Genomic DNA, 66,559 nt, shown 5'->3' on the forward strand with positions numbered 1-66,559 from the left:
TCCCGTCGTTAGGGGGAGATAAGAAGACGGATGTTCAGCAGGAGCAACAGGAATTTTCGTGGTCTGTCCCCACTATGTCTCACTTCAATCCCCGTTAAAGTGACGAAATCACACAAATATGCTGCAAACATGCCTGCAAGGAAGGACGTTCCTACGAGAGGACGTAGCGCCACCCTACACGGAGGTAGGCATGGTGCAAACGCCAAAGAGAGTGGCACTCTGGCGTTATAGGCCATTGCCCCAGCTAGGATGCATGGGAGGCCCGTGGGTTCGAAGGATACTTTGGCACATTCCAATCCTTTGATCATCAAGACTCAAAATCCATCTCATGAGAATCTTCCGGATTATGGTTATCGTTGGGGGACGCCTCAACATCAAAACCTATTCCTGAGAATATAGAGCTCTATGAAAATTACACTAGTGTACATGAGACGTGGGATAGAAACTCCATCATAATTGATGATGTAGTTGCGCATGAGTTTGTTGAGTCCTATGATATCGAACCACGCTCCGTTGAAGAATGAATGCCAACATAGAGAAATTTGGCCTAAATGGAAAGATGCGATCCAGGTTAAGTTGGATTCTCTAACGAAGAGGAAGGTTTTTGAGCCAGTGATGCCAACACCTTCTAACATAAAACCTATTGACTAATGGGTCTTCGTTAGAAAGCGTTATGAGAAAAAGATATGGCAATCTCGCCTTATGGCGTAAGGCTTCTCACAAAACGCCCTAGAATCGACTACAATGAGACATATTCTCTCATAATGGATGTCATTGCACTCCACTACCCTGTCAGTTTGGTAGTTTCTGAATAACTGAACATTCAGCTTACAAAAGTGGTCACTACATATCTATATGGGGATCTAGATATGGAATATATATGAAGGTTCATGGTGAACTTCATTTACCCAAGTCAAGTGGCTCTAGACCACGGAGCGCGTTCACAATAAGGTTGAAACGCACACTAAAGTGAATACTTGATTGGGAAGGGATATGCCCGCGCGTTTCCATAACAAGTTTCGGATTCTATCGCTGTTTATGTTCGACATGATCTTCATTGGAAGCCCTTAAAGAGTTAAGGGAAACCGCTGAACACTTGAAATCCGAGTTTGAGATGAAAGATCTTGAGAGAACACGATTATATCTCGGTTTGGAACTTGAGCATCGTGTTGATAGATGCCTAGGCGCTTTGACAGGATCAAAGCCTCCAAGCACCCCCATGATCGTCCATAGTCTTGATCCTGAAAAGGATCATTTTCGTCTAAAGGATGATGACGAAGATGTGCTAGAGGCAGGAGTGCCTTACTTAAGTACAATAGGCGCATTATTGTACTTAGCTCAATGCACAAGATCGAACATCTCATTTGCAGTGAACTTGTTAGCTAAGGTATAGCTCTGCGCCAATGCGACGCCATTGGATTTGTGTAAAAGATATCTTTCGGTACTTGAGATGTACGATTGATATGGCTTTATTCTATCCCTACAGAGAAACGATGGATTCGGATCCACCACACATTAGGAACACCGCCAATAGTGTCCTGCGTCCACTATCCCCATCCCAAAACGACATGTGTTTTGGAAGGTTTTGCTGATGTTGGGTATCTCTCTGACCCACACAAAGGTTATTCCCAAACTGGTTAAGTGTTCACCATGAGTAAGACCGCGATATCTTGGTGGTCTACAGAATAGACCTTAGTCGCTATATATTCGAACAATGGAGAGATTATTGCTCTTCACGAAGTGGTTCGTGAATGTATATGGATTGGATCCATAGTTACGCATGTTCGAACAATTGTGGTTTGAAGTCTATCACAGATGAGCCTATGAGCGTATAGGATAATGCTGCTTGTTTTAAACAAATGAAGCAAGACTACATCAAAAGCGACAACACCAAGGATAATCAGCAACAACAGACTCTACTCAAGATCAAAGTGAATTAGGTTTGATATGAGGACAGTGTGGCAGACTTGCTCACTATGTCATTGCCTAAATTCTACTTTCGAGAAACATGTTGGTAACATCGTTTGCGGAAGTTATCCGAACTCCTATAACCGTTGTCATCAGGGGGAGATGTCTACATGTATGGTCTCGAAAAGTGAAGGGTGTGTTGTGCTCTTTTTCCCCTTCGACCGAGGTTATTTTTGTCCCACAAAGTTTTTGTTACTTGGCAAGGTTTTTAATGAGGCAACGAGAGGAGCACCACGTTTGGGCGACACAAGGGGGAGTGTTCAAGTAAATCCAGAATATGTGTCTGGCCCAAACTCGAGGTTACTTGCTCTAGTTGAAATAGAGTTTATATTAGAGATATTCTCGGAGAATCTTAGGAGATATCCAATCAATGTACGATTATGTTTCCATGTACAACTCTATCTCTATGCTTGTAATCCTCTATATAAATAGGCCCCTATTATCAATGAAAGCACGACTCAATTCTCTCTCAATTTTAGTTTTCCTTAAACATCCTAACATTTTTGAAAATTTTAAAATCCTACTTTGTCCCTAAACCAAAAAACTGCATTTCTGCAAACTACCAGGCTTCCGACACCACCTCTCAAAACTTTGCTTCGCTGCTATGAGTGTTACCGTAGGCAAACACTACCTCACTAATGGCTACTGTATATTTTATATTTTCTTGTAATATTTGTGTGTTATCTTATGGATTCATCAATCATCATCATATACAGTAGTTATGGATCTTATTTACCAATATTGAAAATGTCTTGATTCCCACATGACAAGATGATATAAATATTATATAGATTCTTATGGTGGGAATGATAAAAAGTTCTCATGAGATTTGGTTAAGGAATGAGAGGACCCAAGGATCAGATACATATACATGTGTACCAGAACATAGCTATAGGTTAAGAGAGATTAAACTAAACAACCACATTCTTCACTGAGATTCAACCTCCCGTTCCAAGGTATATTTAAGTTTCAATCAAAATTGTGGTCATTGCTTGAACGTCTCTAGAGTTCTTTCGGATCGAAGCCGCTTGAAGATGGTGAGGTGAGAAGAGAAAAAGATCTGAGGATAAATTTGGAAGTTTAAAAGAAAATTTTTGAGAAGAGGTCCAAATGCTAATATCAGAGGTATGAATAGAAGCTCTCAAACAATAATTCAACAAGGAAACCTAGATCATTTTATAGTTGGAAAATAAGGAAACCCAGATCTTATTCTCTACAAAAGTAAGAAAACATTAATGTTATTTCAAAGCTTTACATTAAAGTTATTCCAAAGCTTTCCTTGTCTGAAAATAAAACTTAAACAGAATAGGAAACTAAATACAATACAAAAAGAATCAAATCATACTTCTCAGGTACACTTAGGGGGATTGAGAGTTGGGTTAGGAATAGGTTACATCTGGGTTCATTTCCCTCCAATGTAACAAAAAAACTACTCAAGTTCACTCATTCAATAATTTGGTTAGCAGGTACGTTTTGCACTAATGACATTGAGAAGACGCCATACCTTAAATAGCTTGAATTTTTTCGTACCTTAGAGCAACTCCAACAAAGATGTCAAATTTTTTTTGTCAAATTTGAATTTGACAGCTTATGTGGCAAATGACATTTTGCAAAGTTGCACACTAACAGATGGGTCAAATATCTATTATTATTAAGAGAGAACTTGAAGAAGAATGAGTAGCCCGCCAGAAAATTCTGCAATGGTAGAAAACTTATGCAATCCTTCTGCAATCCAAACTACAATGGTAATGAAATACCTACTGGGGGTGGTTCAATTAATTGAATTGAAACAGTTGGGTGGGTTGCTATGATATGGGCTTCGGTAGAAAGATAGACCCAGAGAGCCATGAAGGTGTAGAAGACTAGATGGTAAAAAACAGAGGTGTTCAAAGGACACATACCCGTATTCTCAGTACTGTGAAAGGCATATGCACAGAGGCAATTAAAACTACAGATCCATAAAAAACTAGAAGATTAAATCTCATTACCCATCAAAAACTAGAAGATTAAATCTCATTACCCATCAAAACTTTGCAATTGCTTCATCAAAATCTCATATTCCCAGTCTTCATTGAGCTCACCTAATCAATCAAGAAGCACTTGGTCTGATCTAATCCTTGATTTTCTATGCAACCTCACTCTCCGACTGATCTCCGACATGGTAGGAAGAAATAGAGAAGCGAGAATGATTGAAGGTCTGCCATGAGTGGCTTCGGTCTGGGTAGGACGAAGGTGAGAAGAGGAAGAGGGAGAATGAGAGAAACAATAAAAAAAGAAAATGACAGATGAGTAGAGGCTGTTATTTTTTGTTAAATAGCGACAAGCGTGGCCCGTGATCCACCATTGTACCGATACTGTCCCAACTTAACCAGTCGTTAGGTGTTGGGTTTTAATCACAAAAAGCCTCGGTACAATTGGATAAGAGCCACCCATTTATAAGTTATATTTTATTTATCACTTTTCCAATGTGAGATCTTTCCTCTCCAACACGCCCCATCACGTGCAACTTAACTCTAGGTCTACACGTGAAATTAATTAATTCAATTCCCACATTGGAAATTGGGACACAAGTCTCATATCGGAGACTTGGTCAATATAATCCAAGGCCCACATTGGACACTTAGTAATAATCCAATCAGAATATTTCGATGGCAATACAAGGAACCGCAATTTGGGCTCATGATATGTGCCTACATGGAGACGCAATTAGAGAAGGACTCGCTCTGATACCATGTTAAACAGCGACAAGCGTGGCTCGTAACCCACCATTGTACCGATATTGTCCCAACTACTTATAAGTTATATTTTATTTGTCACTTTTCCAATATGAGATCTTTCCTCTCCAACATTTTTGACAGAAGAAACAAGAATTGTCTTCCACCGTGGATTTGAAGGATGGGTTGGAGAGATATTGAACTGTCTTTTCTATCTGTTGGAGCTCCACGGTGGATTTTGACCCCACTGTTGGAGATGGTCTTAAATGGCTTGAATGTTTCTCTCTAACCAATTTACTTACAAATGTACTGATTATAAGGAAATCTTCAGTTATTTAAAGACCAAAGTGATAAAGTGAAAAACATTAGAAATATAAAAAACAAAAATTTTGACCTATTGAAGACTAGTTGGACCCTTTTATCAAGGAGGTGATATGCATGCTCATTTTTAATTTTTTATGCTTTATATTACTACTCACACTCGCTATTATGTATAAAATATAACACAACAGAGAGTAGAGGTGGCAAACGGGCCGCTAAGCACGAGCACGGCATGGGCCCGACACGATTAAAAGCGGCCCGGCACGGCCCAAGCCCGTTAGTGGCCCGGCACGACCCGAGCATGTTAGAATAACAGGTCGGGTTGGGCCTAGGAATATTAGCCCATTGGCCCTGCCCGGCCCGAGCCAGTAATGGGCCCGACACGGCCCAAGCACGACATATTGTGGGCCGGCCCATTACAAACACAAAATTTCATTTTGTTTTTAAAAATATTAAAAAACCACAATGATGAGATTTGAATATTAGACTTTTTTATTTAAAATCTCATGACAATTCCACCAATGCTATTTCTTTTATGTTATTAAAATAGTGAAATAAAACATTATATCCTTATTTTGACATAAAATATTTTTTCTAAATATTACATATATGTTTATTAATAAAGACTAATCTCATAATAATACAACTATAGAATGAAGGAAAGAATAATATGATACTAAATCTTCATTATATTAATAAAGATTAATCTCACAATAATATACTAAAAGCAATATATTTTGAGTTTTTTTTTTTCTTTCTTTCTTATAGTGGAATATAAAAAATTATTAGAAAACTAATCTTAAAAAGCTAAGATTGAGAAAAACATCGTAGAACTTAATTTATTTGAAATTTCTAAATAATTAAATAAAATTATTTTTTATTTATTCAAATTAAGATTTTAAAACCGTGCTTTATAGTGGGTAGGCACGAGCACGACCCGACACGATATGGGCTCGGGCCATGGGCCAGACCGGGCTTAATGTTTAAGTAAATGGGCCGGCACGAGCCCGGCAAGATAATAAATGGGCCGGCCCAAGCACAGCAAGAAGCACGACTAGGCCAGCTTAAAATGGGCCGGACAGGCCCGTTTGCCACCTCTAACAGAGAGTTTATTACTAATTTTAAAAGAAAAGGTGGTGTGAATATCACCTCCCTTCCATCATGCTATTTAAAGTTCAAGGTTTAGTGCAGAATATATTCTGACTAATTATGTCATCATGATAGATTTATCATATCGGAATAATCAATACTGTGTTGGTCAAACCGTTTGACTATGTCCATCTCACATTTGCTAAATTTGGAGTTTTCCAAGCTGAAAATGGTTTTGTAATAATCAACTACTTAATTATCTCTCCGAAACAAGAATTTGTTTCTGCTAGGATTATATCCTAACTAACAAATTTAGCATTTTAGATCTAAATATGGCAAAAGAGGTAGGTTAAGAGCTTCACAATACCTAATTGATTTGGTACTCTCAAGTTGTTGAAACAGAGCCATGCATGTTTGTCACATTTTGATGCCTTTATAAACTTGAACACTTTGGGATTTGAGATACAAGAAACAAAGAGTCAGAACATTTATATCTATATCTCCCTCTTTTTAAAGATTTCTGAGAACTCAGAGAGAGATGGCAGGAGGTGGTATTAGTGTTCAGGGCGGAGGTAGAAACTATGAAGGAGGTGTCACCGTTTTTGTGGTATTCGCATGTGTGGCGGCTGCCACAGGTGGTCTCCTCTTTGGATATGATATTGGAATCTCAGGAGGTGTGACATCAATGGAGTCATTCTTGAGCAAGTTCTTCCCATCTGTGTACCACAAGATGAAGAATGAGACTGCTGATCAAAACCAGTACTGTAAATTCGATAGCCAACTCCTCACATTGTTCACCTCTTCTCTTTACATTGCTGCGCTGGTGGCTTCCTTCTTTGCTTCATCGGTAACTAGGAGATTTGGTCGAAAAATATCCATGCTAGTGGCAGGCCTTGTTTTCTTCATTGGCTCTATCCTAAACGGTATTGCCATTAACATCATAATTTTGATCATAAGTCGTCTCTTGCTTGGTGTTGGTGTTGGATTTGCTAATCAGGTAAAAATATTCTTAATAAACAAATTGATATTATATTATCAACTTATTTTTCCTGACAGCTTAAGCTTGTTTGCAGTCTGTTCCGGTTTATCTTGCGGAAATGGCTCCAACAAAGATTAGAGGAGCACTCAACATGGGCTTTCAAATGGCCATCACCATTGGTATTCTAGTAGCGGGGCTTGTTAACTTTGGCACTGCCAAGATCAAGGGTGGATATGGTTGGAGGATTTCTTTGGCTCTTGCAGCAATCCCTTCCTTGATCATGACTGTTTCTGCAATCTTTCTGCCCGATACACCAAATTCAATGGTAGAGAGAGGACACCCTGAGAAGGCTAGGAAAATGTTACAAAAAATTCGTGGCACTGACAATGTCAATGATGAGTTCCAAGACCTTGTTGATGCTACTGAGGCTGCACATAAAGTGGAGAACCAATGGGGAAACATCATGCAACCAAGATATAGGCCTCAACTTATCATTTGTGTTCTCATTCCATTCTTCCAGCAGCTCACGGGCATCAATGTGATCATGTTTTACGCGCCTGTTCTTTTCAAGACTTTGGGCTTTGGAGATGAAGCTTCTCTCATGTCTGCAGTCATCACAGGTGGTGTTAACGTTGTTTGTACCGTAGTGTCCATGGTCGTTGTTGACAAGTTTGGAAGAAAAGTGTTATTCCTCGAAGGTGGATTGCAAATGGTCCTTTGCCAGGTATTTTCTTATTTAGCTTGGCCAGAATCCTATAAATACAACTAATTACTCCTTTCTTATTTAATTCTTAACATACCTTCTACGACTGTAGATTGCCGTCGGAGTCATGATTGCCTTGCAGTTTGGTCTTAGCGGACAAGGAACATTTACAAAGGCTGAAGCTAATTGGGTCTTGGTCTTCATATGTGGATATGTTGCAGCATTTGCATGGTCTTGGGGTCCATTAGGTTGGTTGGTCCCGAGTGAGATCTGTCCTTTGGAGATCCGATCAGCCGGACAAGCCATCAATGTCTCAGTTAACATGTTCTTTACTTTTCTCATTGGCCAGGGCTTCCTCACCATGCTTTGCCACCTGAAGTTTGGTCTCTTCTTTTTCTTTGCCGGTTGGGTGACCGTTATGACCATTTTCGTCTCCTTCTTCCTACCCGAGACAAAGAACGTCCCCATTGAAGAGATGAATAGAGTGTGGAAAGCACACTGGTTTTGGGGAAAGTACATCCCAGATGAGGCTGTCATTGGTCATGATAAACATGACAAAGCTGTAGTTTGATGAACTAGAGTAGATTTTGAAAGTGTTGTATGCGTACATAACTCCAAGATCCGTTACAAGACAAATAATTTTTCCACGTTTTATAATTTACATACATCTAAACTCTTACTGATGTTCAATTTCAGAACCTAACACTACTTATAACATTATGTACTTTAAGAACCTATAACATTATGTACTTTAAGAAGCTTTAGTCCGGATTGGAAATAATCATCCCTATCACCACCCATCTAGTTGGAGATACAAAAATAGAAGAGAGAAACGAGAAGAAGGTAGGTTATTAATAAAAAAATAAGTGCGAAATCCATCCTTGTGATAATTTTCGGAGATTTACAGCTTCAATTATACTATAGAATGTCAAAAGAGGGGGGGAAAAAGGGAAGGGATTACCACATTACAGTCATTGAAGTGATGGTATAGGCACGTACGCTAATCCAAATGGAAGTGGGCTATGCGACTGATATAGATTCCAAAAAAGCATCCACATACTCTTTAAGCTTAACTTTTGTAATTGCACCCTCTCTTCTACTTTCTGGAACTTCCTGTCCATTCTTGAAGAGAATCAAAGCAGGCAAACCATAAACTTTGTATTCTTCAATTAATCGTGGGTTTGCATCATGATCGATCTTAACAACTGCTAATCTGTCTTTATATTCCTGAGGATTAATAAATGAACTCATTCAGATGTTTGAATGAATTGTATAATCATACAGCCTTGAGATAAAATGATCTTGTTTGTCTATGTTGGTCTTAACAGACTGATAGACAATGAGATATGAAATGCTCTGAAAATTTAGTAGACAGTAATTAGGTTTCTGCAATCTTAATCAGTGCAGCCAACATAATCTTTTCAGTTTATGCATTTTCAGTGTTGAAGGAATCACATTTTCTAACCAAATTAGCTGAGGACGTGATCTAGCAGTTTCTGTAATTATAAGCCATCTAGACTACTGCAGTCAGAAAACTGGTTCCTCTAAACCAGACACAGTCCCATTTTTTGGGCGCCCATTTTTGTACTTGTAGGTGTTAGTGGCAAACCATTCTACTCAAATATCATTATGTTAAAGAAAACATGTGACAGTAGGGTTCCTGATTTCTGGTTTAGCGTCTATCATGTGAAAAATGTGAACACTTAATTTGGGTGGAACTATACAGGCTGAAATGGTGTATCAGATAGCCTCTTACTAAACAGAGAATGAAACATGTGATGACAGGATTTCTGACTTCTATTCTTACTACACAGAGAAAATAGTTCTATACTTGCGACTACTTTATATGAGCAAAGACACAGGATTGAGTTAGAATGTCTTAATTTGTACATTTGAGGATATTGTTTCTCGGCCACCCAACCTACCATTTAGTAATAGAAACCTGTAAGTTACCCAAACGATGCAAACAAACAGTCTAAATGAGGACCTGGTAGAGTGGTAGTTTTCAGTGTTTGTGCACATTTATCGCTTAATTCTATCTTTTCATCTGATGAGAAAAACTGTATTCTTTATCTATGCTTAGTCTTGATCAAATGTAACACATTTCCTATGGTCTCAAACTTTTCCCAATGATCCAATTCCCTAAGAAGGTTGCACAATGGCCTCCAAAAGTCCACAAACTAATCCTATTTTTACTAACTAGTCCATATGCATACATCAGAGCTAATCTACAACTGTATCGAGTTAGTCTACTTCTGTATAGAACTAGTCCGCCACTGTCAGAAATTAAACGTAATGCAGACTTTTGCTTAAATAAACATATGCCAATGGTGATTAAAAGATACGAGAGAGACAGAATTGAACCTGAGCAACCCATTCCATGGCGGGAGAAATTAAGCGGCAAGGACCGCACCAGTTGGCAACAAACTCGACAAGAACCGGACGGTCCGAGTTAAGAACCGTATCCCGAAACTGGGTCTCGTTGATTTCCTGAATAGCAGCACTTGAAGCGATTGAAAACTTGGGAGCTGTACAAGAAGAGTTGCGATGACCAACTTGTTTCTTTTGGGTGTAGAAGAAGCTGGAGAAGTGCTTCTTTGACGAGAGATTGAGAGAAGTGGTTGGTGAATAAGAGTTGCAAGTAACTGTACGGACTGGAGAGAAGGGTGGTATGGATAGTAATGCTGAATTGGAGACGACGGTGTCCATGTTCTTTCTTTTCTTTTCTAGACTTCTAGTTTGTGAGAAACAGAGGAGAGGGGTAAACGTTTTGTTCATATAACTCGGTCTCTGTTTGCGCTTTATGAGTGAGAGGAGAACCATTGCTCGCTCGGCGTGGTGGAAGCTTATTGGCCACAGAATCTCAAATTTGGGTATCTCATCTATGTTCGACTGTGGAGGGGTTACGAGAGAAAGTAGCATTTTGTGGATCAGACACATTTTGTTTTCTCATCTCTTTGTACTTTTTTGTTTAGGGGAGGGAATGGAATCCTTATAATCTAATTTTTACATAATTCTCTTCCCTCCCTTACTGCTTCAATTAATTATAATTTTTCACATAACACCGTTATGTCCACATCTGAAAATTTGAAGGCTTCGTTCAAACGAGGTTTGAGAAGAGTTTTTACATACAAAAATTTATTATTTAATTGCCATCCAAAAATTAACATATGTAAAATTATTGATTGTCATCCATAAATGAACATACGAAAAATCACAACATTAATTTTTCTCCGAAATATTGTTGGGATTAAGTTTCGTATGGTTTCTCACAATGAAAATTGAGAAATTATATATATATATATATAGTGCCATCAGTGTAAAGCATCAATGATATGTAAAAGACTTATCTCAAAATTCTCTCTTTATTCTTCCCTGTTATTCAATAACTTGTGTATTTGATCACATGAATGGAATTTTCAAATACAAAGGGATACATATAAATTACAAAATGCTTGGATACAACTGATATTGTGTTTAGCTGCTTATTAAATGATATGTGTTGGGGACCGATAGATAGTACTCGAAACACAATAGATAGGATCAATGAAAAACTACGATAGGATATGACATAGCCAATCAGCAGACACAATGACACTTGTGCTGATCACTGCATTTACCTGCATCGCACAAAGCATTTATGCAATATGTCCAACAGTTACCATCTGGTAAAGTTTCCGAGCCATGCCTATCGTTTATGCCGGGAGTACATTCTCCAAGTTCAGGATGGTCTTTGCAGCATTTCGATTGAGCTTTTGTTGCTTGGAAATCTGAATCATAAAGTATTAATTCATCATCATTATATGACCATAAAGTCTTGCCTAAAAGCTTTATTCTATTTGGTGAAGTTTGGAGTATTTGTCCAATCTAGATAATCCATACTATTCTTTTTTATACAAATCCAAGAATAACAAAAATTAAAATGCATCGTGCACTACCACAAAATCGAATGTCCAAACGAAAATTTCAATATCTAATAACTATTTGCAAAACTATAATACACACACATATATGTACATGTATAAATAAGTAAAGATAGACTGATTATTTCTTTTGGATTAGATTGTGAGTAAGAAAGTGAAAAGTAATCTGTTGTATAAGAAGATGAAGTGCGTTTACCGAGTGTAATATCTACTAGTGCATTTCATTAGTTTACAAAACTTGGAAGACTAAAACAAGTTTAGAGTTGAGGAAAACTATATACGTACACAACAAGTTGGTTATTTAAACACCATGTAATCATAACACACACACACACACACACACACACACACATATATATATATATATATAGTTAGAAACGAACCGATGCACAACATGAGAAGCACCAAGAGAACCATTGAAACAGCTCCTAGTTTAGCCATCTGTATTGCTCAAGAGAAACTGCTAACAGCTTGTTTTTTCTTGGAGAATAATGCTATGGAGAAACTTCAGAATGCATGTATTTATACCACAACATGGGAAGGGTTGAAGCAAAACAAAGAGGAAGAAAAGAAAACATTTGAGAAGATGCCATATATTCACAGCATTAATTTTGAAAGAAATACATACTTAACATGTTTAATGTTTCCCTTTTAAAAAAAAAAAATGCATACTAGCATGTATAGTAACAAATTGAAGATTTTCTATCAAACATCAGTCATACATTCAAAGAGGAATATTTTGAGAATTTGAATTTGATCATATACCTATTACACATAAATTTGTTTTTTTTTTTTTTTTGAAGAGAAAGGAATTTTATTAATGAGTACGAGGGAGATCGTACATGAGGGCATCCAGAATTAAGTCTGGAGCATTAACAAACCATTCATGATGAACATTAGAATCAAAACTATGACTAGCAAGCCTATGAGCTACTGTATTAGCCTGACGAGAGGCATACCTAATGCAAACATCGTTACTAGAACGAACCAGATCTTTAACCTCTGCAATTAAAGCACTAAGAGAAGATAGGTTCGCCACCTCATTGTTTATATCCCCCACTGCTATTAGGCAGTTGCTTTCAGCCACAGCTTTTGTTACTTGCATGTCTTGCAGAAATAACAAACCATGTTTTAAGGCCAGCAACTTGGAGTGTAATGGAGAACTAACAAAAGTCACCCTGTGAGAGAAAGCAGCGATAAACAGCCCTTGAGAATTCCTGAGAACCCCACCAATACCACCATATGGAACATGAGGCATAAATGCACCATCTACGTTCAGTTTCAGAGAGACTCCAATAGGAGGGATCCATTTTTTAGCTAGCCTCTGTCTACCCCGAGGCGAACTCCCAGACAAGTTAGCTTGCAAATATTCCTCATACCAAGCCAAGGAAGAGGCCACCAGACTTGAGCTAGTTTGTGAGTGATTCCGCCACAACACATCATTTCGATTTCGCCAAATATTCCACAGGAGAATAAGCAACTTATCGAAAAGCATTGAGGATAGAGAGCTGGCCCTCTCCAGGAACCATTCCTTCCACGATAAAGTTGATGGTTGAATGCAATAAGGTGGGGCACTCAGTATAGGACGAGCAATAGGGCAATCATAAAACAAATGTTTAAGTGTCTCAGCTGCCTGAGAACACACAGTGCACTCTAACTCACCCGTGTAGCCCTTTAAAATCAGAGCCACCCTAGTGGGAAGACGATTATGAGCTGCTCGCCAACCAAAAATAGCCACCTTGTTTGGAACCTTAGCTTTCCACAGAGCCTTCCATAGTGGGGCATAAGGGTCCCCTAGTGATGAAGAAGCAAATATATTACCAATGGCAAAATCCCGGGCAACTGAGTACGCTGACTTAACCGAGAAGAAACCTCTTTCGTCGAGCTTCCATGCAATCCTGTCATATGCGAAGCGTCTACTCAAGGGAATAGAAAGAACCCTTGTAGCTACATCATTGTCAAAACAAGCATGCACTGGAATAGGGTCCCAAGACCAGGAACTCGTATCCAACAAGTCCGAAACTGTCTCAAACACAGTATCAGGCGGTCTAGCTAGTGAATGAGCTGCAACATTAGGAATCCATTCATCATCCCAAATCTTCACAGAAGAACCATTACCAATTCTCCAAAATAGGCCAGCTTGGAGTATTGGTCTAGCCTTCATTATACTACGCCAAGAATAGGAAGGCTTATCCCCCATATCAGCGGTAAGAAAAGATCCATTAGGATAGTAGATGGCTTTGAAAACCCTAGCTACAAGTGAATCAGGATGAGATAAAAGTCGCCACCCTTGTTTTGATAGCATGGCTAGATTATGGGCAAACAAATGTTTAAAACCCAAACCACCCTGTTCCTTGGGAAGACACATTCTTTCCCAAGACCTCCAATGTATCTTCTCTTTTTCATCAGTACTTCCCCAAAAGAATTGAGAGCAGAGCTGCTGAAGATCATCACAAAGAGAATTGGGAAGAAAATAACAATTCATAACGTAATTAGGTAAAGCCTGAGCAACAACTTTAATGAGAAGTTCTTTACCTCCTGCACTTAGAAGTTTTGATCTCGAACTAAGTTTCTTAGTGAGACGCTCCTTCAAATAAGCAAAAATGGTTGTTTTGTTATGTCCAACCTGGATAGGAAGTGCCAAGTACAGACCATGCTCCTTAACACATTTGACACCAAGAACTGCCGCTAAGTGATTCCTAGTAGGCAATCCCACATTACAACTGAAAACCACGCTAGATTTAGCCAAATTAATCTTCTGACCCGAAGCCCTAGCGTAGATAGAAAGAATATTCTTATAGGCTTGACATTCTCGAACTGAAGCTTCCCCAAACAGAAAACTGTCATATGCAAACAACAGATGATGTATAGTTGGAGCAGAGGGTGACATAGTAAGGCTTCTGATACTCCCATTCTGGACAGAAGAAGAAATCAAAGCAAAGAGACCCTCAGCACAGAGAATAAAGAGGTAAGGGGATAAAGGATCCCCTTGTCTGATACCCCTTGTTGGCAATATAAAACCAGTAGGAAAGCCATTGATCATAATGGAGTAGCTTATAGACTTAACAGTTGCCAGGATCACATCCACCCATGCTCGACAGAAACCAAGCTTCACAAGAATAGCCTCCAAGTAATTCCACTCAAGCCTGTCATATGCCTTAGAGATATCCAACTTCAATGAGAAAAAGCCGTCTACCTGTCTTCGAAGTTTCTTCATAAAATGTGCTACCTCAGTAGCTACTAAAGTATTGTCAGAGATAAGTCGTCCTGGGACAAAAGCACTTTGTAGAGGGGAAATAATGTCAGGGAGTATCCGTTTCAACCTGTTGGCCAAAACCTTAGAGGCTATCTTATAGACCACAGTGCATAAAGCAATAGGCCTTAAATCTGAAGCTAACTTTGGCTCTTTTATTTTTGGAATCAGAGTCAAATGGGTAAATTTTGATTCCTGGGAAATATATCCTGTACTGAGCACCTCTTGTACTGCCCTGCACACATCTAGCTCTACAACATTCCAAAACTTCTGGAAGAAACAAGGAAACATACCGTCCGGTCCCGGAGATTTGGAGGGATGCATTTGAAATAAGGCTCGTTTGATTTCTTCATCAGAGTAGGGAGTCAAGAGCTCATCATTTATACTATCAGTAACTCGAGGTTGTATACAATCAAGTATCATTTCCGTAGCCAAAGGATCAGACTGTTCAGACTAAAAAATAGATTCATAATACCGGATTAAAACATTAGCCACTCCATCCGGTTCACTAATCCACTATCCATCTTCAGACATCAAACCCTTCACACGGTTACGACTTCTTCTGTTCGACGCTCTCCTGTGAAAGAAGGCTGTATTGCGATCTCCCTCCCGGAGCCATTGAACTTTGGAGCGTTGCCTCTAATAAGTCTCATTCATGGAAAGCAGCTCATTTAGTCTAAACAGCAATGCTTTTTGCTCAGCAAAATGTGAATCCTGATGGTCTTTCTTCATCAAATCATCCAACTTACCTTGAATTAATCACATCTCAACCTGCCTTTGCTGAAACACGCCTTCACGCCAACTCATAAATAGGTTTCCCGTGTGTTTAATCTTTCTGCTGACCTGAAGCATGGTGTTAACGTTAGAGTCCACGGGGGTCTCTAGTTAGCTTTAGAGAGAGAGAGAGAGAGAGTGACACGAGATGTATAGTGGTTCATCTCCCGCCTTAGCGGGAAACTACGTCCACTTGAATGTTACACTAGTGTGTTGAGCCTTGCGGCCCAAGGGGATTACAAAAGATGTAATGGGATGATGTTTAAGTGGGAGGAGGCATTCCTTTTATAGGTGAAGAAATGCTTCTCCTATACATTTTCTTAGATGTGGGACAAGTAACAACTATTTCTAGTATAGAAAAGCTATGTTGTGAGGGCAACTTGGCAAGGCCGGGAAGGTGGCTTCCCGGCGACGTATTTGCCACTTCCGGATACCGTGGCCTAGCTTGAACATAGGGCTACAAGATGCAAGTAGCGGTTGGGCCTCACCATGGCTTATGGGTGTTACTTATGCTTGGTGAGATAGCATACTAGTCTCACTAGTAGAGGTATCTACAAGTCCCCGAAGTCCCCGAGTAAGAGGAGCTTCTTGGTTAGGGAGTTATAATCATGAAGTCATCAAGCATAAGTAACCGGGCGGCACGGAGCCCCTACAAGTCCCCGAACTCCGTAAGCAAGAAGGGACTCGTTAACCTGCACAACGAAGACAAAAAACAGGCATATGTAGAACGCTCGTTGCATTGGGCAACAAATGTGAGTTGCATTGATATGCGTTGGCATATATGAACGTATGAGGTGCATGATACATGTTGATGTATACATGCGAATGGTGCCGAGTACGATCGATTAATTCGTGAACGATGAATACGCGAACGCTTTGTGTTTTGTTTGGTTTTCGCTCGTATTAATGGAACGCGAAAAGAATTCGATTTTTCGCAATCGGTAAACGACAAATGGTAGAAAAATTCAATGTTCCATTAACGTGTAGTGTGTCAAGTAGACATGAGTGTGAAGCTTGGTAATGCCGGGAAGGCATGAGCGGAAAACTCTGGGTTGCCGGGAAGGAATGAGCGGGAAGCTCGAGGATTGCCAGGAAGGCATGAGTGGAAAACTCGTGAGCGGGAAGCTCGGGGTTGCCGGGAAGGCATGAGCGGGAAGCTCAAGGGTTGCCGGGAAGGCATGAGCGGAAAGCTCGGGGGTTGCCCGGAAGGCATGAGCGGGAAGCTCAAGGGTTGCCGGGAAAGCATGAGCGGGAAGCTCGGGGGTTGCCGGGAAGGCATGAGCGGAAAGCTCAAGGGTTGTCGGGAAGGCATGAGCAGAAGCTCAAGGGTTGCCGGGAAGGCATGAGCGGAAGATCAATGGTTGCCGGGAAGGCATGAGCGGAAGCTCAAGGGTTGCCGGGAAGGCATGAGCGGGAAGCTCAAGGATGAGAGGAAGCTCGCGAGTGGAAAGAACGGGGGTGCCGCGAAGGCGTGAGCGGGAAGCTCAAGGGTTGCCGGGAATGCATGAGCGGAAGCTCAAGGGTTGCTGGGAAGGCATGAGCGGGAAGCTCAAAGGTGAGCGGAAACTCAAGGGTGCCGCGAAGGCGTGAGCGGAAGCTCGTGGGTGCCGCGAAGGCGTGAGCGGAAGCTCAAGGGTGCCACGAAGGCGCGAGCGGTAAGCTCGTGAGCGATAAGCTCGTGGGTGCAGCGAAGGCGTGAGCGGAAAGCTCGTGAGCGGAAACTAGAGGTGCCGCGAAGGCGTGAGCGGTAAGCTCGTGAGCGGTAAGCTCGTGAGCGGGAAGCTCATGAGCGGGAGCTCGGGGGTGCCGCGAAGGCGTGAGCGGAAAGCTCATGAGCGGTAAGCTCGTGAGCGGAAGCTCGTGATGCCGGGAATGCATTAACGGGTAGCTCGAAGGTGATGCCCTGAGGCATGAGCGTGACCGTTGTTAATTTTGCTGGGCTGTATCTATAAGTCCCCGAAGTCCCCAGTCAATGAGGGTTTTCAGCGGGGCTGATACCAAAGCGTGGCTTTGTGCCGTATTGCGAACATAATTAGTGCAAGTGCGTCGTCCATCTAGAATTGGTCGGAGCGAACGCTTTCGCCCTTTCGGGTAGGCCCCTGCTAGGCCCTCCGAGGAGTCCCCCACTCCTGGCTATAGACCTCCGGATGGTCGGAAAATTGTTTGATGAGGGGAGCTGCGTTTAAGCAGTGGGCGTTAGGTAGCGAACCTAATCTTAGATACCCAAGCGTCGGGGTTAACTGCCGGATCAATGGATGCCGTGGGCTATGTTAACTGGTCCCTTTACTTTTTTTCTCGAAGGAGAAAAGCTTGACTGCAATGCCGCGTAGCGGTCATTGTCATTATAGCAAATTACCACTACCTACATTTTTTTTTCATAAATTACCATCAGCAGGCCTGTTTTTTTAAATTCCCATGAGCTAGTGTGTAGGGCCCATGTGCAAGGTAGTATACCTTGCTGTCAGATTCATTTCATTTTTAAATTATTTCAATTAGCAAGTAAATTACGAATCTGCCCTTGTGAGTTTGATAATGTAAATTAACACTGCTGAATGTCAGTAGCATTATGAAAAATATTTATTCCGTCTTTGTTTTTCTTTGAAACAACACATTTATTTAATAATTCCAAAAACTATTTATACATATTACAATATGAAACTTGAACACTATATCATTTATCTCTGGCTTTGCTGCTTTCACATACAAGTTGCTTTGAATTTCACCTCTTCTCATGGTGAAGAAGTTTCTCCAGCAGGATTTCTTGGAGTACTGACCCTCAGTGGTATACTGACCCCCAGTAGTATATATACTAGCCCCAGTAGTATACTGACCCTCAGTAGTGTACTGATCCCCAGTAGTATACTGACCTGGCCTTCTTGTATTTGCTCACTTCAGCATTGCTTTCATAGTTTCATTAGCTTCCATCCTGTAAGTCAACCGACAACACAGAGCATAAGGGATAACAAAGTGTGCCCAAAACTGCTTTGGCAATTACAACTCTAATCCTTTCTCTTCAAATATGTTGAAACAACTCTAATTCTTTCTCTTCAAAAATCATAGCATTCAAACACATAAGAACTGTCACTAAACTTGGAGCCTAATCTCTAATAATCTCTATAGAATTCTGAACAAACATGAATAATAGTACCAGCAACAACACAATTCTAAAACTATGATTCCACAGCAAGACTACAGACACAGATCACATTCACTTATAACCATCCAACACAATGGTTTCCATACACAGAGCCCAACAACTAACCCCATGTCAAAACCTCACTACCCTGAACCCCTTTATCAAAACATAACATGTATTCACAAAACAAAATTCAACAATAAACCATCAAATGCAGCATAGAATTTAGTTCTCCAATCAAAAACTTCTATAAAGGAACAATTTTTACCTCTTCGAAAAGCAGGGATCGAATTGGAAGTGATGGCATCTCTACAAGCCCGCATTGCTGCGGACGTAACATCTTGCCTGTTTCACCACACAATTCATCAAACTCAGCATTACAAAACTACCATCTTTAACACAAAGTACCAATCTTTGATCATCAAAACTTAAAACTACACAAAACTCTCCAATGGGTAATCATCAAATATGTTCTAGCATAAAGTCCATATCTTTTTATGTTCAAAACTTAAAACTACACAAAGATTCTCTTCTGGGCAATCATCAAGTGTGTGAAACAAACCGAGAACAGAGTCAACTGGGAAAAAGGAAGCTCACCCATGTTGGTCGTAGCTCACACCCATCTCCACGAACAAGAGCTTCATAGGTTGAGCTGAGCCGCTGGTCTCACTTTTCTGGGCTTCCATGGCAGTCGATGCGACCTTGCCACTCGCTTCGACTCCTCGCTTTGCCGCCTCGCCGCCTCACTTTGCCGATTGCCTCGCCGCCTTGCTTTGCCGCCTCGCCTCACCGACTACTTCGCCATCGGAGCCTTGATTTGCTACTCTGATTTGTTGCTTAGCTGCAGAAATGGAAGAGAGGTTTTGATTTTGGGGAGAAATGGATCTGAAAGAGATATGAGAGAAAGCGAGAGCTGTATCGTGATAGATATAGAATGAGTGGCAATTTTTGTAATTTCACTGTCCTTTTTGTCCTTAATATATTGAATCGTTACTGTAGCTAGGTTTAATTTGACCGCACGGGGACCGTGTTTGTAGCCCTTGCGCATGGAAAAGAAATGAAAGAATTTGTAGCTAGTGGTCATTAACTCTTGTCATTATGAGGCGTTGCCTTACCGCTTGGCGGTTGGTCGTAGACCATAGACTCGTAACGTTTGTATTTGTATGAAAAATGACAAACGAATAGAGCAAGTAATAATAGTTTGTTTGAGTGTCCCATGTTTATCTAATTGAGTTGCAATTAAAATAGAAGCATGGCATACGTGTATAGCATGTACTTGTAATGTGGATGCTAATATCATTTTGCATTTTTGTAGATATGCTTAAGGATCATTGAGATCGGTATGTGAAGCATGGCATATCTAGCATGTGAGACTTAGAAAGTGTTGCCAAATCTACGAAATGTTGTAGGCATGCTTAAAAGTTATGGAAGCATGTAAGGATATATCAAGTGTGATATTCTGTAAGCATGCTTAAAAGTAGTGAAAGCATGTAACAGCTCTAATTGCAAGAGCGTAGAAAAGAAGATATAGTTACTTATCTTATTCTGATAATGTACGTCAACTCGTAGTTGAGGTTGAATGCTCCATAGAAATAATTGAATTTCCTTAGAACAAAATAGGTGATTAGTACATGAGTATGTAGAATCAACACTAGCATTTTGCATATGTACTTTGATAAGATAGACAAAAGATTTGAGTATATGCATCATGGAGGCAAACGAGCCAAGTATCGACTAAACGTGTATACGAAACTTTGCTGGGGGAGGAGCAAATATAATATGTAGCTATATAGGTAGATTGTCGGTGCCCATGTATAGCCTAGATAGTTTAGGCAAGTGTACATGTATATTTCTGACATAGTTTAGTCAAATAAAGTTGATGCTTGGTTTTGCTGCAGAGATAAAGTTGATGCATGCACTTGAGCTAAGAGAAATCAGGGCCACGTGCCACTTAATTATGTTTCCTATGGTAGCATATCATGATGTCTAGTATGGTATGTATCATGGTGTACTTATAAATAATAATTTGTTTGTGTGGAACAGAGGCATATATGTGGTGTTCCAAGCTAGACGTACATCGCTATAAACACATGGTAAGGAGAACCTAGTGCATCATGCTGCTGATATGTGGCAGTAAAATAGTCATGCTTTTTCACATATAAGCACGTGGTGTGCAACTATAATTCCAATGCATGCTTATCAACAAAGGTAAGAGAAGAGCAGAGCATCAGTGGACTTAGCTCATTTGGTATGTGAGTGCAGATGAAATCCATGGTGAAACCATAGTGCCAAGCAACGAGATTCAGAGTGGATGCACGGAGAATATAGGAATGAGCTCCAAGCCGCTCGTTGATGTTTGAATGCCCAGAGTTGATAGGTGGTGATGTCCGGCCGAGCATGGTGCTCGGCGGAGCGGGCCTTGTTGATGGAGGAGCTTTGGTCAGCGGTAGTGCTCGGCGGAGCGGAGTTTTGTCGGCGGAGGTGAAGCTCAGCGGTGAACAGTTTAGCGGAGGTGAAGTTCGGAAGCTGGAACTTGCCTTGTCGTTGATGGCAGCTGGGTGGCAACTAGCTGGCGGGAGTCTAGCCAAAGCTGGGCTGGGCGGAGACGATGGTTGGGTTGTGCGGGCTGGTTGCTGGTCGCTAGCGGAGACTATGCGAGGCTGGCGGAGCAGAGCCGCTGGCTGGATGGAAGTTGCGTTCAGCGGAGGTTTTGCCAGCGGAGCCCGGTGGCCGTTTCTGGTCGGTGGTATCCAGCGGTACTCGGTGCTCAGCGGAAACACGGAGCTTGGCGGAGACTCGCTCCGCGAAAACACGGAGCTCAGCGGAAGCTTTGCCGGACGGAGCTCGGCGGTGGCAGTCAAGCTTGCCGGCAGTGCCAATAAAGTTTGTTGGCGGTGCCAGTGAAGCTTTGGCGGTGCCTAGCGGAGGTTTGGCCGCTGGTAGTGGTCGGCGGTGAGGTTTGGCTAGCGGTGGAGCTTGTCAGCGGCTCTCTTGGCTAGCAGAGGAGGGCAGTGATGCCCAACTGGAGCTTGGCCAGCGGTAAAGAGCGGTGATGATGGAGCTTTGGATCATCAGCGGAGCATGGACGGCTGAACTCGGAGCTCAGCGGAGGTTTGGAGCTCGGCGGAGCTGGCTAGCGGTGCTTGCAAGGAACCTTGATCAGCGGGGCGGAGCCTTGCCGGTGGAGGCAGCCTTAGTTGGCGGAAGTTACGGCCAGTGGTAGCGGAGCTCGGATGGAGGTCGCCGCGCCAAACAAAGTTTGAGCTGGCGGTGGGTTACAGCTGGGTTGTGCAAGCGGAGGCTATGCGCTGGTGGGCAGGCCTGGCAGAGATGGTGCCAGTGGTGGATGGAGCTGGGCGGAGCGGAGCAGCTGGCTGGTGGTGGCAGTGAAGCCTGCTGGTCACTTGGAGCTCGGCGGAGGGACTGAGCTAAGCGGAGGCTCGATGCCGGCGGAGTTGTGCCGCTGGTGTTTATCCATGGGTGCCCAGAGAAATCTTTTGGGTGTCCAGAGTAAATTAGCAGCAAATTTTTTTTTTTTTTTTTTTTTGAATTAAGTTTAGCGTTTACTTTGTTGTTGGTGTTGACCAACAGTGAGTTAGCATTGCCCAGCGTTGACTGAACGTTGACCAAACCTACTCGGTGCTGACCAACCTTGATTTGGATTTTTGCGAGCACTGAACCCAAGTTGAACTTGATGCAAGAATTGTTTGGTTTTTGTTTTACCGCTAGGATGGGTAGCGGAGGATGTAAGGCTTGATTGAGAATACAAGGCAAGGATGGTCGAGTCCTTCTAGCGCCAATGTTAACGTTAGAGTCCGCGGGGCTCTAGTTAGCTTTAGAGAGAGAGAGAGAGAGAGAGAGTGACACGAGATGTATAGTGGTTCGTCTCCCGCCTTAGCGGGAAACTACATCCACTTGAATGTTACACTAGTGTGTTGAGCCTTGCGGCCCAAGGGGATTACAAAAGATGTAATGGGATGATGTTTAAGTGGGAGGAGGCATTCCTTTTATAGGTGAAGGAATGCTTCTCCTTTACATTTTCTTAGATGTGGGACAAGTAACAACTATTTCTAGTATAGAAAAGCTATGTTGTGAGGGCAACTTGGCAAGGCCGGGAAGGTGCACTACACCAATTTCGGAATCAGACAACACATATCAGACGACAGCAAACATTTTAACTGTCGTCTGAATTAATCAGACGACATCAAGAAATATTATGTCGTCTAAGTTTTCGAATCCAACAACAGTTTTTTCTTGGCTCTTGTGCAATAGCTTTTCAGACAATGGTTGATTTTTTTGATGTTGTCTGAATGAGTTAATTCAGACAACAGTTATTATGTGATGTTGTCCAAGGTTGATTAACACAATGGTGGATAAAAGATGTTGTCTGATTGTTTTTAATCACACAACAGTTATTACTTCTCTGTTGTGCAATTACTATTAATACAATGGTTGAAAAAGATGTTGTCTGATTGTTTTTAATCACACAACAGTTTTTAGTTGTCTGTTGTGCCACTCTCTTTCAGAAAATGTACTTAAATTGATGTTGTCTGAGTTTTAGGGTTTGCTTGCCCGCCCTTGTTATACTTAGCCAAATTTTTAATTTTTCACTCTTCCCCCCCATTCGACAAAATTTGACTTTGATGTCGACTACTATTTAAAGGAACTTATAACCTAGAAACCCAACACTGTCTCTCTTCTCCTCGGCCGCACACCAAATTCTCTCTGTTCTCTCTCTTCCACTTCTTTCTGCCATCGCCGGCGACCGGTAAGGGTTTAACTCGACAACTCGTAGTAAGGGCCATTTCTTTATCGTCTTCCTCTCTGCTCCTACCTTCGCCTTCCCTTGCTCCAAATCCCAAGCTTCATTTTTGCTCCGGCACCTCCACCATCCGAGCCTCAAATCCTGAACCTTCCTCCTTCCTTCTCTTTCCTGCCAAAACCGGCCAATCCGATCTCAAAGCTCGAACCATCAGCCGCAGGACGACAGCTTCGTCCTCGTAGATGTTCCTCACTTGACCCATTTCCTCCCAAACTTGCCGGTAATATTCAATTTTTCATAATTTTTGTACTAATTTATGAAGTTTAATTTTGAATGCTTTCTTCTTCTTCCTTTTCAGTCATATCTGAATCCATTGCAACAGAGCCAAGCTGTTTTCTCGAATTTCTTTGGACACCAAAACGCTCTGGTCCCAGATATTGTGGGCTTCCAATCTATTTTGGATACCTCAATCGATTTTCGCACCAATTTGATTTGGGCACCCCTACATCATCAATGTCACCGACGTGTGCTGATAACCAACTCGAGAGGTCGGCAACAGCGAAACCACCTTATTTTATATTTTATTCAAAGTGATGCGGGAGCCAAGTTCATATTTTATTCAAGAAGTTTTTTCCAGTTACTAAACACTATATAATTAAGAGGTCTGTTCTTCAGGGTGTAGGAAATGCAATTCACATATACAGTTTCAGGTTATTGTCTTTTGAATCTCTTCATGCCATGATGTTTGATGTATTAACTGTCATAACTCGTGTCTTTTAGAATTCTTAGATGCATTAATTTGGTTCTTTGAATGATTCACGTATCAATGGCTCTATGAAAAGAGCCAAGTTGTTAGCTTTGAAAGATAAGTTGATTGTGAAATTTCTTGATGGTTTCTTCTCGTGTGTGAAGCATGGGTTGACTTGGAGTGATTCCAAGGCACCTTTGGTGTGTTGTGGAAAGTTTCTGATTTCTCACTGATTACTACCGCTGTGAAGCTGGTAGTTACTATCCTTTCCTATGATTTATTCCTTTTTTACTACATCTTATCTGTGTACTTTGTTGATAGAGGGTCTAAGCCTGTCCTTTAAGGCACAAGGCGTTCAGTTCTTGAGTTGAGGCTAATTTGTCATGCTTGATATATGCATTGATGACATTATGACAAATAACATTCATACTTCACATTAGTCTTTTGTTTTTTCCCCTAATGTCATCTTGTGTACAAGGCTATGTGGCTGCCTTGGTGCCCTCATGTTTCAAACTGGTGTAGCTGCAACATATCATAATTAATGTAAGTTTCTTCACTGGCCTATAGAACTATAGATTTGTTCTTTTCATTTTTTTATAAACTTGTACAAAATATTTTGTTTTATGTTGCCATTTCCTTCATATACTGGGAGCTTCAAACCAAAAGAGATTTTATATTGCTAGTTGGGCAGAATTTATGCAACTTTTGTTAATAAAATTGATAAAATGTAGTTTAGTTGATAAAATTGCCCACTATGATTGTAGTTATATAGTGAAAGGAGAATATCAATTGGCAAGCTTTGTGGTTCTTAAACATTTTGTCTATAGGTGGAGTCGTAAGCTCCACTCTGTATTTGAATTGATGAAATGATCGACTGTAAATAAAATACATGATTAAGTATAGTACTAGTGTGAAAGGAGCATGATATGCAAGATTTGTGGCTCTTCAAGCAAGTTGTTCATAGGGAATTGAGCAGGGCATGGTGACACCATCTCTTTTAGTCCAAGTGACAGAAATGAAAAGCATGGACATGGGTTTGCAAAGAAATCTGGACCTCTGTTGTCTGGGACAGCATATTGCATTTCATCGTGCAGCATGATATTGCTGAATAAAGTTGTTCTACCGAGTTACAACTTCAATGCAGGAGTTTCATTTATCTTTTATCAAGTATGTCACCTACTTTACCGCTCACTTAGTTCCTTTTCAACCACATTGAATCATGTGACATCTGTCTTACTATGAGTTTTACGATTAAAGTACCATCTTTGTTACGCGTCCTTCTGTTGTGTGTATTTTCTAGGTAGGCTGATAGTTTAGCGTTATCTCTTTTTTGATGATCATTATGCAAATCCACAAAGTTAGCCAACTACAATGGAATCAGATTCCCTATGATTTCTGCAGAATTTGGTAAGTAATGTAATTGTTGTATTCTTGGGCTTCTCTAGAGTTTTTACTGTGGAAAAACTCAATTGGAAACTGATTAAGGTCTGGATCCCTGTTAATGTAATCTTCATCGACATATGCTTGTATCAGGCATGTATAGGTAAGTGGTGTGCTTCATTGTTTGCATTTTAGGTTATCTTTTTCATTTGGAGCTTATTATATGTTCATGCCTGGAAATAAAAAGAAACATAAGATGACAAATTCTGAAGAGAATATTGCTAATAAGATCCATAGTATATGTTCATTTGATTTGTGCATTAATATTCCTTATTTTGTGCATATTGCAGATCCTGATTTCCTATTTTATGAAGACATCGCATCATGAAGAGTATCTCTGTGTCAAGGTAAGGGCTTTTTGGTTCAGAAATACCAATGAAATGAAGGCTTTAAATAACAAACAGCTAATGTCCAAGTGGGCTGATGAAATGTCTAGCTAGTTACTAAAACTTTATTTTCTAATATGCATGCTTCACCCTGATCTGATTTTGCATTAATCCCCAAAACGTTAGAACCCAGATGCATGTAGTTAATATGACCATATATACAAAGGTTGGTAGTGAGGTCCAGCATGATTGATCTACTTGCTGGTATAGGGTCACTTTGGTGATGTCTATACTTTATAGTTCTTATTGTAATTTATTTTCTTGTTGCAGATCTCATATCAAGGCATCGGAATTGGTAGACATTTGTGTTTTCAATTTTGCTTGGCAGAAAGAATAATTGGATTTAGGAAATGACTGTTGATATGCCTTTGTTCAGGTGCGATGTTGGGAGATACAACAGAGTGGAGGAAATGTTGAACACTGGAATAGTGCCAAAGTAACCCTATGCAATCATTGGGAGATCAAGCTTGGAACACCCAGCAAATTGTTTTCTTCTTTATCATCATGTAAAGCTTATGAAACTTGAAAGCTTGTTAAGCTAATGAAATAGATTAATGCTTTATGAAATTGTCTTTGTTGGATCTATTTGAGTTTATTTTATGTATCAAAGTTACTTTTAGTAAAATATCAGTCACTTTCATACCACTTTCAATTAAGTAAAAACAATTGTCCAAGGGAGTTAAACACAACTAAATGGATAAAAACTGTTGTTGGATCCATTTCAGCATAACAAGACTCTACATCAAAACCATTGTCCAATAAAAACTCAAACAATAGGTTTTTAAGAAACATGAAGTATCAAATACAAACAGACAATGCTTTCTTCAATTTTCTGTTGTCTTGTTTAAATCCAGGCAATAGAAAATAGCTAGTCATCTAATGTAGAAGCTTCATTCAGACAACAGTTTATTTACAAGCCAATGTTTTCTGATTGTTCTTCACAAGTTTCTCTCTTCTAGCATCTGTTGTCTGAAATTGATTTGCACAAGAGTTAAGATACTCATCGCTGTTGTTCTTTCTGGTGTTCAGACAATAGTCATGTAAGTCGTTGCTGTTGTGCAAAATTTCCTCAGACGACAGTTACCTCCTATTGTCTGATTCACCCATCAGACGGCATTGAGATAGACAACAGCAACGTGCCTTATCAGACGACAGTGAAAAACTGTCGTCTGATTCATTTTTTGGTGTAGTGGTGGCTTCCCGGCGACGTATTTGCCACTTCCGGATACCGTGGCGTAGCTTGAACATAGGGTTACAAGATGCAAGTAGCGGTTAGGCCTCACCATGGCTTGTTGGTGTCCCAAAGAGGGTGTTACTTATGCTTGGTGAGATAGCATGAGACTAGTAGAGGTATCTACAAGTCCCCGAAGTCCCCGAGTAAGAGGAGCTTCTTGGTTGGGGAGTTATAATCATGAAGTCATCAAGCATAAGTAACCGGGCAGCACGGAGCCCCTACACATGGAATCCCCAGTAGATGGCAACATCTAACTTTGTTGCACAATATTACCACAGTCCGAATGTTGTAGCCACATATCTTCAAAGCGAAAACGTCTGGGGGCACAACGAAATGAAGGTAACTCAGGATTAACTTCAACAAGTAATGGACAGTGATCGGACCTGCTTAGAGGTAGAGTGACAACGCGGGAAAAAGGGTACATCTCCCTCCATTGTACATTCTAACAAGCTCTGTCAAGTCATTCCTTTGTAAATCGATTGGCCCAGGTAAAACGAGAACCAACAAAACCCATGTCCATCAGTTCACAATCAACCAGGGCTTGACGAAATCTCGTCATCTGGGCTACGCACCTCGCCGGACCACCAGACTTGTCAGCCAGACACAAGATTTCATTAAAATCACCGGCAACTAACCAAGGAAGATTGATCTGTGCTGCTAGGGTTCTTAGCAGATTCCACGTAATATTCCTGTTTGAAGTTGTAGCCACCCCGTAGATCCCTGTGAATCGAAATACACCTTCAGAACCGATGGCACCTACTTCTGCATCGATATGATTTGCAGAATAATTCAGGAGACGCACCAGAATCTCATTCCGCCAAAAGAGTCCCAGACCACGACAATCCTCATCTCTTGAAGCACAGAGAACCCCATCAAACCCTATGCGACGACGAACATCATTTAGTAAGTCTGGTGTGGCTAGGGTTTCGGATAGGAAAACAATGCTAGGGTTTTGTTGTCGAACAATATTGACAAGGGCATCTTGCTTTTCTATGTTATTAAGGCCGCGACAATTCCATGTTAGGATTTTGAATCACTGCATGGAGTACCGAAGGGCATTGTGAGTATCCAGAGATCGGAATCAAAGAATCACGATACAGTTCTCAGAACTAGCTAGGGATTCTAGGGTCGAGAGGGAGGCTCTCTCTCTTGAACAGTGTATATTTTTTAGTTCAATGTCTTTCTTGTTTTAATCAACTGTAGAAACAATCATTACACATAAATTTGTTAGCTGAGCTGGATTTCAGCCTAATATAAGTATATTATTTAGGGTAATGATATAGGACCTCAATGAGGCCTAAGATTTGTGGCCTCAAATCCTATGTGTCATGCCATGTAAGCAAACACAAATTTTATATTCAATTCCACATAATATATCTTGCCACACCATACTATTGCAACACCAACTTTATCCTTTTATATTTCATTTTAGATGTTAGGGGTGAATCAATTACATTAATGAATTTAATTAAGTGACGGAAAAAAAAAAAGACCAGCTATTAATTATGTATTAATTTAAGAGATATGTTTGCAAATTCTTTGACCAATATTTTTCTACATCTAATTAAATTCTTTCTTTAATTTTTCTTTCCAAATAGTATTAATATATTAAATTAGGTGTCAAAAAATAGGCATTAACTTTTCTTTCCAAATATTGATTAATTTGATCCAAAATAATAGCATTAATAAATTAAATTTGGAAAATACGTATTTCTAAATTAAGAGGTAAGAAAAAATTCCTTGTTAGTAGAAGCCATTAATTATCATCTACAATCTAATTTTTTTTTTTTTTGAAATAATATCATCTTGATATAATAATATAATAATACTCAGGCCAGAAATGACCATTACATATCCTCCTTCTACCATTTATGGGTAGATAAAGAGTTTGTGAAAAACCACAGCCATACATAGATTAGGTCCGATCATTTGACGGTACCCATGCTCACTTATTTAAGAAAGCCTACAGACTATGAAATAACATAGTAAATAAGCAAGCCTAAAGGTAAAAACTTATAGTTGCCCTAGAAACAATAGGAAATAGAGTTTCTGAAACAGAGGGAATTATTGAAAAAATAGACAAACTAAAAATACTAATACATCTTGGACCTAAGGAAATACCCCAGGCCCAAGATCCACTAGGCCCAGGAGAGGCCCACAACCAAGCTAGGGCAAGGAAGGCCCAATCTGTGAATCAAGCCCAAAACCAACTGCTGCACAGGCATCACCGCTACCACCATCCCACCTCCAACAAACAAAAAATAATAAATTCAAATATAACGTTTAAACCCTAACTACATAAAGAGAAAAAAATGAACAAAAGAATATATATATAATCATATGAATATGTATTTTTCACATTCTATTTTCAAAATTTACAGGAACCCAACAAAGGTTGAATCATATACATGTGTTATGCAAATCTATTGACTGAATTACATGAAATTTTTTCTATTAATGATTGAAGAAAAAAAAATTGTTGTTCAAATTTAAGCTTTTATTATTATTATTATTATTATTATTTTTTTATGAAATGAGGTCAGCCCATTATATAGATTCAGCAACCAGTACAAAAACGAAACACCCCTGAAGGGTTGACAGAAAGAATTGTTTCTCAGATTACCCTGAGACTCCTATTATAAAACAAGAACAAGAACCCACTATACCCCCAATACACCTACCTTTTAGACAGTTATCACACTTTTATTCCAAACAAAAATCAGTAATCTTCGAAGTAAGATAAAATACCCTCAGAGATTATGATCTTTGCGACCTAATAAAAATAAAATAATTTTCAGAAGAGGAGTAGCAGTTTCCCCTTCCAATTCTGCTCGAGCCCATGACGTCCACATCACCATCCAAAGCAAGCCTGGCCCAAATAGCCCAAGGTATAGAAACCCTAAAGGCACCCAATCAGGAAATGCTAAGGGCACCCCATAGCGTTCTCCATGGAATACCAGACCATCACCACTGGCAACCTTTGCCGCTGCCAGATGACATCGACATTGCAGACCACCTAGCCCAACGCCTGTAGAATCACCGCGACCATCCTTGTCTGCCGGTCTGCAACCACCAAAATCCAGATCATCATCCCTTCTGACATACGTCACCGCAGCATAGCACCTCCACAGATCTGACCGAAATAGCTCTTCCCAGCCATTAGCCTCTCCAATGAACATAGATTGAAACAGGGCAGTACAGTTGTCGGCAGTCACCCCTACACCAATCCGTCCACCTCTGAACCTGACTCCATCGTTCTTCACCATTTTGACATTTTTGTTGCCATCACCATTACCACCTGTAGCCACCAAATCCAGGCCAAGAAGCCCCGGTTGAAAGCCATCAGAGAGCGGCGCCAGAGTCTCTGCCAGCCACCAACCCTTGTCAACAAACAAACGTTGCTCTATAAAGAGTAGACCATCTCCGAAATCCAAATAACCCCCACACAGCACCGTTGGTTGAACAAAAGTGACGAGAAGAAGGATCCATTTAGCCATAAGGCTAGAAGTGTCCACTGCCAACAAGATTGAAAATTTTGATCGGAAACCGAGAAGTTCACGATTAAACCCTAGCAGAGCAGCTAGGTCATTTTACTAGTTCTTTAATGGAAATTTCTTTGTTTAAAAAATTTAAGCATGAGTGTAATGAAAAGAAAAAATCAAAATAATTTTTTCTTTTTAGAAGAAAGCCAAAATAACTTAGAGTAATTAGATTTTGGAAGGATAAGATGATATTTTTCTCAAGAATTACATTACATGATTTGACAAATAGGTAATATGTGTAGGTGACATGCCATGACACCTAAAATTGAGGCCACAAATCTTGGGCCTCATTGAGGCTACAAATCATTTTCCTATTACTTAATAATTTTAGGCTGCGGCTAAATTTTATTTTCATTTTTATTTTTAAAATAAGAACTAGTTCGGCTACCCCCAAGTCTTGATTAATGAAACTACAAAATACATTGGGGGGGACATAGTGCCTATACCCCATATTACAATACGCATCAAGAGAATTTCTTGAGATAATAATAATAGTCTCAATTAAAACAACGTATTCTAGCAAGCACAAACTAACGAAGAGTGCTCTACTGGCTACTCCATTCGCTTTACATTTGTGGCAACATACCGGAAATATAACTGTATTAGGAATAAGCATCAGTACCAATAGAAATGAAGAGTTAGCAAATATCTGCACTAATTTAAAAAAGAATTTGATGAGGCTCAAACTGTCACGCCCCGAATTTCAAATAAAAAAATTCAAATCCGGAACGCGATAACTTAACAAGCACAAGAAAACACTTAGAAAATTCTTCATTTAAATTAAGCGATAAAGCAAACCGAGCTCACCAACATCAATACGGACTTGTTCTTTAGAGTCACATATTAATTTACAGAGAGTTTATAAATTAAACTGAACGACAATTCAATAAGTAAACACACTCACTACACAGCGGAAGAATAAAACTAACGTACACTTCAACGTCCAAGCTACAACAACAACCAACCCTCAGCTTCGATGACTGTTACTCCGACCTGCACAATAACCCCTACACCATGGAATAGTGCACCGGGTTGAAACAACAAACCCGGTAAGCTTTTGCAAGCTCAAGTGAGTAAACCTAAATAACCCCAAAATTGCCTTTCCGACTCAAGGACAACAATCAATACAATGATTAATTCCAACAACAAAATCCTTTTCTTTTCTTTTTTTAGGAACACACATGTCACAACCGTGACAAATCAACCGTGACAAATGGAAATCGGTAATCCCTGCATACAAATTTAGTTCAAGAGATTACATTTAAAATCAAACTATTAGAATGAAACGGAAAATAGGTAAAGAAGTCAAACAACTCACACTAAAGTCGATGATAACCCATCAACTCTAACTAAATGATCTCACAACATGACTCGCTTTCAAAACTCGACATCCTTACCCCTTAAGGTAACCTACATCACTAAAGTGATAAAAATCATATTATTTCCACTCACCCATAATATGAAAATCAAGTCCCTCTTCGGACAATAAAAGAAAGAAACCACTTGAAACTCTCTTTTAAAAATGCGTATTCATGAGTCACAAGTAACCACGTGTTACCCCCATGTCATACTATGGTAGACAGACTAGAGCTCTAACTGAATCATAGTCTGTCACCTCGGCCAAGGTTCAAACCTACGATATTTATAATTGCCACGATCACCAATGTGACAAAAGGTCCTCAGATCGAACATTTAAAAGTCCACATGACTCAATGTTACCAAAATTCGATTACTCTTTCAACACGACAAAATCAACAATTCCAAGATATAACATATTTCTATAAAGAGTAAACGCACAAAACAACATTATAAATAATTTACAGTTCATATGCACCTCACAATGTCACGCCATCCATATATATATATATATACACGTGGTCATCCACTCAGGAATGCCACTAATATCAACTATAGTTCGCATGCACCAAAAACCGAGAAATTCATTTTTATAATAAAAATCCATTTTCCATACCTGTGAACCGCAGTCCTATGAACCGTAGTCTATCGAGTTCATATCATTTAAAACAAATCTTTATTTGCATAAAACGATTTCACGATTTAGTGATAAAATGTACAAAAGTAATTCGGTTCGTAAATGAACCACATGAGATTTACTCACCTTTAAATCCCACTGCGTCTTCTCTTACAGCAGAGATAAGGTATCGAATACGCTTCATCAATCACCTAAGTAATATATGTCACAACTTAGTATACGAATAAAAAAACGATTAAGTTTCAGACCCCCGTTTGCACTAAAATCCCGAAAGTAATGCCAATCGAGGCGAAACTTCATCCGAGACTACCCAAGGTCTCTGGAATACTCATACGATCAATATAACAAAACTATAAGTCGATCGGACGGCCAGATCCTCATGGATCGAAAATCAAAACGAATCGAAAACCCTAAAAATCATAACTTGCTCATATGATTTCCAAAAATTATGTATTGTATATCGAAAAGTTCGTATCAATGTGCAGATTGAAAAGAGGGACAAAAACTGTCTCTGGGGTGGCCGAAAGTTTCCGGAAACCACCGCTATAGACGGCGGGGCCGCCGCCGTCAACCACCGAGTTAGGTGGTAAAACCTACATGAAACTTGTTGTGAAATTTTAATTAAAACTCATAAGCGCACGAATCGTCGTTAGTATAGTGTGCAAGTACGAGGTCGTTCCAACTGAGGATTGATAATCAATTTAAACCCTAACTCAATTAATCCAATCACAAAATCACAAAAACACAATGAACAATTAAGAGAAAGAAGATATTTTTTTTAGATTTTTGAATAAACAAATAATGTGAAAATTAAAGAAAGAAACAAAGAAACAAAATAAAAGTTATAAAAAAAAAAAAACAAAGATGCTAGAACCTAGGGTTTCATAATCAACCACTAACAATCCTATTTATGTTTCGATGCAATTAACATATTCTTTTGTTTCGTTAGATGATAATTTCAGTATCTAAGTCCTTCTCAAGTACTCTAGACCATAGTTTTCCTTAAGTGTATGATGCTCTCCCTCTCAGGTAAAGGTCGTATATCCTAACTATGTAGTTTATCCTTCTCAGGTATAAATTTAACATGCAAGACTCATTATGTTTTAGAAAAGAAGGGAATCAAGCAAACCATTAGTCTTTCTCAAGTAATAATGTAATTTACCACACTTAATCACAAGAAGCTAATCAAATTATATTGCATCTCTGCTTCAAATTTGTCTTCCAATTACTATATGCAAAGCCCTAAGGTGATCAATCAAAGAACTTAAACATAAAGCATCAATCAAATAGTGATTAAGCATTCATCATAAAGAAACTATAAATCCATCAATAAAACATCAAAGTACATAAACAATCATGATAAAGCATCATCCTAACCCTAGAAAAAGGTTTAGCGAAATATATTTAAATAAAACATAGGAAAGAATGGAAGGGAAAAGAAGGGCAAGATGGATGAGTCATCTCTACTCCTTAGGCATCTACATTGTTTCAGCAGTCTCGAGACAGGTCTGATCCAGCTTAATCACGGGATGAGTTGGTCTGTCACTATCGCTATCGATCTTGCTTATCTGCAAAACAGACAAAGGTCAGAGGGAAGACCGGGTGTGCCGGCCTTCAACGCTCCGATGCCTAAGTCAGTATCGTTATAAGATAATGATAATGGAAAGCGATAGTAAACATTTACCTCTTTGGGTTGTTGGAGATGACCTTAATGTAGCAGACTTGTGGGAGCCTGGTTCCGTTTCTTTCAGTGTGGGATGTTTGGGGTTCCCGATATCGCCTCAAGGGGTATCGGGACCCTCAGCTAGGAGCTTTCATTACTTCTGCTTTGGCGATACGAGTCTTTTGCTTCCGATACTTGTGCCTGGGAGGTATGTGTATACCAACAAGTCCCCGGTCAAGAGTTCTCTTAGGTGGGGAGTTTGTCTTTGGTAAAAGTATCGGAAGTGCAAGATGAGTTCCTGCCACGTGTCTTCCGTACGACCATTATCCCCCAAGTCCCCACCTAAAAGGAGTATTGGCTGGGGTGAGGTTTGCATTCTCGCTGTTGTCATTGTGTCGCTATCGCGTATCTGTGGTAGAGCTTCATGCATCTTTTGGTGCATATGTTATGCCCTGGTGACACGTGTGCAGTTGTCATTCGTTTTTCATGTACGGGAAGTCCGGTGTACTGGAGTCCGTAACATGTAATAATGGCGTAGTGGTAGGGAGTCGAGGCGACGACGCATGACCTCTATAACGTTCAGAGATGTCGGACACATGGTGGGATCCGGCGTCGTCGTCCTTGCACGTCCAACGGTCCCTGTACTCTCGAGGTCCCTATATATAGACAGAGGAGGGAGATGGGGGCGGTTACTGTTCCTGTGCTTTTGTTGGAAATTGAGAGAGAGGTGAGTAAAGGTAGAGCCTTTATCGTTCAGAAAGCTTGAATCTTTCGTTTGGTGGTCGGAATTCCGGGTTGTTGGCGTCGTTGTCTCTGTTTTCCAGTTGGAGGAGTGAACAAGTACGCTGTTGGATTTCTTTCTGGTAACGTTTGTGTGGAGTGTGGGTTTGTTGAGGGGTCGTTTGCCGGGCTTGAGAGTTGCGGGTAGATTTTGGGCCACCGTGGGTCCGATTAGGCTTTAGGGAGGGTGAATTATGGGTTTAGTCGGATTCTGTGTTGTGGGTCCGAACAGGTCTGTTGGATTTTGAATTGTCGTGGGGTGGGTCGGGGAAAGCTATAGGCAGGAATTGATTTGACTTATCTTGGGTGTCGTTCGTAGTATGGTGCGGGAGCATCGTGGTCACGGTAGGCGAGAGGGTTCTTCTCGTCGTGGGGGAGGCGAGGGTTCCTCTGGTGGAGGTGGTGAGGGTGTTTCTCGTGGTGGCGTTGGCATTTCTCGTGGAGGTGGGGGCGCTTCTCATGGCGGTGGCGAGGGTTCGTCTAGTGGGATCCCGAGTAGGGTTGAGCATCCCGCAGATGTTGTGGGGCCCGAGGTTTCTGAGGTGGGGAATGTCGAGGTGTTGGAGATTCCTCACTCGCCGGGTGGGCGGCTGCTCCTTGGCGATATGCCCATTAACCAGCCGAGTCCCAGTATGACCGAAGAGTAGATCGCCGATATGAGGACGACCTGGGGTATTCCGAACAATGTATTATTACGCCCCTTGAGGGGTGGCGAGCGCTTTAGTCACCCCGAGATGGAGTGGGCGTGCTTTTACGAGTATTAGCTCAAGTGTGGGTTGACGTTCCCGATACTGGAGAAGTTGCAATATTTGATGTCGTGTCTTAACATTTCTATGGGGCAGTTGTCGCCTAACGCGCTGAGGCAATTGATGGGAGTTTTGGTATTGCAGAAGCTTAGCAGGCAACAATGTCCCAACATCAGCAAGTTTAATTCTCTGTTCAAGATGCAGTATTCGACGAAGGCTGGAGATAGCGGGTGTGTAAATTTTAGAGCACGTGGCCGTGCGATTATCGAGGACCTGCCTTCTAACATTTATGCTCCTTGGAGGGGCAGGCCCTACCTGGTTGGGGGCCGCTGGCAGAACCCGGACATGGTGCATCAGGCTCCGACTCGCTTCCCGCCTATCTGTGAGTATCGTGATTGCGTTTTTGGTAAATTTTTTCGTTGGTGTGCGGTAACGTGTCTTTATATCGTAGTGAGGCAGGAGGCTGTCCTGACCACGCTAGAGCAGAAGCGTGTTGCGAGGGTTTTGGGAGCGTTCCGCAAGGGGAAGAGGGGTTTCTATCGCCTGTGTAGGCTTCCGATATACTAGAGGTTTGAGCTGGGGAGGTGTCCGGGTGAGGGGATATTTTTTTTTGTCTTACAATATGCTATCGTTCATTCATTTTTGATTTTGCTGACATTGTTTGTTTTGTAGCGGATATGCCTAGCGAGGCCGCTAGCAAGAGCGATGCTCCATATGCCGAGATTGAAGCCGATGTCATAATCAAGGAGCTGTTGCGAGAATCGGAGATGGCGAGGCGATGCAACGTCGAGCTCCCTGATAAGAATGTATATGTGACCAAGCATCGGGTGGGCATGCAGCTGCCTGATGAAGTATACTCGAGGTTTCCCGATAGTGTGCTGGAGTACCTTAACCAGCTGGCCAAGGAAGAGGCGGGTGCTGAAGGGCATGTGGCTCAGGGCCACTAAGGGCAGGGTGTCGAGGAGGTAGTGCCTTTGTGGGAGCAGGCGGAAGACGCCATTCAACATTCCCAGGTACTCGTTGGGGAGCGCCAGTCCCCCGAGATTCAAGAAGGCGCAAGGCAGTCACCCCGAGTCTCGACGGGAGGGGTGGAGCGTGGTGCCATGAATGTGCCATCGGAGCAGGAGGTCGAAGTGGAGATCTCCGTTGAGGAGCTGTTTGAGGAAGCTGAATGGCGTCAGAGCAATACTAGTGCCAGAGCTCGCCTAGTACAAGATGCTGTGTTGGAGCAGCTGGACGCTGTTTTTGGTGACGACATCGGTGGTCCGGTGTCGCGAGAAGTGATTACTGTCGACAGCGGGGAAGCTGAGGTGACTAGCCAAGCTGTTGGTGATGTGACTCCGGCCGCCGATGCTCCTGAGGTTCATCAGGAGGTTGGAGAGGGCGATGTCAGGGGTACTCAAGTTGCAGAGATTGAGACCCCTGTCCAGGCTGGCGAGGTGGATGGGAACTGAGTGTCGGAGACCTGCGCTCGGACTGATGGAGCTGGGTCGAGGAAGAGGGCTGCCTTGCAGATTCATCTTGGGGGTCCCCCGGTGGGTGTTAGTGTCGATACTAGCGGAGGCAAGAGGTCTCGGGTTGACGGTGTAGCACGCTCGAGATCTACGAGTGGGGGCTCTTGGGGTTCTCGTGATGAGGTAGCTAGGGGTCTCATACCCACTCTTGGCGAGATTGGGATCAGAGATAGTGCCATTCTACACGTGGTTGTCGATTTGCGCAATTGCCATCGTGATCGCAGTCGTGTGAATGTTGAGGATCCTCATCTTGGGTATCAGGAGGCCCAAGAGAGATTGATGAGGGTACGTATCGCGATTATTTTGCATGTATTCCACTTCCTTTCATTTTTTGTTTGAATGTTTTGATTGTTTGGCGTGCGATGTAGGCTGTGAACATGAATTATCAACCCTCCGCCGAGTTGCTTGCGCATTTTGATCGAGAGATTGCCCGACTGTAGGGGGAGCTGAATGCCGAGAGGGAGCGGGCACGCGAGCTCCAGGATGCGTTGGATCGCGGCCAAGCGAAGCGCGAGGAAATGAGGCGGGTGATTAACGATGGGATCGTGAGGAGATGAGGCGGATGGATTTGGAGCGATCGCTCACAATGGAGGAGTCTCGTCGTCAGGAGGCTGAGGATGTTGTTGCCCCGCTGAGGGAGTCAAATCTGGATCTGACCGGAAAGTTGCAGCGGGCCGAAGTCATTTTGAAGGCCTTGGAGAAGGTCAGGACTCAGGTTGACGTTGCTGAGGAGCGTTTGCAAGAGTTGGAGAGGCAGGTCCAGGAGCGCGATGCCGAGTTGGAGCTTCATGGCGCAGCTTTGGAGAGTTTGGCTCCTTACTCTGATCGCGTTATGGAACTGGAGGGGTAGGTTGGTACTTTGCAAGGAGAAGTTGATCGCCTGAGGGTCATTGACGTCAGGCTGGCGAGAGGGGGGTAGAGCTAGAGCGATTGAGGAAGGAGTTAGGTGAGCAGCACACTCGGGCTACTGCCTTCGCTGATGAGTGCGTTCGACTGCGTGCTGCTGCCGAGATGCATTTTGACAAGCTCAAAAAGGCCAAGCGAGATGGTGCGGCAAAGGCGGTGGATCACTATCTTCTGTCGGCCAACTTTCAAGAGAAGATAAATAAGGCCTTCTCGGATGGGGCCCTGCACTCAATCCGTGACGGTATCGCCGCTGGCTAGATCGATAAGGAGAAGATGGTCCACGATATGCAGGAAAAGAAGGCGGCGAGATCGCAGACCAGCGCCACGAGTGGCAGTCGTGGCGGGGGGATCGTTATCTGCGAGCCAGCGACCACAACGGAGCGTGTCTCGAGTCAGGCTGGCGATCATGAGGTGGGGGGTGCAAATGGTGAGCAAAGGGAAGTGCGCGGGGATGCTGAGGTCGAGCCGTAGGGCGAGAATGTTGGGAGCGAGATCGGGCAGGGGAGCAAGCGCGCAGTGCTGAGGACGAGACATAATTTTTCTTTCTATTCTTTGCTTAGCTAGTGATAGGCTTTGTTGACGTGTAAATGCTTTGAATTTTGTCGAGACATTGACCGATTGGTCTTCTTTTTGGAATGTCCGTTTTGCGTTGGAAATATGAAAAGTTTATTGGGAACAGACATTACCTTGAGCGATAGTCCCCCATACGTTGAATGTATTTACTGCTTTGTCGATTTTTTGCGTTGTCATTATTGTAGGTCATTAAAGCAGCGTGACCATTGGTCATTTGCTTATAAATAGGCAGAGTGAGGGAGGGGGCTGATCAAATTTTCAACATGGCGTTCTCCTTGTTTTTCATTGTGCTTCTGCTCCTGAAATCCTTTCTCCCATTTGTCAGTTTGCTTTTCCAGAATTATGGGCTTTATATCTTAATCTCATGCCTGGGTTATAGGCTTTATAGCCTAATCTCCGGCGGGCTCGGCTTCATCACCCATTGGGGGGTTGAGCAATCGGTGCTCCTGGGGAACTAAGTCTCCGTCTAAGTGAGAAACCCAAGGGCACCGATTGCTGGTGGTGCGGCGGGGCTACAACGGTGGAGATCGGGTGGTGATAGGACAAAGAGTGGCACTTCCCCCCCCCCCCCCCCAGTCTTTCCCACCAAAGTTTGACCAGCCCGTCAATCCCCAGGGTCAGTGATTTTCTTCCGGAGCTCCTCATATTCCAGAGAATCAAACTTGGTTAGGGGGTTGACGAGGATAGTTATATGTGTGTCGCACTCGTGTGCTAGGATGTATATCGCATTTGTATGTTAAGATATGTAGCGCATTTTCATAGAGTATGTATATCTCATTTGTATGGAGTAGAGATTGGTGTATCGCTATTGGCCGCAAAGCCTGTGTAATAAATTTCCTTTTTATACCATTCTGGAGTAATGAATGACCACGCCTTTCATTATGCTATCGTCTTTCATTTCTGTACTTGCCATTCATTGTGTTATTTTTCTTTCGTTATTTATCGCCCTTTGCGGCGTTGGAGTATTTGTAAGCGTTGGGCGTTGCTTTTGGTAATCGACATGTATCGTTATGCATTCCTTGCAGTAATACTGTTAACATTTGGTATTGTGTCGGGACTTAGGGCGAGAACGTGTTGTGACCCTTCGGCATTCCTGTGTAGCTTTCGTTAGGCATTACTTTACCGGGATCGCATTTGTCCGTGATTCCTTTGTTTGTCGCATTGTGTCGCAAATCATTGACATTCATTATCGTTGAGAAACATTCATTCATTTGTTTATGACGATGTATCACGTATCGTTGGCATTTATTATCGTTGAGAAACATTCATTCATTTGTTTATGGCAATGTATCGCGTATCGTTGGCATTTATTATCGTTGATCGCAATTGGCAACGCAAGGGTTTGCGAGGGACAGCGTCTTGCTGTGTCAGCAGAACCGGCCGCAAAGCGATATCACATTTACATTAGTGATAACACGAAGGCAATAAGTTGGGATTGCTATACAGCGTGCCCTTACCTGTTGCGTGTAATCGTTATGGTGGCCGGCATAGGGCCTATGGCAATAGTGATATGGGAATACGATTTTTGACCATTTAAGGGTCGGATGGCAATAATCGGTAGCGCTCGTTAAGTGATGGAAAGTATGACAAGTAAAAGCATTTCATTCATTGTGAGAGCATTGCATTCATTGTGGGAGCAAGAGCATTTCATTCATTGTTGCGCTAAGGCAGTTGCAAAGTACATTTGATTAAAATGATAAAAGGTGGTGGTGTTGGTGTTCACGTTGTCATGGAGAAAGGCGATAGTGAGGTGGAGATTGCGCAGCCTGGGTGTCTCGCTCTACCTGGGATAGTAGCGGAGGTGTTGAGCGTACCATGGATGTGGGAGAGCGATACGCTTTGCATCTTGCTCAATCGTGGGCCAATAGTATCCCGTGCGTAGTGTCTTGAATGCGATGTTCCTTACCCCTGCGTGGTTGCCAAAAACCCCGCTGTGCAGCGATAGCAAAACTCGTTGTCCCTCCTCGAGGGAGATGCATTTCAACAAGGGGAATGACCTTCCTTTCCTGTATAATTTGCCTTCTCGGACTGTGTATAATGTTGCCCTTTTGCGGAGCCTAGTGGCGATTGCCCCGTCTAGTGGCTCGATACCCTTGGAGAGATAATCGATGAATGGGTCCATCCACGAGGGTGGGCGCTAGCTCTTTATAAGGAATATCTCCGAGAATGGTTTGTCAATACTAGGCTTTTCCAGGACTTCCATTTTGAGGGTTTCGATATCGGTGTTTGGTGGCGATGTCGCCAACCTGGCGACAGCATCTGCCTTGGTGTTATGTGCTCGGGGGATCAGAGCGATGGTATGGCTAGAGAGGCATCGCTGGAATAGAGCTTTTGTTAGTGATTGGTAATAAGATTAATGTGGTTCCTTGGCCTGGAAGTCGCCACCGACCTGGTTTACGACAAGCTATGAGTCGCTAAAGATTTCCAAGCTCGTGACATCCAATTCTTTTGCCAACTGGATGCCAGCTATGAGTGCTTCGTACTCGGCTGCGTTGTTCGAGGCTTTGAATTTGAATTGTAGCGCGTACTCGTTTGTGTGCCCCTCTGGGTCAGTCAAGACCACTCCGGCTCCACTGAGCTTACTATTGGAGGATCCGTCGACGTGAAGGGTCCATGTCGGAGTGGTGCTTGGTCCCTATATCCGATTTACCCTTTTTACTGTGTCTGAGTGAATTACTATACGTTTTACTGTCCTTGGTTTCAGTTTCTACCATTTGGGGGGTGCTAGAAGTTGACTTTTTATGGGTTAACAATTTGAGAATATTTTCTTCACGGAAGTTGTAGGGGACGTTAAACCGAGTCTGTGGACATGTGGTACACTTAAATCGGAGTTCGTAGGTGAAAGTTATAGCTTAAAATGTGAAAGTTACTGTTCATGGTAATAAGTATATATATGGAAAATTACTGCTGGTAGATTTCCATTTTCGGAAATCCACCCCACCTCAGTAACTCTTTCTCTCCTCTTTCCCGAGCTCTCTCTTCCCTTTCGGCCTCTCTTTGTTTTCCGACCGATCTTCCCTTTCCGGCCACCCAACGACGAACCCAGGGCATAGGACGACGCTCCTCCTCCTCCTTGACACGCCTACGGTGGTGATTCATGACGATTTGGCAGGGATTTTGCAGATCGAGCTTCCAAACTTTACTGTAGCAGTCGGCTTCAATCACCGATTTCTCTCAATTCCGGCCACCTCCGGCTACAAAACCGGGTATTCTAGAAAGCCCACTCCTCATAGACGAATCTCTCCAAGTTTCACGATCCAATTTGAGGTGTGGAAGGAGAATCGAAGAATTGAAGTGAACTTGTTACTGTTCACTTCGGTGTTCTTCGGAATTTTGCTCCGATTCCGGCAATTCCAGGTATAATTAGGCTTAGGTGCAGTTGAGAAAGATATTTGGATTGTTGAGTTGTGTTTTTTGGTAGAATTTGGTGGCCTGTGGTGGTGTTGCCGGCGGCGCCCACGCGCTGCCACTGTGGGTGGCGCGTGGTGGAGCGTAGGGTGGAGTTTTGGTTTCTGTTTTTAGCTAATTAAAATGTACATGAGTTGTGGAGGTTGTAAATGCGATTTTTGGTGAAAATTGGAAGAGTTGGGATTGGATTTTGAATTGTTGGAAAACTATAATACCGGTTATTGAATATCGAGAATCCGACGATCGGATTTCTCTTGAATAATACCTAGAATTTATAAATTGACGAATTGGATTCTATGGTGTAGTTTGGAGGGAATCCGAGATTGATTGAAAGAGTTCGGTTTAAGGGGATGATTAGGATTTTCATTATCTAATTATCGTAAATTTAATTTCCGTCCTGTAATTGCGTTTTTACGAGTATTATTCGTACAGGACGAGAGGAGCCTTCATACGACGAGGATACCGAGCGACGTCAGGATTGACCGCATACTGTGAGTGGACGTTTGATTTTAAATAATGCATGCAATTATTTTCTTAAGGAAGGATTCGTTTAAATTATCAATTTGTTTTGAGCATTTAGTTTGGTTTTGAGTATTTGACCTATGACTTGGACTTTTGAGCTAAGATTTTTATGCTCGATTTGAGACTTATAATTTATATCGGAAATTTTTGGTTGAGTTATTATTCCAAGGTAATTTTTGGAAATTTTTTATTATAATTGATTTGAAATTCTTGAGATTTTAAAAGAAATCCGAAAATGGGATACTTCGAGAGAACTATGTTTATTTCATTTTTCCGCTTAATTATTATGAGTTTGAGAATATTTGGCGTGCGGGGTCACGTCATTGGAATATTTGTTTTATCTTCTCGTGATGTGGGGAAGCCTTATAGTTTTATTGGTTTTCGAATGTCTTTCCTCACCATAATCGGGTCTTTCAGTTAGTGTCTCCTCCCCACTTACTTTGTGTTTGTGGGTGGCAGTCGAGGATTCTCCTCCTCACGTGAGTGGTAGTCGAGGTTATTAGTTCTCCTCCTCACACAATCTATGTGTGGGTGGCAGTCGAGGGTAGAGCCTAAGGGCTCCTATACCCGTATGGTGAAATCTCTTCCCCATATTATTTATTTATTTACTTTAGCCAGCGGGGCTGGATCATTTCTTTTCTTACGCCCTTTTGAAGTTAAGGAATTATTAACCTTTTCAAATCTGCATGCATTAGAATTTCGATTAAAAATTAAATGTGGGAAAGCATAAGTCCATTTATTTTCTTTCTTTACAATTACTTATTTTTGTCCACTCACGCTAACGTTTTCCCATGCTTTTCCCCTGGGCCCTTCGGTTTCAAATGCCCAGTTCACAGCGTAGCTGCTCGGCGCTTTAGGAGTGAGCCATAGTGACCGCACCTGCTTCCGTCATCTCATATGTAGGTTACCTGTTTAACCTACTGAACTTTATATAATTTCTGTTTTAGTTTGCTCTGACTACTATGGGAATCGTGACCCGGACTTGTAATGAATTGTATTTGAGGTCCATGACCTAACTTTGGTGAATTGTTGTATTTTAATTTATGGAGTTTCGTTGGACTTTAAGTTTTTAAATTATTATTTCTATCTTTGAGCTTGAGTCGGTTGGAAAATGGGAGCAGGGTGGCTCCAGAAGGATACAGTTGGATTATTAGAAGTGTATTCGGTTTCTTACAGGTTTGGGTTTGCCTACTTTTAGGGAAAGTTCTGCCGAAATTTTCGGTAAAATTTTCTTTAAAAGTGGGTCCCGCAGGGCCACTTCAGATTTCAGGGTGAAATCTGGGGCGGGTCCTGTCAGCGTACGACCATGCAAACACTTCATGTCTGGTCTTGAGGAAGGCGATTAATTCTGCTTGGACATGTGGGTCCGTCTTGGAGCCGATCTTGACCTTTTTGTCAGGATTTGTATCGGATATGGAGACCGATATCAAGTCCTCCAAAGCGTCTGGTCTCGGGTGCTTGAGCTTCCGTCTGTCTTCCTTTTTCCTGCTGCGTGTATCGCAAGTATCTGGAGTCTCGGGGTCTTCCCTTGGGTCGTCGGGCTTGTCAGATGGGGAGGGCAAGTATGAGGTTAGAAGGACCTCTCGCCTGTTGTGTCCCCTCGCGACAGTCAAGGAGTTGCACTGTCTCGCTAGCTCCTGATCGCCTCGGATGGTGAGGGTGCCCCCCGGGGTAGGTATCTTCATCATTAACATGTGCCCTGCGACAAAGCATTGGAGTCCCCAAATGGCATCTCGCCCTAAGATGACGTTGTCGGAAGAGGGACAGTCGACAACTATAAAATGTGTTGTCATAGTGGCGATAGTGCTACATCCGCCGAGTGTGATACGCAAATTGTCGGATCCCAAGGGCTGTGTGATTTCTCCTGTGAAACTGATTAAGGGCTCGTGATCTTGGGTGAGCTTCTTCTTGTCTAGGTTCAAACCTTCGTAGCAACTACCAAACATGACACTGACCGCTGCGCCGCTATCGACCAGGACTCGGTGGCATCGATAGTGGTCGATGACCATAGTGATCAAGAAGGGGTCGTTATGATGTTTCCGTATCGAGTCCTCGTTATGATTAAAACCGATCAAGTCCCATTCCACCTGTGGGGTGTGGCAGCCGTGACTGAGTCCCAATACCTCCTGTCCCCGAGGGCATTGCCGCTTTGGTGTGTGAAGAATCTCCGGTGCTCTTGGGGCGCCTCCATGTATCGCTAGGATCTGTCCGTAGACTTCAATGGCGTTGGCTCCCGTTGCGGAAGTGTGATATTGCGAGAGCTGGCCGCTTTGAATGAGGTGCTCGATAGTATTTTTCAGCGCCCAGCAAATGTTGATGGGGTGGCCAGCTTCCTCATGGTATTCACAGTATTTGCCATTATCTCGTGGTTCGGCCTAACCAGGTTTGCGCCGCGGTGGGCGTGGGATGATGTCTTAGTGGTTATTCCAAATTTCTTCATATGAAGCGGTGAGTGCGGTGTAAATTTCGTATCGGGGTGCCTCGTATTTCTGGTTTTCCCTGTATCGGGTACCGCCATATGGTGAATCGCGATACCGGCTGCCTGATGAGTTGTACTTTGGCTTCTCGGGGCTCTTCCCGTATTGTTTGTCCGTTTTATCGTTGTAGCCTGGTCACTCTCGTGGGGTTCTGTCATTGTGTTGGGCGAGCTTGTCTTTGTTGGTGTCCTTGTTCCTGTTGTCGGTGGTCCCGACGGGGTTGTTGAGTTGAGGTACATTGATTGGGTGTGTATTGGTGTTGGTGTCGCGTCCAAAGGTATCGTACTCGGCCTGCGCAAAAGCGGTGGCTGCGTCAAGGAGGTCATCATATGTCGCAAGGGTATTGGTGTTGATTTGCAATAGGAAGTATCCCGGCTGGAGGGCTTGCTTGAATGCCGATGCCGCTAGGGCTGAGTCAAGGGAGCGGCACTATGTGGCTTGCTTTTGCCATCGGCGAACAAAGTCTAGTAATCGCTCATTTGGCCGTTGCTTGAGCCTAAACAAGTCAGGCGTCTTGTGATAGCCACTGCCGCACAGAATGAATCGGCAGAGGAATTTGTCCCCAAGCTCCTGGAAGCTATCGATGGAATTAGCGGGGAGGTTAAGGAACTAGCGCAAGGCTTCATCCGTCAGGGTTTCCTCGAACGCGTGACATGCCACTGCGTCCATGTATCGGGTTCCATGTATGAGCGATTGGAAGACTTCCAAGTGGTGGTATGGGTCTCAAGTGCCATTATACTTCTCGATCTTGAAGGGTTTAGCCTCCGGTGGGCACTTCTCGGCCTGTATCCGGGGAGTTAATGGTCCCATCTTTCCCTGGAATCCAGCTATGATTGGTTGCCAACCGGTTCTGCTCTCTGCGCTTTCAATCCGCGCCTGCAGGGCGGCGATAGTCTCGCTCATCTGGAGCAACAATTGAGTGTTGGGGTCGGGTGGAGGTATGTTGGTTGTTGTAGCTGCGTTTGTGCCCGACGCTCCCACTGTATCGAGTACGTGCTGCGGTGCTGGCGCTGTGCCGAGCTGATTGGGGAAAAGAGGGGAGTTTAGGTAAATCACTTGCGATCATGTGCTAGTGTTGCCTGGAGTGGGGCCCGTGGGGCTTCTAGAGGTTGTTGCGCTTGGTGGCACGAAAGTGCCAGCGAGACCGGTGCTTGGTCCGTAATGAGGACTGCTCCAGGTGTCGGGACACCACCAATGGTTGGTATCGGGGTCTCCTGTTGACGGGCCCTGTCTAACGCTTCGTTGCTTGCGACACGCCGCTGGAGTGTGTCTCAGAGGATACGATTCTGGTTTGTCATATTCTCGATCTTTTGGCGAGCTGCCGCGGCCGCGGCGCGTTCGACCTCGAGTACGATGGTTGCGTCAGTGGTCATGACCGAACGTGCCTAGGTGTTCGGGCTCAAGAATTCGAGCATGCGCTAGACCTCGCAGGCCGCTGCCTCGTGGGGCGGATTGTCAGTATTGGTATCGGGAGTGCTAGTAACCATTCTAGGAGTGTTGTTTTGCCAGCAAGGAGCGAGGGGACTCCTTCTAGAGCCAACTGTTTCAGCTATCTCGAGACTGGTCTGGTCTAGCTGAATCACTGGATGAGTTGGTCTGTCACTATCGCTATCAGTCTCGCTTATCTGCAAAACAGACAAAGGTCAGAGAGAAGACCGGGTGTGCCGGCCTTCAACGCTCCGATGCCTAAGTCAGTATCGTTATAAGATAATGATAATGGAAAGCGATAGTAAACATTTACCTCTTTGGGTTGTTGGAGATGACCTTAATGTAGCAGACTTGTGGGAGCCTGGTTCTGTTTCTTTCGGTGTGGGATGTTTGGGGTTCTCGATATCGCCCCGAGGGGTATCGAGACCCTCACCTAGGAGCTTTCATTACTTCTGCATTGGCGATACGAGTCTTGTGCTTCCGATACTTATGCCTGGGAGGTATGTGTATACCAACATACATTGTGCTCCCGAGACTCCCTCCTCATGTGAAATTTGTGCTCCCTTATATAGGGAAGATTCCTACACATCTTTGGCTTCAAGTTTCCTTGTAAGACTTGAGATTAGATTCCTTTCTTGATTTAGAATGGGAAAAGCTTGAAATATCTTCAATAGAAGTAGGAATAAGTTCCTCATTGAATCCTCATCTGAATTAACTTCCTTGAAACATTAGGATTGACGATCTTGTGCCGCGGAACTTGAGTTCTCCACGAATATTTGTAAATTTCCGAGCAGGTTTTCTGTTCTGACCTATCTTCACTCAAACGATCATAACTGACTTCAAAAGTATCGAAATCAAGATCAGTAAAATTCTACATAAAGTAGACATCCGTAGCTTTCCAATGATATAAGGATTATTATCTGATTCGATCTGGGTAACTCCCAATAATTCGGAGAAGTTGGACGTTCTGCACTAGTAGATTCTGATGACTCAAGATTGCAAAGCACGTTTCAATCCTAGTTAGCTCATATTAGCTTCTCTTCTTCTCTTTATGAGATAAACCTACAAAAACACTAAAAGATGTAAATGAATCATAAATAAGGAGAACTAAACATAAAAGTCAAGATTAAGAGGCATAGAAATATAGGAAAATATGATCACATCAAAACTCTTCCTCTCAACATGCCCAACAACTTCCTCAACTAGCATCAAGCCTAAATCAAAGCATAAAGGGTCGAAAACTACCTCGCAAGCCACTGAAATCAGAATAATCCCAGTTTTCCGGCGAGCTTGATTTCTCTGTCCACGGCTCACTTCAGCTCGGATCCTTCTAGAAGCATGATCACGGTCTTCGGGGGGTTCTGGAAAGCTAGGTGGCTCGAGCTATGGTGGCCGGAGGAGGAAGAAATCGGCGTTGACTTAAATTGCAAGTTGGATCGGGTTTGTGCTGCAGCGCCGTGTAGTGGCGTAGATAGGCCGCAAAGCCACCATAGATTGTTGCGCAAGGAAGAGACTAAGCCAACGCCGGTGGTTGCTCATCCAAAGGTGGCCGGAGAAGGAAGATATGGCCGGAAGAAGAAGAAAAATGCAATTTTTGTAGGGAGGAGAGAGAACAGAGCTCGGGTTTCCAAATTTGGAAATCTGGGCTTTTCAGTAATTTCTGAAAACTTTCGTCCTTTTATCAAAAAATAAATTTTTTCCGAATGCGATAACTTCTTCATACGAGCTCCGATTTTTTCGTTCGGCATATGCACAAACTCGTATCGACGCGCTCTACGACTTTTATGAAGGGAGTTTTCTCAAAATCCTAACATATAAATAGTCGATTTCTAAATCGAGCATTTCGAGCATTTTAAATTGTCCGAACTAATTTTTATTTCTCGATTAAAAATAAGAATAAAGCATCGAACCCACAATTTGTACTAACTAGGACATTTATTAATTTCAAGAAAAATACAAGAAATTAATATGAAAATCCAGTTCATTACACAAACACTACCATATTTTTAATATATCTTTTTTTTCAAACCCACAATTGTGTAAACTGAACAATCCAACATTCTAATCATTATGTAATTCTTCTTATGGTGAATATGAGGTGTTTAAGAATGATGAAAGAGTTGAGAGATGACGTTGTTATTGAAGGAGTAGTGAAGATGATTCATCAGAGATGTAAAACATTAGAGTTTGTGATATTAGAAAACTAAATCAGGTTCACCTACGCTTAACATGAAGAGAATGTATGAGATATTGGAGGTTTGCAGCATTGAATTTGTTACAACTCTCACGCTTCGCCATCTGGAATTCATTTTGGGTTTCTACGTTTTTTTTTTGTTTTTTTTTTTTATTTTTTTTTATGGGAAAGGATTCCTATCGGAGATGGTGAAACAAAAGGGACAGTTGTGATCAGTGTAACTATTGAATTAGTGTCCATTTTCGTAAGTTTGTATTACGATATATATATACATAATTCAACAAATCAATATTTACCCATCTGTTCCTAGATTTTCATGTATTAGATGTTTATTCTCTCCATGTGATTGTAATCAGACAGCGTAGCTAAACGTGCGCTTATGTTTCATGACTTTCACGTATGGATTTATAGTAGTCCTTATTAGCTACATTATGTACTTGACTGAGGTGTTATTCCTCCATTAATAAATAAAGTCTATATATATATGTGTGTGTGTGTGTGTGCGTGTTTACCCATCTAATGTTGCGACCCCGATGCAACTCACTGTTGAATTTGCACCTAGGCTGAGTCTTGTTAAGGCTATTGGGGCTTGTTGTTTGTTTTTTTTTTTTTTGACATGTTGCGCCGTCTGTGGGAAGCCAACGCAAAGGCTTCGTCACCTACCACGAACTTTGACCCGAAAGTGTCGAGTCAACGCTCGTTCAACATCAAATAAGGGCCGGTCAATGCTTAGTCAACGCTGGAGATGGTTGGTCAACGCCCGGCGGGGTCGGTCAACGCCTAGCGGAGTCAATCAACGCCCGGCGGAGCCGGTCAACGCCCATCAAGGCCAGTCAACGGTTGGTCAACGCTGCACTCAAAAAAAAAAAATTGCCTATTTACTGTGGACACCCAGAAATTCACTATGGGCACCCAACAACAAAACATGAGGATGACGACCAGCAGCTCCGCCTGCTTTGTCCGCCAGCGTTCGTCATCAAACTCCCAATCTTCTTCTTCGGTCACTTGCACATGACGGGCTCCATGCCTCCGCTGAGCCTCTCCGCCAAGAGCTTGCACCGCTAAGCCTCACAGCCAAACAAAGCTACCACTCCGCCAATCAAGCTTGCTCTCTGTCTCACCAAACCACCAGAGGGTTCGACGCACACCGCCAAGGACTACCAAAAAGCACAAGCCCTTCATCATCATCATGGCATCAGCGGCATCGCTTCAAGCGGTCAGACCGGTCAGACCACCGCAAACCACAACTGACCGCACAAACTCCCGCCTCCGGTCACCTATCACACCCAAGGTCCCGCTCCGCCGACCAAGGCTTCCACCACCGCTGGACAGAGCCTTCCCAGCTGGTCAAGCATCCAGCGCTGACCAAAGTTTCCTCCGCCGAACTTAGCCAGCGGCTCCGCTCCGCCGAACTCTTCCTCCGCTAAGCACTACCAGCCTGCCAGCACCGGCATTAGCGCCGGCATCTTCCACCCAACACTATCAGCGGCAAAACCTCCGCCGAACTTAGCCAGCGGCTTCGCTCCGCCCAACTCCGTCGAGTGCTCCGCTAGCACCATCTCCGCTGGACTCCACTGCCAGGCTTGGGCTCCACAGATGTCCGGCGGCCTTGCACCGCCAACCAGCACCTCTAGCACAGCTTAGCTCCGCTGACTAGAGCTCCACTGTCCAAAAACCCGCTCACCAGAGCTCCGCTGTCCAAAGTTCCAGTAAAGCTAGCGACCACTCAAGCCTCACACTGTCAAGCACCACTCATGCAGCTGCACGCCCAGTCGAAAATTGCTCAGTACACCCATCACCTCCAAAACCCACCGGCAGACTCGTCTAGAGACTCCGGCACCCGCTAACTTACCTCAGCTCCCGAAAATGGCAGTTCCTGAAACCATTCAAACGCTCGAGTGATGTTGCTCGTGACTTGAATATGAGTCATTCAACAAGTTTGTGGACAACCTCTGCGTTCACGCCACCAGATAAGTCAACTTTTATCTCCAGTATCTGGTGCAAGGCCCTCTGTCATTGCAGAAGCAAGCCTAATAAATTACTGACAGCTATACCACTATCTCACAGGCACCCTATTATAAGGCATTGCCCATGTGCTCCTTATACCAATACTTGTCGTATTAGTGCAAATAACATTTGCATCACAAGCCTCACATATATATTTACTATATTTATGATGCCATGTTCAAGCCCATCACCGGCTGAATATTAATATAAATATGTTAGCAATGCCATAACATACCCAAATAACATTTGTTTATTAGCATTTGTCTATTGATATATTGATATCAATGGCACCACTTCCATTAACTCTCGACACATACACATATAATTATATTACACATATATAATTATATATAGTTGAGATTAATATATGCCTGCTATAAGTGGATTCCAGTCTAAATTTTGCATATGTCATGCATGTGATCATCCAGGTATATGTGCCGAAGTAGGTTGTCAACATGACAATGCTTAATTGCTTACCTCAAGTATTCAAATAGTGTTTCAATCAACACCACCACTATATAAACTTTACTTTACCATGAGTTTGTGGTCGTTGACAATTGCTCATAATCTGAAAGTGCATTTTACATGCACAAGCTCTAATATAATTATATTTACGAGCTAGCATTCTAGCAACAAGTACTCATGCATGCTTTGACACAATTGTACTTCGTCTGTAAGTGACTCTTATGCCTATTTAAGCTCAATGTATCATGATCACATGCAATAGAATCACATCTCGTTGTTGGCTTCACTTAATTCAAATATGATCCAAATTTGCATCTACACATGCTTATAATGATTGTGTGTATGTGTCACCCAATGCCATATATATATGTGAAGCAATATCACTATGCTCTCCACCGTGACATTCTCAAATTAATGTGTGCATTAAAACTTCATTGACCATATTTAATCAATTTAATCATATGGATAAAGGTCCTAATCATTTACCTTATCTTATGTTGACGAGGCACAAGCACCGTTTTAATCAACGAGATCATCATTCTTCGACTAAGGTGCTTCGCCGGAGCAAGGGACCGTCATGCTCGGCCAACTCCACTAGCCTCCAAGTCGGCATAAGATAAGTCACTATCTTATCTTTTACGCTTGTGCAATTATAGCTATTGCTACGCCTTCACATGCTTTTACTACTTCTAAGTATGCCTACAACATATTATTAGCAACTTTACTACAAGTACATGCTATACACGTGCCATGCTTCTATTTTAATTGCAACTCAATTAAATAAACATGGGACACTCGAACAAAATATTATTACTTGCTCTATTTGTTTGTCATGTTTCATACAAGTATAAACTTTACGAGTCTATGTTCTATGACTAACCACCAAACGGTAAGGCAACGCCTCATAATGACAATGACCGCTACGCGGCATTGCAGTCAAGCTTCTCCTCCGAGAAATAGTAAAGGGACTAGTTAACACAGCCTACGGCAGCCATTCATCCGGCAGTTAACCCCGACGCTTGGGTACCAAAGATTGGGCTCGCTACCCAACACCTTCTGCTCCGCGCAGCTCCCCTCATCAAACAATTTTTTGACCATCCAGAGGTCTATAGCCAGGAGTGGGGGACTCCTCGCAGGGCCTGGCAGGGGCCCACCCGAAAGGGCAAAAGCGTTTGCTCCAACCAATTCTAGATGGACGACGCACTCGCACTAATTATGCTTGATATACGGCATAAAGCTACGCTTTGGTATCAACCCGCAAGAACACCCTCCTTGACTGGGGACTTCGGGGACTTGTACATACAGACCAGCATAATTAGCAACGGTCACGCTCATGCCTCAGGGCATCACCTCGAGCTACCCGTTAATGCGCCGCCGAGCTTTTCGCTCTCGTGCCTCAGCGGCACCGCCGAGCTTTCACGCTCTCGCCTCAGCGACACAGCTGAACTTTTCGCACTCGTGCCTCAGCGGCACCGCGAACTTTTCGCTCTCACCTCAGCGGCACCGCCGACTTTCGCCCTCGTGCATTCCCGGCACCGTCGAGCTTTCGCTCATGCCTTCGCGGTACCCTTGATCTTCCGCTCACGAGCTCACCGCTCACGCCTTCCCGGCACCACGAGCTTACCGCTCATGCCTTCCCGGCACCCCGAGCTTCCGCTCATGCCTTCGCGGCACCCTTGAGCTTCCGCTCACGAGCTCACCACTCACGCCTTCCCGGCACCCACGAGCTTCCGCTCATGCCTTCGCGGCACCCTTGAACTTCCGCTCACGAGCTCACCGCTCACGCCTTCCCGGCACCACGAGCTTCCGCTCACGAGCTCACCGCTCAGGCCTTCCCGGCACCACGAGCTTCCGCTCATGAGCTTACCGCTCATGCCTTCCCGGCACCACGAGCTTCCGCTCACGAGCTTTCCGCTCATGCCTTCCCGGCACCCACGAGCTTCCCGCTCATGCCTTCCCGGCACCCCCGAGCTTCCGCTCATGCCTTCCCGGCACCCACGAGCTTCCGCTCACGAGCTTCCCTCTCATGCCTTCCCGGCACCCCGAGCTTCCGCTCAATCCTTCCCGGCACCCACGAGCTTCCCGCTCATGCCTCCCCGGCAACCCTTGAGCCTCCGCTCATGCCTCCCCGGCAACCCTTGAGCCTCCGCTCATGCCTCCCCGGCAACCCACGAGCTTCCGCTCATGCCTTCCCGGCAACCCTTGAGCTTCCCGCTCATACCTCCCCGGCAACCCACGAGCTTCCGCTCATGCCTTCCCGGCAACCCTTGAGCTTCCCGCTCATGCCTTCCCAGCAACCCCGAGTTTCCCGCTCACGAGCTTTCCGCTCATGCCTTCCCGACAATCCTCGAGCTTTAAGCTCATGACTACTCGACACACCACACGTTAATGGAACATTGAATTTTTCTACCATTTGTCGTTTACCGACCGCGACAAATCAAATTCTTTTCGCGTTCCATTAATACGACCGAAAACCAAACAGACACAAACCGTACGCGCGGTCATCGTTCATGAGTACGTTACAAATGCATACCTTCGCGGCACTCATGCAACTTACATCTCACGAGTGTAACCCCGTCAAACTCGACTTCGTTCGTCTCCTTGCGCGCGTCACACATTTATCATATGTGTAGATACCTCTCACTATGCATGGAGGATTTGCTACATCACCAAGCATAAGTAACACCCTCTTTGGGACATCCACAAGCCATGGTGAGGCCCAACCGAGACTTGCATCTTGTAGCCTTATGTTCAAGCTACGCTACGGTATCCGGAAGTCGCAAATCCGTCGCCGGGAAGCCACCTTTCCGGCCTTGCCAAGTTGCCTCCACAATATGCTTTTCTAAACTAGAATAGTGACTTTGAGTCCCACATCTAAGAAAATGTAAATGGGGGAGCCTCCTTCCCCTATAAAAGGAGACTTCTTCCCACTTAGAACAACATCCCATTACATCTTTTGTAATCCCTTTGGGCCGCAAGGCTCGAACACACTAGTTAAACATTCAAGTGGACGTAGTTTCCCGCTAAGGCGGGAAATGAACCACTATACTTCTTGTGTCGTTCTCTCTCTCTCTCTCTAAAGCTAACTAGAGATCCCACGGATCACTAACGTTAACATTGGCGCCGTCTGTGGGAAGCCAACAAAAAGGCTTCGTCACGTACCATGAACTTTGGCCCGTTGGCATCCAGTTAACGCCCATAAAGCATAGTCAACGCTGATCAAACACCGGTCAACGCCGACCAACTCTAGTCAACATATTCCTCCAGCGAGGCAAGCATGTCCAGCGGCGACATCTTCCGCTAAGCAAGTCCGGCGGCGACAGCTTCCGCCAGCGTGTCCGCGGCGACATATTCCTTCAGCGAGGCTAGCATGTCCGGCGGTGACATTTTCCGCTAGCGAGTCCGGCGGCGCCAACTTCCGCCAGCGTGTCTGCGGCGACATACTCCTCCAGCGAGGCTAGCATGTCCGGCGGTGACATTTTCCGCTAGCGAGTCCGGCGGCGACAGCTTCCGCCAGCGAGTCCGCGGCGACATATTCCTCCAGCGAGGCTGGCATGTCCGGCGGTGACATTTTCCGCTAGCGGGTCCAGCGGCGACATCTTCCGCCAGCATGTCTAGCGGCGACATTTTCCGCTAAGCGAGTCCGGCGGAGAAATTTTCCGCTAGCGGGTCCAGCGGAGACATTTTCCGCTAGCGGGTCCAGCAGTGACATTTTCCGCTAGCGAGTCTGCGGCGACATATTCCTCCAGCGAGGCTGGCATGTCCGGCGGTGACATTTTCCGCTAAGCGAGTCCGGCGGCGACATCTTCCGCCAGCATGTCCGCGACGACATATTCCTCTAGCGAGGCTAGCGAGTCCAGCGAGTCCAGCGGCGACATTTTCCGCTAAGCGAGTCCGGCTGTGACATCTTCCGCCAGCGTGTCCGCGGCGACATTTTCCGCTAGCGGATCCAGCGGCGACATTTTCCGATAGCAAGTCCCGCGGCGACATATTCCTCTGCTAGCGAGGCTAAGACAACTCCAACATAATTTGGGCACTTAATCAATTCCAACTCCAACTCGCTCCAAATTGGCATAAGATAAGTAACTATATCTTCCTTTACGCTCTTTCAATTTGAGCTAGTGCCATGCCAATGCCATGCTTTTACTACTTCTAAGCATGCCTACAACATGTTATTAGCAACTTTACTACAAGTACATGCTATACACATATGCCATGCTACTACTTAATTGCAACTCAATCAAATAAATATGTGACACTCATCTAGAAGCTTGTGACACTTACGACTTACTAAAACATGCTCGGATAAACGACTTGCTCGGGTTACGACTCGCTTGGGTATTGAGTATGGCCATGACTTGCGCTTGGGCCACGCCTCGCATGCTCGCACAGCGCCTACACACTCAACTACACCCAACTTGCTCGAACAACCCAACTTGCTCGATCATGTCCAACATGTTTTACTTAAGCCCTAAGTTCACAAACGCTTCATACGATGTCACCGGGACTACTCCCACAAAATTACTTTGGACACCCATTACACTTGCCACTCTCTATTGTGCGTGTTATATGGCCATAAGATCCACATATACAACTACCAACATTTTACATGTTCATACACATTAATGGAATATTGAATTCTTCTACCATTTGTTGCTCACTACAAATCGAATTCTTTTCGCATTCCATTAATACGAACAATAACCAATACAACAAGCATTCTACATATGCGCGTTTTCTTTTTTATCTTATTGTGCAGGATTAAATGGGTCCCTTCTTGCTTACGGGGGACTTGTAGGGGCTCCGTGCCGCCTGCTTACTTATGCTTGGTAACTTCATGTTTATAACTCCCCAACCAAGAAGCTCCTCTTACTCGGGGACTTCAGGGACTTGTAGATACCTCTCACTATGCATGGAGGATTTGCTACATCACCAAGCATAAGTAACACCCTCTTTGGGACATTCACAAGCCATGGTGAGGCCCAACCGAGACTTGCATCTTGTAGCCTTATGTTCAAGCTACGCTACGGTATCCGGAAGTCGCAAATCCGTCACCGGGAAGCCACCTTTCCGGCATTGCCAAGTTGCCTCCACAATATGCTTTTCTAGACTAGAATAGTAACTTTGAGTCCCACATCTAAGAAAATGTAAATGAGGGAGCCTCCTTCCCCTATAAAAGGAGACTCCTTCCCACTTAGAACAACATCCCATTACATCTTTTGTAATCCCTTTGGGCCGCAAGGCTCGAACACACTAGTTAAACATTCAAGTGGACGTAGTTTCCCGCTAAGGCGGGAAATGAACCATTATACTTCTTGTGTCGTTCTCTCTCTCTCTCTCTAAAGCTAACTAGAGATCCCACGGATCACTAACGTTAACAATATGCAATCCATACGCTCACACGACCATGTATCACGCACCCCCTACGTTCATATATGCCAACGCATATCAATACAACTCACATTTGTTGCCCAATGCAACGAGCATTCTACATATGCCTGTTTTTTGCCTTTGTTGTGCAGGTTAACGAGTCCCTTCTTGCTTACGGAGTTCGGGGACTTGTAGGGGCTCCGGGCCACCCGGTTACTTATGCTTGGTGACTTCATGTTTATAACTCCCCAACCAAGAAGCTCCTCTTACTTGGGGACTTCGGGGACTTGTACATACCTCCAACAATATGGAGTATTTACTACATCACCAAGCATAAGTAACACCCTCTTTGGGACACCCACAAGCCATGGTGAGGCCCAACCGCTACTTGCATCTTGTAGCCCTATGTTCAAGCTACGCTACGGTATCCGGAAGTCGCAAATCCGTCGCCGGGAAGCCACCTTTCCGGCCTTGCCAAGTTGCCTCCACAATATGCATTTCTATACTAGAATAGTGAGTTCTTGTCCCACATCTAAGAAAATGTAAAGGAAGAGCACTCCTTCACCTATAAAAGGAATGCCTCCTCCCACAACTCCACACATCCCATTACATCTCTTGTAATCTTGTTAGGCCGCAAGGCTCGACACACTAGTACACATTCAAGTGGACGTAGTCTCCCGCTAAGGCGGGAGGTGAACCACTATACTTTGCTTGTGTCGCTCTCTCTCTCTCTCTCTCTCTAAAGCTAACTAGAGACCCCTCGGTCACTAACGTTAACAGATATATATATACATAATTCAACAAATCAATATTTACCCATCTGTTCCTAGATTTTCATGTATTAGATGTTTATTCTCTCCATGTGATTGTAATCAGACAGCGTAGCTAAACGTGCGCTTATGTTTCCTGACTTTCACGTATGGATTTATAGTAGTCCTTATTAGCTACATTATGTACTTGACTGAGGTGTTATTTCTCCATTAATAAATAAAGTCTATATATATATATGTGTGTGTGTGTGTGTGTGTGTGTGTGTGTTTACCCATCTAATGTTGCGACCCCGATGCAACTCACAGTTGAATTTGCACCTAGGCTGAGTCTTGTTAAGGCTATTGGGGCTTGTTGTTTGTTTTTTTTTTTTGACATGTTTGGAGTCTTTCTTTCTAATCTTGTATATCTTTTCATCGCCATAAAAGAAGAAAATAATGTCCCCACAAGCGGGAATAGAAAACCCCAAAATACTAGTTCTAGACACTACTCGATTACACCAACACACCAAATAGGATCTCAAAGTTTAACCGCAGAACTCTAGATTTGACCACATCCCCCCTTTACAAACCTTAGAGCAAGTTCACCCGTGGGTCACCAGGTCACCTACTATTCATTGCTTTTTATGTGTATTTTCACTCTTTGGGTCACGGGCACAGTGTATTTCGTGCCTTGGGTCACTTTCTGGGTCACCCTGGTGACCTGCAAGCTGACCTGGTGACCCAGGTCTTATTGGAAACTGTGCCCGTGACCCAGAGAGTGGAAATAAACACTAAAAAGCAGTGAATAGTATGTGACCTGGTGACCCAACAGGTGAACTTGCTCTTAGCAACGAAATTGTGTGAACCCGAACCTAACCTGTTTCCTTCATAACAGGTTTGGGGTTGGTTACTTTGTTTGAACCGATCAACTTGAATTCGGGTTTGAGTCTCAACTAAAACCCTGAAAACCCTTACCTCATATCGTAAACCCTTGACAGAAATGGTGTCTGAATTATCTGCAATTAAGGTTGGGTTTGGAGTTGGTAGTTGAACAAAGATTGAGGAACGTGGTAGTGGAACTGGAATCTGACAGTATGGAGGCTATACAATTGATCAACTCCAAGGATAGTTTTTTTGCTGCTGAAAGAGGTATTGTAGAGGATATTCAACATACTATGGCTCTACTTAACATCAACACCATACACCATGTCCGTCGTGAGGGGAATATGGTTGCCCATGCAATTGCAAATTATGTAGCCCGAGCTAATGGGCGTATAGTTTGGTTAGAGGATGGGTCTAATTGGCTCATATCACTTATCGACAATGATAAGACTTAGCCGGTTTATCAATTAGGGATTTGAGTACTTCTTGTTTTTCATCTTCTGCTAAGGAGGTTAGGGAGAATGTTTTGGGTCAATCCCATGGTTGTATTATTTCCAGTTAATGAATAAAAGTTTATCTTCTTCTTAAAAAAAAATGAACATATGTAAAATTACAACATTAATTTTTCTCCGAAATATTGTTTGGGATTAAATTTCTTATGGTTTCTCACCTTGAAAATTGGCAAAAAAAATTACAACATTAATTTTCTCCGAAATATTGTTGGGATTAAATTTCTTATGGTTTCTCACCTTAAAAATTGGAAAAAAAAAATTTATTTATATATAGAGTGCCATCAGTGTAAAGCATCAATGATATGTAAAAGACTTATCTCATAATTCTCTCTTTATTCTACTCTGTTATTCAATAACTTGTGTATTTGATCCCATGAATGGAATTTTCAAATACAAAGAGATACATACAAAATGTTTGGATACAACGGATATTTTATTTAGCTACTTATTAAATGATATGTGTTGGCAACTGATAGTATTCGGAATACAATAGTAGATAGGATCAACGAACAATAGCAAGAGAATATGACATAGCCAATCAGCAGACACAATGGCACTTGTGCTGATCACTGCATTTACCTGCATCGCACAAAGCATTTATGCAATATGTCCAACAATTACCATCTGGTAAAGTTTCCGAGCCATGCCTATCATTTATGCCAGGAGTACATTCTCCAAGTTCAGGATGGTCTTTGCAGCATTTCGATTGAGCTTTTGTTGCTTGGAAATCTGAATCATAAAGTATTAATTCATCATCATTATATGACCATAAAGTCTTGCCTAAAAGCTTTATTCTATTTGGTGAAGTTTGGAGTATTTGTCAAATCTAGATAATCAATACTATTCTTTTTTATACAAATCCAAGAACAACAAAAATTAAAATGCATCACGCACTACCACAAAATCGAATGTCCAAACGAAAATTCCAATATCTAATAACTATTTGCAAAACTATAATACACACACATATATGTACATGTATAAATAGGTAAAGATAGACTGATATTTCTTTTGGATTAGATTGCGAGTAAGACAGTGAAAAGTAATCTGTTGTATAAGAAGATGAAGTGTGTTTACCAAGTGTAATATCTACCAGTGCATTTCATTAGTTTACAAAACTTGGAAGACCAAAACAAGTTTAGAGTTGAGGAAAACTATACACGTACACAACAAGTTGGTTATTTAAACACCATGTAATCACAACACACACACACACACACATATAGTTAGAAACAAACCGATGCACAACATGAGAAGCACCAAGAGAACCATTGAAACAGCTCCTAGTTTAGCCATCTGTATTGCTCAAGAGAAACTGCTAACAGCTTGTTTTTTCTTGGTTATAAGAATAATGCTATGGAGAAACTTCAGAATGCATGTATTTATACCACAACATGGGAAGGGTTGAAGCAAAACAAAGGGGAAGAAAAGAAAACATTTGAGAAGATGCCATATATTCATAGCATTAATTTTGAAAGAAATACATACTTAATCTGTTTATGTTTCCCATTTAAAAAAAAAAAAATGCATACTAGCATGTATAGTAACAAATTGAAGATTTGCTATCAAACATCAGTCATACATTCAAAGAGGAATATTTTGAGAATGGAAAATTTTTAACAACAGTACACGATAAATGGGTGACTCCGAAGTTTAGTACATTTTCTTTCAAACAAATTAAAACGGTACATGAAATTGTAATCTCGATCGAAGATATGTACATGTCGTTATATTCACCGTTAGTCAATGTGATTTTGGTCAAATTTGTAAGGGCAAATGTGTCTTTTCAAGGATTGATAAAAAAGACAAAAAGAAAAAGAAGGGAATCAGCTCGTTCTCTCTCTCTCTCTCTTGTAAGGGCAAATATGTCTTTTCAAGAATTGATACTCTCTCTCTCTCTCTCTCTCTCTCTCTCTCTCTCTCTCTCTCTCTCTCTCTCTCTCTCTCTCTCTCTCTCTCTCTCTCTCTCTCTCTCTCTCTCTCTCTCTCCCTCCCTCTCTCCCTCCCCCCACACTACATGTCCTCCTCCACCTGCAGGAGAAGAAAATGAATCGAAATCAGACTGGAAACTCCGACCTTAGTAGCCTCTGATAAGTCTCATTCCTGTTGTCCTTCATCGGCGACAAATCAAACCCGAAAAGTTCAAATCTCAGCAACCTCGTTCTTGTCATTCCCGCACTCCTTCACTGACGATCGACATGGTATGAATCCGTCGCTGCACGTCGAGGTCTTCGACAGTGACGAGAGACTTGAGATATCCTAGAACAAGCTAGAGAACGAGTTGAGTCGCATAGTCGACTCGGACATCCTGGTTGGGAGGTTGAGCCCGATTTTTCGTATTTGCGATGAATCCATTTTTTGATTTTGTTGGGTTTGAAAATTTGATGGAGAGAGAACAAACCCAAGACCGTAACTTAAGATCCGGAAAAACTTGAAATCAAGGAGGAGTCGAATTGGGCGTAAAAAAAACCGAAGCGTAAAAACAAACAGGATTGTGTTCAATATAAGAATTGGGCCAATCGAGCCTCTGAATCTATGGTTTTACGAATAAAAGATGTTTTTCTCAGTTGACCCATCTCTCTACAATACACTTTACCAATGTGTAAAGCAGAAATGTGAGGTGGGCTTCGTCCTCCAGTTCTGGAGTGGCCATGGCAGAGAGAGAGAGGTGAAATACTAAATTACCCTTTGAAAAATGAATAATTACATAAAGTTAACGGTGTTATTGACGTCATGTACTAAAAGTGGGTCGGGATTAGAAGTTCATGTACCGTTTTGATTTGTTTGAAAGAAAATGTACCGAACTTCGGAGTCACTCATTTGTTGTGTACTGTTGTTAAAAATTTCCCTTTGAGAATTTGAATTTGATCATATACCTATCACACATAAATTTATTAGCTGAGCTGGATTTCAGCCTAATATAAGTATATTATTTAGGGTAATGATATAGGACCTCAATGAGGCCTAAGATTTGTGGCCTCAAATCCTATGTGTCATGTCATGTAAGCAAACACAAATTTTAGGGAAAATTTCGCAAACAGTACACCAAGTAAATGGCACTAATAATTCTTATACATAAAGTTCCAAACCAAACATTTCGGTACACGAAATCTGAAACTCGACCCACTATCAGTACACGACGTCAATTTTTGACACCAAAATGTCCATTATGCCCTCAGTTTTTTTTTTTAATAATTTTTTTTTCTGTTATTTTTTTCTATTATTTTTTTTCCTTCTTTTTTTCTGTTATTTTTTTTTCCTTCGTTTTTTCTGTTATTTTTTTTCCTTCGTTTTTTCTGTTATTTTTTTTCCTTCGTTTTTTCTGTTATTTTTTCTATTATTTTTTTTCCTTCATTTTTTCTGTTATTTTTTTTCCTTCGTTTTTATCTCTTTCTTCTTCCTTCTTCCGGGCTCACTCCCTCGCTTCGAACGCCGCCTTCCTCACCTCCACGCTCACTCCCTCACTTCCAATGCCGCCCTTGCCCTCCAATTAGTGAGATTTATGGTCCTACAGCTTATATTTGTAACTCAGCCAATATTTAGTCATGTGAAAAGAAAGAAAGAGATAAAAACGAAGGAAAAAAAAAACGAAGGAAGAAAAAAAAATAACAGAAAAAATTAAGGAAAAAAAATAATAGAAAAAAATAACAGAAAAAATTAAGGAAAAAAAATAATAAAAAAAAAAAACAGATAAAACGAAGGAAAAAAAAAATAACAGAAAAAAAAATAATAGAAAAAAAGAAGGAAAAAAATAATAGAAAAAAAAAACAGAAAAAATGAAGGGAAAAAAAAACAGAAAAAACGAAGGGAAAAAAAATAACAGAAAAAAAAATTTATTAAAAAAAAAAAAACTGAGGGCATAATGGACATTTTGGTGTCAAAAATTGAAGTCGTGTACTGATAGTGGGTCGAGTTTCAGATTTCGTGTACCGAAATGTTTGGTTTGGAACTTTATGTATAAGAATTATTAGTGGCATTGACTTGGTGTACTGTTTGCGAAATTTTCCCCAAATTTTATATTCAATTCCACATAATATATCTTGCCACACCATACTATTGCAACACCAACTTTATCCTTTTATATTTCATTTTAGATGTTAGGGGTGAATCAATTACATTAATGGCCCGCATGCACTATACTCATATTTTGCAATGCTAAACCATCATAAATATTAGTGTCAACGAGAAAACCCTAAGGAGGCTTCAGAACCTTGAAAATATTCTCGTCCGGCGGCGCCCGGTCGCCTGGGGGTCTCCAGCCACACTGCCACCATGGGTTTGCTTCCGGACGGGAGGTCTAAATGCTCATGGGATTGTCGGAGGGAATTTGCTCGGGTTTTGTCAATAGTTCGGCTGGGTTTGTTCGATAGGGTGTTCGTGGCTTTACGGATCCGGTCGTCGATCCTCGCTGCTGGTTCTCGGATCGCCGGTGCCCTGGATTTCGATTCGACGGCGGGGTACGGTCACGGGCCTGGAACAGCGTTGGTTTTCTGTGCTGGATGTATCTTGTGGCGGCGTTAGCTTGGGACTGCTTGGAGGCAAGGCGGAGAGGGCGACGCGGGTCGGGCGATGTGGGTCAGCCGGAGCGAGGTCCGGTCGGTGGAGGTCCGAAGGGATGGTGGGAGGCAAGGTGGACTGGCCCGAACCAGAGTGATGGGCCTGGAGCAAGTTTTTCTTGGTGGACTTCCTATTGGGCCGCTAATTGTTGGGCTGGGGTTTTGCCCTAGTCCATTGCTATTTTGGGCTGGGATTTAGGCTCTTGGCCCAAACCTATGTTTTTAGCTTTTGTCTAATTACAATAAGTTTCTTGTATTAGAAACCTAACAAGTGTAGTTTGGCTTGTCTATTCGCTATGTTTCCATATGTTTCTGGTGGCTTTCTCCGGGTACCTCACACAGAATGCTATACCGTCTGGGGTACCGATGCACCTCCTAAATCCTGCACCAAGAACACACGCTTAGAGGGGTAAACCGTACCGGACGGTTTACACCTCTCCGATGCTTGAGTGAGAAGCTAATATGGATGTATAGTAAGTAAATAGTAGACAAAGGAGTTATTACCCGTAAAAGGTGGTTGTGCTAATGCCCTTATACTCGAGCATGTGAAGGAAGTCTCCCCCATCCTCGATGTGGGACACTAGTTGTTCTTCTGATGCCATATCAGTCCTCCTGTTGTGTAAATAGTTGGGCTGTGTTGGCCTTGCCCAGGGCCCTGGGTGCCCGGGGTGGCATCCCAAATGGGCCTCGCCATGGTGGGTCGTGAACCCGGCCCATGGTATAGTACATGGGAGTACCGATGGGGCCCAGCCGATAGTGCCAAACTTAGTTGAGACTTCCCTAGTATGTACACCATAGCTTTTAGGCTCGCTTTTAAAGTGAGCGATTAGTTCGAATATAGTTGGTCTATCCTATGTACTACTGTGGCTCCTCCACTAAACCTTGATCTGGCCATTGTTATGTGTCAGCGGGTGAGTATGTAATGGCCTTCTTGGCATGCGCTATTATCAATGGAATTACCATTCATTCAAAAAAAATTACATTAATGAATTTAATTAAGTGACGGAAAAAAAAGACCAGCTATTAATTATGTATTAATTTAAGAGATATGTCTGCAAATTCTTTGACCAATATTTTTCTACATCTAATTAAATTCGTTCTTATAATTTTTCTTTCCAAATAGTATTAATATATTAAATTAGGTGTCAAAAAATAGGCATTAACTTTTCTTTCCAAATATTGATTAATTTCATCCAAAATAATAGCATTAATAAATTGAATTTGGAAAATACGTATTTCTAAATTAAGAGGTAAGAAAAAATTCTATGTTAGTAGAAGCCATTAATTATCATCTACAATCTAAATTTTTTTTTTAAATAATATCATCTTGATATAATAATATAATAATACTCAGGCCAGAAAAAACAATTATTTATCCTCCCTCTACCATCTCTGGGTAGATAAAGATTATGTGAAAAACAACAGCGATACATAAATTAGGTCTGATCATTTGATAGTACCCATGCTCACTTATTTAAGAAAGCCTACAGAATATGAAATAACATAGTAAAAACTTATAATTGCCCTAGAAACAATAGGAAATAGAGTTCCCGAAACAAAGGGAATTATTGAAAAAATAGACAAACTAAAAATACTAATACATCTTGGACCTAAGGAAATACCCCAGGCCCAAGATCCATTAGGCCCAGGAGAGGCCCACAACCAAGCTAGGGCAAGGAGGACCCAATCTGTGAATCCAGCCCAAAACCAGGAGAGGTAAGAAAAAATTACATGTTAGTAGCGGCCATTAATTATCATCTATAATCTAAATATAAGAGAAAAAACAAACACAAAATAATAAATTCAAATATAACTTTAAAACCCTAGCTACATAAAGATAAAAAATGGACAAAATATTATATATAATCATATGAATATGTATTTTTCACATTCTATTTTCAAAATTTACAGGAACCCAAAACAAAGGTTGAATTCATATACATGTGTTATGTAAATCTATTGACTTACATGAAAAAAATTTCTATTCATGATTGAAGAAAAAAAAATTGTTGTTTAAATTTAAGCATGAGTGTAATGAAAAGAAAAAATGAAAGGAAAAAAAAAAGGCAAAATAATTTTTTGTTTTTAGAAGAAATCCAAAATAACATGAGTAATTAGATTTTGGAATGATAAGATGGTCTTTTTTTCAAGAATTACATGGCATGATTTAACAAATAGGTGATGTGTGTAGGTGACATGGCATGACACCTAAGATTGAGACTACAAATCTCAGGCCTTATTGAGGCTACAAATCATTTTCATATTATTTAATAATTTTAGGCAGTGGCTAAATTTTTTTTATTTTTAAAAGGACTAATTTCAGTTTACCCCCCTGAGGTTAGGGGTCGTCATCATGTTAGTCCCTCTAGTTTCAATTTAATCATGTTAGTCCCTGTACTCTCAAATTTCATCATCCGTGTCTAATTTCTACTATTCCGTCCAATTTGGACCGTTAAGTCTGACTTTTGAGAGCTAAAAAGGTCATTTCAAGACAAAAAAAAAACTAAAAAAAAAAAAAGATTTTTTTTTTTCTTTTTTTCGTTTTTTTTTTTTTTTGCATTTTTTTTTATTTTCTTGTTTTTTTTTTCTTTTTCTTCGCTTATTATTATTATTATTTTTTTTATAATTTTGTCTTCAACCTATACACCACAAGTTATAATAGGTTTATAAAAACAAAAACAAAAAATACTCTAGGTGGTTAAAAAGCCGCTCGCTGGTCTACGATATTTGTGATATATATCCGATAAAGCGAAAAATTTTAGGATATATCTGTAAAATATATTTATAAAATATAATAGGTTTATAAAGTGAAGAATAATAGGATATATCCTCAATAAAGTGA

General features: G+C 42.3%; 2 protein-coding genes and 1 long non-coding RNA gene across 3 annotated transcripts; 2 read left to right on the plus strand and 1 right to left on the minus strand.

The window, feature by feature from the left end:
• The first annotated feature begins 6,575 nt into the window (after positions 1–6,575).
• LOC133712690 (sugar transport protein 10-like) lies at positions 6,576–8,464 on the plus strand. The gene is made up of 3 exons (XM_062138795.1): positions 6,576–7,089; positions 7,166–7,795; positions 7,887–8,464. Exons 1-3 carry the CDS (start codon positions 6,631–6,633, stop codon positions 8,343–8,345), a joined length of 1,548 nt encoding a protein of 515 aa, XP_061994779.1. The 5' UTR covers positions 6,576–6,630; the 3' UTR covers positions 8,346–8,464.
• Positions 8,465–8,596: 132 nt separating this feature from the next.
• LOC133712689 (thioredoxin X, chloroplastic) lies at positions 8,597–10,560 on the minus strand. Its single transcript, XM_062138794.1, has 2 exons — positions 10,139–10,560; positions 8,597–9,001 (listed from the first exon to the last, which is right to left on the minus strand). The coding sequence occupies exons 1-2, from the start codon at positions 10,550–10,552 to the stop codon at positions 8,795–8,797; spliced, it is 621 nt and encodes a 206-aa protein (XP_061994778.1). The 5' UTR covers positions 10,553–10,560; the 3' UTR covers positions 8,597–8,794.
• A 15,235-nt stretch (positions 10,561–25,795) lies between these two features.
• LOC133708594 (uncharacterized) lies at positions 25,796–26,781 on the plus strand. The gene is made up of 4 exons (XR_009845914.1): positions 25,796–25,913; positions 26,101–26,157; positions 26,467–26,491; positions 26,573–26,781. It is a non-coding gene; the product is annotated as an uncharacterized LOC133708594 (long non-coding RNA).
• Positions 26,782–66,559: the final 39,778 nt, after the last annotated feature.

This window comes from Rosa rugosa, chromosome 5, assembly GCF_958449725.1.
Source record: "Rosa rugosa chromosome 5, drRosRugo1.1, whole genome shotgun sequence".
NCBI lineage: Eukaryota > Viridiplantae > Streptophyta > Magnoliopsida > Rosales > Rosaceae > Rosa > Rosa rugosa.

What these genes read in the sequence shown, in the direction of transcription:
- LOC133712689 (XM_062138794.1), bottom strand. Translation starts at nt 10,552, where the DNA reads ATGAACAAAACGTTTACCCCTCTCCTCTGTTTCTCACAAACTAGAAGT. An exon ending in CCATGGAATGGGTTGCTCAG is followed by an intron (nt 9,002 to 10,138) that starts GTTCAATTCTGT and finishes ATTAATCCTCAG; the next exon opens with GAATATAAAGACAGATTAGC.
- LOC133712690 (XM_062138795.1), top strand. Translation starts at nt 6,631, where the DNA reads ATGGCAGGAGGTGGTATTAGTGTTCAGGGCGGAGGTAGAAACTATGAA. An exon ending in GTGTTGGATTTGCTAATCAG is followed by an intron (nt 7,090 to 7,165) that starts GTAAAAATATTC and finishes GCTTGTTTGCAG; the next exon opens with TCTGTTCCGGTTTATCTTGC. An exon ending in TGCAAATGGTCCTTTGCCAG is followed by an intron (nt 7,796 to 7,886) that starts GTATTTTCTTAT and finishes CTACGACTGTAG; the next exon opens with ATTGCCGTCGGAGTCATGAT.